Source organism: Micrasema longulum, unplaced genomic scaffold (assembly GCF_059751315.1).
Source record: "Micrasema longulum isolate JH-2025_06_02 unplaced genomic scaffold, ASM5975131v1 h1tg001867l, whole genome shotgun sequence".
In the NCBI taxonomy this organism is placed as follows: Eukaryota; Metazoa; Arthropoda; class Insecta; order Trichoptera; family Brachycentridae; genus Micrasema; species Micrasema longulum.
Window position 1 is genome coordinate 76,352 of NW_028279041.1, and position 72,089 is coordinate 148,440.

General features: G+C 34.2%; 1 protein-coding gene across 1 annotated transcript; it reads right to left on the minus strand.

Moving 5' to 3' along the window:
* Nucleotides 1-537: 537 nt before the first annotated feature.
* GABA-B-R2 (gamma-aminobutyric acid type B receptor subunit 2) lies at nucleotides 538-41,008 on the minus strand. The gene is made up of 28 exons (XM_088238338.1): nucleotides 40,843-41,008; nucleotides 40,116-40,219; nucleotides 39,182-39,319; nucleotides 37,014-37,181; nucleotides 35,566-35,741; nucleotides 35,255-35,394; nucleotides 33,971-34,017; nucleotides 32,804-32,882; nucleotides 31,492-31,646; nucleotides 30,504-30,652; nucleotides 28,680-28,826; nucleotides 28,270-28,401; nucleotides 26,321-26,453; nucleotides 24,128-24,250; nucleotides 22,563-22,673; nucleotides 20,105-20,233; nucleotides 18,417-18,512; nucleotides 16,755-16,976; nucleotides 15,091-15,211; nucleotides 13,818-13,905; nucleotides 11,777-12,113; nucleotides 9,280-9,436; nucleotides 7,778-7,882; nucleotides 7,174-7,264; nucleotides 6,363-6,469; nucleotides 5,045-5,196; nucleotides 3,048-3,192; nucleotides 538-2,271 (listed from the first exon to the last, which is right to left on the minus strand). The coding sequence occupies exons 1-28, from the start codon at nucleotides 41,006-41,008 to the stop codon at nucleotides 2,051-2,053; spliced, it is 3,939 nt and encodes a 1,312-aa protein (XP_088094464.1). The 3' UTR covers nucleotides 538-2,050.
* Between the last annotated feature and the right edge of the window lie 31,081 nt (nucleotides 41,009-72,089).

A 72,089-nucleotide genomic window follows, 5' to 3' on the forward strand; every position in this document is an offset into this window, starting at 1 on the left:
TCAAAACGAAGTGGTTATTTTCATAAGGCGATAGTAGTTAATTTGCTGTTCATTCAATTAGTGATCGATTGTAAAATACTAAAATAAATATGATAATTGTAATTTAAAACAGAATTTTCATTGTTATTTTACTCACAACGTTTGACTGCAGCTAACATTAACACCTTATAACAAAATATATAATATAACTATAAATATAATACCACAGTTTCATATAAAATTAAAAACATTACAAATTTATTCAATTTCGTATCAAGTAATGTATTGTGCGAAAAATTTAACATTTATTTGATGTGACTTATGTTTGAAGCACGATACATTAAAACAATGTTTATAATTTAAAATTTATTTAAGAAATAAATGTGTCAGTTTTTAATACTATACTGGAACATCTTTTTACACGGTGGTTACGTTGCATAATGATGTGTAAAAAAAGACGGCTATAATTCATTAACTCGTTGACTAAACAAATCATCTTACGCACAAGCTTTCATGTTTCTCATGTGCGTATGTAAATGAAACAACAGCATATTTTCCTTTTTATAGATGTGTGCGTAATCCGGAGAATCACGAAGCATTGACATAAAAATAATCAAGTAGATCTACGTTTCCTGCCTTTAAAGTGGAGCCAGCGTGGCGGCAATTTCTACCCTTGCCGCCAGTAAGCACCAGGTAGGACTACCTTTCTCGCACAAAGTGTGTTAACTACTACGCACTGTGAATTTTATTGAAAGTTGGCCTCGTGGTGCAGTGGTCAGCGCGTTTATCTACCATGCAAGAGGTCTCAGGTTCGATTCCCGACATGGTTGACATGAAATATTTATTTAAAAAGTTGTTTTTACACTAGAATATTTCATAGTCCCTGGGGCGTATGACGATCATCCTACCTTCATGTAACAAAAAAAAAATCAAGTTACGCTGCGATTGGTGTATCAATGGAGTGCCCTATGCACCATTAGGTGCGGAAAGGAAAAAATGAACAATTTTTTTTGAATATTTATTTCAAAATTGTGTAAAAAGAGGTTCCGGGTGTAAGGAGTGAAAAAATGACGTATTTTAAATATAATTTTAATACAACCTTCTCAAAAAAGGATTATTACTAAAAAAAGTTGATACTTGATTTGATTAAATAAATTTTAAACTTGATCCATCACATTTTTACAGTTGGTCTGTTATTTCAAAATATTAAAAAATAATTCATTGGAAATAACTACGTCCACCTCCGGGTTTAATGGTCAGCGCGTTTTTCTGCCATGCAAAAGGTATCGGGTTTTGTGAAATATTGATTTAAAAAGATGTTTTAACACTAGAATCGCTGTCTAGAATTTAAACTATACATAATTAATATTAACATTGAGATCTATCTTCATCACTGACGTATAATAAATCGACACGTAATAAAATTTTTAGCTGCATCACATATTTAGCAAATATTGCATTGCCCTCAACAATCCAAAATAAAGAGATAGAAAATACAAAACATATTTTATTAGTTCATCTTTTCGGTTAACTCATTGCCACAGCTATGACACTAGCTGTCAGTGTGGTTATCTGTATTCTTTTAAAAAACAGTTCTGGACACTTTTCTCATAGAATCCACTCATAACCATTGCTCAAGGGTTCCTGGTTTAATATGTAGTCCCCATTTAACGCCTTAAATATTTTATTATTTGTAATGTTATTTTTGTAAAATAAATAAATTTGAATCTGATCACTGCAAAAGTCCGTCGGAGAAAAAAGGCAAGGTTGGCATTTACCCACAAATTTAAAGCTAAAGATTTTGTTCTCGTGACGTGTGTATTTAATTATACGTCATTGAATTACAAATATGTAGTTTAATAACTAATTTATAAAGTTCGTTATAGAATAACAGCCAAAGAATTAAAATAGAACACCAATAATCGATAGGCTAGTAATTATTTACAGTAACTTCGTAATTAAAAAAAACTATATTGCGGTTTTCCCTCTTAAACAATTAACACTTTGTCCCTTCCAGCATTTCAAATTTCCGCTGACGATTGTAATACCGTCCGGTCGCGGCGATGACTCTCTACAGGTACTCCACGATGTCACACTTGATGGAGATGTTGGGGCAGCTGAGCCCGTAGGGCAGGTCGAGTCCGTGCGGCTGCGAGCGATGGCGCTCGGACAGGAGCTTCTGGAAGATGGGCAGGATGGCGCACTCGAACAGCTCCGACTCCGAGCTGGCCGCCTGCATACGCCGCGCTGGAGCCAGGTTGGAGCGGGCCGTGCGCTCGCTGCGACTGGAACCTGCGGATTAACAAATTAACAAATCAAGTAAATCAGTTGGAACATTATGGATACCTTTGAGATGTGGTGCTGAAGGCATATGCTAAGAATGCCCTGGACAGTTAGATGCACCAACACCTCCATTCTTCAAGAACTGAAGCTGACAGACAAGACTATCGACCATATGCCTCGGACAAGTTCTCAGATATTTTGGTCCCCTCGCAAGGAGAGAGGAAGCTTGTAGAGATAGGCAGCGTAGAGGGAAGACGAGGAGGGAGGTCTCCCGTGCGCTGGTCGGACCAGATAAAAACTGCAACGGACACTTGGTTTGTGGCAGCACTCAGAAATGCGGGGTGCCGAGACAAGTGGAAGACTGCGGTCATTAGAGTACGACGTGCTAGTCACGAATCTCAATCACGAAGGACCGACTAGGAAGAAAAAATCAGTTGCCCATTTTTGTATCTCTTCAATTGTTCAGACGTGTACGACTGTCTTTTGCATTGATCTCAACAAGTGGTGGTTAGAAGGAGCAAGGTCTGGGCCATAGGCCGAATGCTTCAGAACTTTCTAACCAAACAGCATCACCGTGTCCTTTACAAATGAATAGATGTGTGGCCTGGCATTACTGCGGAGCAATTTGACTGGCCGTTTCGTTAAATCATACGACAGTCATGCCTGATTACAAGGAAAATCTGTAAGAGAATAAACTCCAGGAAGGCGATATAATTGCCTTCCACTACGTTCTCGTAATGTGTCAACTTAATTACAAGTCATTGATGGAAGTACAGGTTACTCACTCTTTCTGTTGTGAACATCGGGGGTGGAAAGGTGGTGCGCCACGGGCCTCTTGCCGTGAGAGCCCGGTGTGGGGGCGCGCTGCCCGCTCGGAGCCCTCGGGGGCTGCTGGAACAGCTGCAACTGTTGCTTGTGCCTCAACTGCTCCTGTAACAAGAGAAGTGGCATCTCGAGCCGGGTCGTGGTCTGCACCGCACTCTGTGATTGTAGAAGTCACGAGGACTTATCGTGCGAGGGAATGCATACAAATACACCACGGCACTTAAAACAATTGAAAAAAGACCTGATAGATTTTTTCTTGCAACTGGGCACATTTGCCGTTTAACCAACTGCACCACGGTTCTTAAAGTTAACAGAATTTTCTATAATTCAAATAAAAAACTACATTGTTGTGAGCATACAACGACTTATGTGCGAAAAATGTGACTTTGACTTTCTTTTATATTTATTTATTTATTCATATTTTTTGTCTTACAAACTATAATCAATAATAAAAATAATGTGACCTCACTGGGGTTACCCGTGCCGAGGACACGTAACAATACTTTTTAAAGAATAGTTTTAAATTTGAGAATAAACAAAGAAGACTATTTTAATAAACAGAAATAATGAACAAAATGTTCAGACAGTTTTAAATACTACATATTTATGTTTATAATTATATATTACTTATATTACAAAACGCACAATGAAAGAACAAAAACCTAACATAAGCTATACACTTGTGGAGCATTTGATTTAATATTGGTTTGGGCGAATGAGGCAATCCATTTTACTTCTACCTAGCTCCACTATCCATTTTTTTATTGCCTTGTTGAACATTTTTTCGTTACTAATTGTTTGAATAGATAGTGGAAGTAGGTTAAAGATTTAATTTGAATAATACTCAATTTTTGATCAATAGGTTTTATAAAGGCTTTATATTCCAGATTTTCTAAACAAAAAGTATGTTTAACCAACCCAAGAATCAGAGGATACACTTTTGTACCTATCGAGTTGATATAAAGTGTCCAAAAAAAATTGAACCGCTTTCATGTAAAGTTGAATAAAATCACATGTATCATTATTCCATGATTCAAACTGTATAGTTTTGGAGACACGGCTGTGAAGTTATCATTCATTTTTCTTCTTTTTCAACTTTCTGTAAGATCAAGAGTCTGTTATGGGATTATCCTCTTGGGATGCTCAACTCCAGATATATTTCCAACGTTTTGAAGGTCTCTCTGGTGGAGGGAGTCGATCTGGAATTCGATGCAGGGATACATATAGGATTCTAGTGGGATTCATTCTCTGTACATGTTGGTACCATCTGTCGCCCCCATCTGACCACCTCTTGAATCTCACAGACCTCTCGGATTGTGGTGTTCCTTGCACCTACCTTCCCAGCAATTACAGGGCCTAGAGTTCCGACTTTTGTTAATAATAATAATAATGTTTGGATAATTTATATAGCGCCATTTTTGTGAAAATCACCTCAAGGGCTAAGCATGCTTTTGGTCTGGACAGTGTCTGCCTTCGCTTCAATGCCATATGTGAGGATGGCTCGCACACAGGTCTTCCAAATACTTATCTAGCTCTCATATCCTTATTCCTTTATATGACATATCTCAGGCAGCCCACCACAGTTGCAACTATCTACCCAATGGCCTTTTGGGGAGGTCGCAAGAGCTGAGCAGTTCAATGCCAAGTTATCTGAACTGGGTTGCTTGTTCAATTGGCTTGTCACATATTGAGATTCTGCACTCCAGCGGGTCTTCGGAGGGTGTCAATGTTTAATTTTTATTATAAATATTATTTTGCTTACACCCTCAAGCCCTTATTTTAGTTAATAATAATGACAGTATCATAAATTCGGATCCCAGTATCAAAATCAATATTCTAATTAGCAATGGCACATTACTAAACGAAACCAGCTTCATTCCCTGTACTCGCTGTCAAGCTGTTTCCATTCTGTACGAGTGATTTCCATCGATGAAATCATGTTAACAATGTTAGTTACCTGTTGTTGTTTCTTGATGATGGTGTCTACTTCTGGAGCTGGTGGCATCACCACATCGTGGCTCCGTACCTCCATCAGCTCCATGGGTGCAGGCATGATAGGTTCAGTGGGCTCTGGGAGACCACAGTGGTTGGCCAGCTCTTGCCCACTTCCTGTAAAGAGAGATATTCATTTATGTAATTGGAGGCGAAATTAGCCGTTCACAACAGAGTCCTGGTGCAAACCCACGCGTATGGAAGCAAAGTGTGGAGTTGGATAAAAGTAGGCAGAATGCTGTTGAAATGTGATCTCCGTGCGGTAAAACTATGTACAATTATAGGTGCATAAATATCGAGATCCGTGCATTATGTAAGGCTGAGATGAGCATTGTCGACAAAATCAAAAAAGGAGTTTGGTGTTGGTTTGGATATGTAGAGCGAATGAACGGCGAATGGACGGCGAAAGAATAGCAAAATAGATTTACAATGCAAATGTTGATGGGTGCAGAAAACAAGGAAGACAGAAAGACACGCCATAACCAAATATTTCAAAATGGTCAACATGTCAAAAGTCATGATAATCGGCGTGCATTCATGCAATGATGTATGAATGTAGAGGAAGCGACGTCTGTAAGCAAAGATATGGCAATATGACGTTCTACCGAAGGTTTATTGGTTTGTTTTGATTAGGTGGAAATCACATATTGCTGCTTACATATATATTATTGGGACCATAAATAAATTTGTGAGTAATAAAATGTATATCGGTAAGGGTAAAATGTTCAAACCAGAAATTGAGGAAGGACACATCAGGCACTGAATGTTACTTTTTTTCGGCCAGGGATTGAATTCCACCAAGGCCACCAACCAGTGAATAAAAAAGTACCGGAGCGCACCGCTACCATTAGGGTGAAGTGGGAGAGAAGTGGGAGGAGGAGGGGGGACGCATATTTAGAATTTTGCCAGTTATCGGCAATAAATATGTTTGTTGTTATTTCGAATTGTTTGAAGAGGCTTAAGTAGAAATATTTTTAAAACGTAATATTTGTTCCTGACTAGAGCCGGAGCGCCGCTCCACTCAGATAAAAAGTGCCAGAGCACCGTTCCGGTGCGCTCCGGCCCGACTACACCACTGCCACCAACGCCATTAACTCATTCACCGCATTGCTCATATACAACTGTGAGCGTCTATGATAGCACCTACTACGCGGTGATCGCAGCATATGTGTGTAATTTATTATGAAAAAGGTTCAAAGCTTAAGTATTGATCCAGTATAAAGGTAATATATTCATGGTCACCTGTAGGGATTGGACTGTGTCCGTTAATTATTCTGGCTTACCAAAATGATTGGTGTGTTGGCTGGCGTTGGAAGACCTTCGTTCCGGGGTAGTCCTCTGGGAGACGTTTACCGAGGACTGATGCGCCGGGGGCAGGAATTGCTGGTCTCTGTAAAGACAAGACTCAGAGTGTATTCTGTTATTTTATTGATCAAGATATAATAAGTTTCTTCGTTTTATCTCTGACGTACAATAGACACACGATTTAATCCCTCACTACCTGCATATGAGATAAAGCATTACTCTTAGCAATTCTAAAAAAAAACAGAAAATCTTACATTGAAGAAAGGGAAAGGAAAAAATCCACAGCGGAAAAACAATCGACAATCGGCGACAGCGAAACAAAATCAAATCGAAATGGCAGCAGTACGGGAAAAGAGCATCAGAAACCAAATGAAAATGTCAAAAGTTGGAGGAAAAAATTAAGAAACGCAATTTAATTGATGACAATGAAATCATCATTCAAAAATCTAAAATTTAAAGTCTAAATTCCATCAGATGAATTAGCACCAAAAAATTAAAATTTTTCATAAGACTAGAACCTATTTTTTTTTTTTTAAATGGGGTACATTGTACATAATTATTTTTTTAAAACTTACAACATTTAAAAAGATCAGTGGTTCCTCTGGGTGATACCATAAACATTACCGAAAAGTACCTATTTATTATTTAAAAACGGGGTACATTGTTAAACATCGAGAAAGGAAAACTTGCAAAAATAAAAGTATAATGGGCAAAAAAATTATCTATATTTTTCAAGAGACATTGAGAGCTGCTATTAATCTAATGAAGAGCTGTTTGTCTGATATATACCTGGTTTGTGAGTGTGGTGGTGTCGGGGGCTGCCCGTGATGGTGTCTTGGGTTCCTCTCCGAAACACTTCTTTGAATCGGGGAGTGATGAACTGCGAACAATAAAACATAATGTAATATATATATTGACAGTTACCATAATTACATTATTATGTATTTTTTTATATTTACAAATATGTATATACATATATATATATATATATGTATATAAGTACAGAAAAATTACTAATTGACAACCATCTAATATTTTTTTTGTAGAATTTGGTCATGCCATGTTTTTCTATCTTCCCCTTTTTTGAATGCATCAATATTTGGCGGCCTCGGTGGCGTAGTGATTAAGATGCTTGACTCACACACTGAAGGTTGTGGATTTGATTCCCGATGAGAACAGCAAAAAAAAGTGATTTTCTCAAGCCTGGGTGTTCTGCGATGTAATTCACCAATATTAACATTGTAAATTTTCTTAGCTGTTGTTTTGCTGTCCATTCACTCTACACGTCTCTACGTGTCTCAGCCTTGCATACTGCACAGATCTCGACATCTGTGCACCTATCATAGATAGTCATACCACACTTCCATGCATTAGGGTCGGGTAAAAAACGTACCTGGTTGTTTGGCAGCACTCGCGTACGCAAAGGTGTTAGTGTCCCACAAGTCACTCTGCGCTACAATAAAGTTGCTTCGTCGCTTCTCCGAGTCTCTCCTTTGACCTGAAGAATTCACAATCCATAACTTGATCTTATAGAATGCTTGTAAGAAAAAATACGCAACGGTGAGTGCTGACAGAAATTGGGCAGTTTAGTGAAATATAAAAAGGTATCCAAAAAATTTTACTGCTCAGTAGAAAACTAAAACTTTTAATTTTATAAAAATAAAACTGCTAACATGTTTGATGGTGTTCTTACAAGACGAAATATACTTTTGCAAGGTAAAAAGGAGAGTTCTAGACGTCAGTTTTAATTTTTGTATAACTTTTTATATTAAAATTGAATTATTGTATTTCCTCGATTATGCATGCATGCATGTTTTTGTCTCTGCATGTTTTTGTCTCTGAATTCATCATCATCTGCTGCTCTTTCTTTCTAGTTCCTCACTTCTAACGTTGTCGTATCCGCGCTGGTGCAGTCCATCCATCGCATTTTAGGCCTTCCTGGTCTTCGTCGTCCTTGTGGCACGGAGAGGCCGATCTCATTATATGGTCAGCCCAATTTGATGGAGCTGATCGCATAGGGTGCTCCCTATACGTCATACAGCTCACTATTGTAGCGACAATGCCAATGGTTGTTTTCTTTCACAGGGGCATAGACAACTCTGAGCATTCTTCTCTCATTATTATTAATTTTTGTAATATTTATGTATGAATAAATAAAAAAATCTAGGTGCATTTTATAATCGAGGAAATACAGTATGTCATATAACCATAAACACAATGAATAAGTTTAGTGGTATTAGAAATATAGTAGGGAGGTTTAGTGCTAGACAGAAATTGGGTTTTACAAAATAGGGACATGGTCCATAATTGATGACACACACATGCTTAAACATTTCACCTGGAATTGTGCAATGACCGATGAAGCAATGTCATCGTTTTCTGTAGAATCCAATACAACAAATTATGCAATCTTAACAGTATTGCACAGAAAGACGATAGCATCGTTCTGCAGTACATTCACACCGTCCCTCCCATCGAGATACGAACAACAAAGGAACGCGGTCTATAAAGAGTCCACAGGGTGCAGTCAATGCCCAGTTCAGTCAGACCAGCCAGCCTAAAGACTCAGCTCAATGCAGTCACACAGTTCCAGCATGTAGTCCAAGTGCAGTTACTTCAACCCATCATCGCCGCTACGCTCGTGCTACACCACCAAGATCTGTGTATCTCATTACGCCTCGTGTCTTCTCTAAATCCCGAACTGGGGTAGGAGCTCCACCAGCCCTCAACAACCTAATCCTACAATACATGCATAACAAAGCAGGGATATTTATTAGCACTACTCGAAATTGGATGGTGTTTACAGCTGCCGGAGATTGTGTTTTGCCGAGGGAAAGTTTAGCGCTCGGTAAAATTAATAAATTTTCCAGCAATGATTGATAATGTGTTTCTTACTAAGTCTCCGACTATCTATGTGTGGTTCCTCCTGCTCCTCTCCCCTGGTCCTGTCCACAGCGGTGGGAAGGTTCTGATAGTCTGCGTCCTGTTGCTTGTGGTGAATGGGCGTTTGGATCGTAACTTGCTTAGGGGCTGGCTGAAGTTCCAACACGGGCTAGAGGAAAAAAAAACATAGAATCGGGTTGTGGTCCTGTGGCATTTTTGGCTTTATTCATTTTAAAAGGAATCGGCCGGTGCTCAGTGATGACAGTTACTGCTGAATGTCAAATAGTGTGGAATAAAGCTACGTATATAGCGTGGTTAATAATAATGGTTGTTTGAGTTGGTTTTCTCAGAACCACAGAAAAAAATAGACATTTATATTTTTAATATTTTCTGTAATAACTTTGTGCATCATTTTAAATTAAATTTGGAGAAATAAAACTTATACTTTGTTTTTTGATACACTCACTTTATTTTTACAAACTAGTTTTGGTACCCAACTGTTACCTTCTTAAGGGTATTTTTATAACGAAACATACATAAAAGAAACAGTGAACAAATTAGTGGGTGTCGATAAGGATGAGGGAGGGGGTAATTGTGTTTAAGGTGGGGGAAGGGAAAGGAAGGGAAGGGGGTAATTGCGTTCAGGGTAGAGTTTGATTTTATAGGAAAAATATTAAAAATGGGACTATGACTTAAGTTTAATTGATTATTAATTATGTCTAAGTTCTGTTTTACCGCTTTTTTTATTTCTAAAATTTCAAAAATATTTTTAGTTTATTTTTATTATTTAAATGCAATATTTCAATTCCATTTTCAAAATTAAAAGAATGATTATTTGTTATAATATAAATTCAGAAAAATTATTGTTATTGAGACATCTCATATGCTCCTTGATTCGTATATTAAATGAACGCGATGTTTTTCCTATATACAAGGATCTGCAATCATGGCAAGCTCATTTATACACCCCTGATTTATCTAATTTATTTGTTATTTCTTTAGTATTTTTTATATAATTTCCTAAATTATTATTTGTGTAGAATGCCGGTCTTATGTCGCTAGGCAAGTCCTTAAGAATTTGGTTGATTAGGTTATCAATACATAAAAATCTCCTCCACCGTCTATTGTCATTCAAATCTATTTTGCTTGAATAAAGGTATTTATTATTAAGTTTTTGTTTTTTGTTTAAAATATTATCTATTATATTTGGGTTATACCCATTATTAAATGCAATTGTTTTTATTGTGTTAAGTTCAATCAAAAAATTATTTTTTGACATGGGAATATTTACTAATTGGTGAATCACATAATGAAATGCGGAGTGCTTATGTGAGATTGGATGGTTGCAGGAATTATGATTTATTATGTCAGTGTACGTAGGTTTGCGGTATATTTTAAATTCGATTTTGTTATGAATTAATGATAAATTTAAATCCAGAAAATTTAAACAATGATTTTGTTCTGTTTCTACGGTAAATTGGATTTTAGGGTGAAAGGAATTTAGGAGGTTGAGGAATAATTTGAGTTGGCGATCGCTTCCGGTAAACGCGCATAGCACATCATCAACATATCGTTTCCAAAAAATAACATGTTTAAATAATACTGATTTACAATTAAATAATTTTGTTTCGAAATCATTTACAAATATATCAGCTATTAATGGACTTGTTGGCATCCGCATAGGTAGCCATTCTTTTTGTTTACATACTGTATTATTGTAACGGAAATAATTTTTAGTTTAAAAATACCCTGAAGAAGGTAACAGTTGGTTACCGAAACTAGTTGGTAAAAATAAAGTGAGTGTATCAAAAAACTAAATATAAGTTTTATTTCTCCAAATTTAATAGTCATTTAAAATGTATTTTTTTATTTTTTTATTATTATTTTACATATTTATTACAGCAATATACAAGTAATTATTTATGCAACAAATTAATTCAGTAGTAAAAGTAAACATACATATTTTTTATTTTTGCTGTTGGTTCATCTAAACTGCCTAACTAGGGATAGCTTCCCCGTTCTAAGGCATTAAATTATGTATTTTATAATGATATTTAAAAGTATTTACAGTTTTATCATAATGTGTGCTTTTTCAGTCTTAAAGGTAAACAATGAATATCCAGAGAAAACATAAATAATACAAAAATCTCTATATCCTAAGTCCCAAGTCATTACTAGTAAAACAAGCAACCAGTTTACGTCCTTCTACATCATAATTACATTACATACATATTATGTACTTATATGTAGGTACAAATTAAAGGACATTTTTTGTTGATTACCTGTAAAATAAATCACAGCTCGCCACTGGTTTCTTCATATAACTGTTGTAATTAGCTTAGGCCGTACATATATATATATATATTTATAAAAATCTTCAAACCGCAATTTAATTCACTTGATAAGTACCAACATCAAGGATGTTTCTCTGAGCCGAGGGAACATTCTCCATCTCTACTTTAAAGTTTTCAGACCCAAAAAATACTAATTTCATTACTAGTTTACATACCTCTTGTCTCCACCCATAAGGGCTCTTGGCCAGCTGGTCCTTTTCCATAACGGGTCGGGCCCCATTGCTGGACAAGACTTCAGCGTGCCCCCTGAAAGTGTTGCTAGGCGCATGCTCTCGTCCCGCGAACTTGTCCCTCTCCTTGTCCCGGCCCTCTCTCGTGGCCGGCAGGTGCTCCTGGTGATGGGACGGCCGGTAGCCACCGGGCGAGGACTCCGTGTGGTTCTTGAAGGAGACGTTCTTGGTTGTTTCCTTCTTGGGGGCGGGGACTTCGATCGGCACCTGAGATTCGCCCTGTGACGATTGAGACGCGGATACTATCGATACCTCTTTGGTCCTATAACAAAAAACACCTGTTTTAAAACAAAAAGATTTGATGGACACGTCATCATATTAACAAATTACAACAGAGATGAAGAACATTTTAGAGAAGGGAATATGGAAGTCTAGGCATTTACAGGGCTTATGAACTGTCATTGGGTGGTTTAAGTGGCCACTTTACACACTGTAACATTATTCATATTTCTTTACCTCAAGTATTAAACTAGTATTTATTGAAGTTAAAGAGCTGAAACCTTTATTGTTGTAAAGAGATTTATCTGATTGAATTATTAAACTCAAAATATTGAAACATCATCATATCCCTGTTCACACCCGATGGTGCATAGGGCATTGCATTGGTGCACTGAATGCGGCGAATATCAATCATCAGTCCAGAAACATGAAATATTATGGCATTTTTTGTAGTTTTTTCAATACTATTTAATCATTTAAATCTTCTCTGATTTAATAAGACAGGTTTGATTATTTTTGATTTTTAAAAATTGTATTTCAAAATATAAAGTGCACAGAAATTACTCTACACATGATCAATAATTTTTAATACTTCTGGGTCTAATTGGACCCACCTCCGTAAGGTATAAGTTAGTGCATAATATTTTGCGTCGACCATCCCAGGAATCTATATAATACAATATATATATGTATTTGTACGAATAAAAAAATAAATGATTCCCGTAGCACTGAACTTCCAATGGTGGAAAAGAACCTCACAGTTTGTCTTCTTACAATTTTTTTTTTTTTTTGCACGTAGTAGCATAAAAATATGTTTGAATTTATAATTTTAAATACCCGAAAAAACGCTTTATTGCATTGGCCACGCCCCTAATACGTAATGATTATGGTCCTTAAAATATAGCTTGATTAAAATGACAGCTGTCAAACTAATGTCACTAGTGATGGGAAATTACTGATCACCGTTCAAATAGATTTTTATCAGTTTTTTCATGAAAACATGAAACTCGTATTCCGAAAATTGATATAAAAACGCAAAAACACGCCTATTATAGTGTGTTTAAGACAATTATTCACAAAAAAATAAGACATTTATACTTTTTTCATGAACAATATCAAATGAATTATTTTTTATTCAATCAATTTACATTGATCAATTTGTCCCATCTCTAACGTTTTTGCAAAATGAAGTAACCTTGTAAGAACGTCGTTAATAATTAGGTTTATTTTAGTTTTAAAGCTGATTTTATAAATTTATGTTGATTTATGTGTCAAGCATTGTACTAAAAAAATAAATTAACACGCCAGATACGAATGATTTTTCGTGTGTCAATATAAATAACTCCTTAGATATTACTACAAAGTTATGTCATCACTTTTTCTGACAAATGTCATTCTAATCAAGCTATATTTTAAGGACAATATTAAGTAATGATTAGGTCAAATTTTTACCATTGTCTGTGGCCGTTTAAATAGACAGTCATATATTTCACAAATCTTGACGTCACGATTGTCAAAGCCAATCTTGTCACATTTTGGGGATGGATGGGTATTTTTCAACAATTTAATTTTAAAAATTATGAATGAAAACGTTTTTCCAAAATATCCATATTGATTTTGAAAATACAATTAATTTTTCTAAATCCATTTCTCATATTATTATCGGTATTCGTAATATGTGATATTTTCCCATTGAATTTGAGTCATGGTTTTACAATATTCAGGCGATATATTAAATATTTTGTACCTTTCTCCTGACATCTGCTGTAAGAAATAGTAATCGTCAGCTCCCTGCGATGCTGTGAGACTGCACAGGGAAGTTATTTCACTTGTATCTGAAACAAAGAAAGCATGTTTTTAACTCCGTTGTGTGGAACCCACAATACATAACAAACATTGAAAGGATTGAAAATGTTCATCGAATTTTTTTTTACATACCTAAATTATAAAAAGAATCAAACGCTTTGCACTTACACTCAAACTGCTAAACAAAATGGATTTTTACCCTTGAAAATAGACGCACTATATCTGAATTATGCTATTTATATAAATTATTACATAATAAAGTAGACTCTCTTAACCTACTCTCCAAAATTAATCTAATGTCCCCCTTTCGCGTGACAAGAAATAAGTATTTATTCCATCTACCAGTCTGTAGCACTAATTATGCACAACACTCTTTTCTCTATCGTTCTTTCTCAAACTGTAATACTTTTTTTTTTATCTATTGATATATTTTATTTAAAAATAAATTAAGACTCATTTTTTCTGGCTGCGATACGTTCCCGTTTGCCATTTAATGATGCTCACGCTTACACACATCTGAATACTTACTACTACACAAATACACACAAACACACCTCTACACTTACTCTCATACAAATACACACAAACACACCCTTGTGTTGTACTACAATTTGATATGTATGATTTTTATTTAAAAACTTCGCTGGTCTGTCTTTAAACCGAATCTTTTTTGTGTTACTTTATCATTGTCGACTTTTTGTTTCTGTAAAATAAATATACGTGTTCATTAATAATTTGATATCTAGGATGTTAACAATAATATTGTAAATAAATCAATTAAAAAGGACGGGTCCAAGATTAAAACCCTGTGGAACACCATAAGCAGATGGCAGGAAATTATTTAATTTGAGGTAAGTAATTTTACCATTTGTTTTAATCAGAAGATTTAAAGATTGTACAACAAATCATTAAGGTTACATGTGTACTTTTAACAAAAATGAAGAACTTTTAAAAGAGAATATAGAAGTTCTGGTGTTTCCAACTATCATTGGGTAGTTTAAAAGTATTTGGACCTTCAGAATATTGCAGTGTATTGATTAGTGGTTGGCAGGGACCGGACAAATTTTCTACCAGGAAGCTATAGAAATGTTGGAGCGTCGCTGGAAGAAGTGCATACAAGCCCAGGAAGACTATGTAAAAAAATAAGGTAGGAAAACTTTTTCTTATCCACATTGAAATCATGTATATCAACCTACGTAACATAAAAAACCCACCCATTTGACTGGGGTTGTCTTTGGGGGCCAGCAAGTTGGCTACGCCAATTTTCGGCTGTCCAGCAGCTGCCCCCTTGGCGGGGGCCACAGGGGCGTCAGCTCCTAGTTTCCCCATCAGCATCTGTAATCAAGAAAATTAGAAACTATGAAATATTGTAGTGTTTCAAAACAAACTTTTTTAAACATCGGAAGGATATGGACAATGGACAGTTGTAAGATTCAATATGTACATGTATTTATAATTTTCTCAAACTGAACGGTTTGGGTAGGTAGGAAGAAATTGCCTTAAGGCAATATGCCCGCCTTTATATGTATATATATTGTATATGTATATAAAGTGTCAAATAAATAATAAATAAATAAATGGTTGCTGCTTAAAAGAAAAAAATAATTAAAAGGCTTTATTTAGGTAATAAAGGTCCAAAGATTTCTTAAGGTCTAAAGAGTATACGGCAAATTTCCGTGAGGATTGCCTCCTCCAGGTTTCGTACGTTTCTTGGACAATGTTTATAAACTTCGGTTTTGAGATAACCCTGCAAGAAAAAAACACAGGGAACCATATTGTTCAGAATCAATTGTCACAGCCCGATTTCCGTCTTCAAAAAAGTAAGGCCCGAGATCCCGTTTTGTGATAATGCGCACTACGCTTCTACGGCAAAAGCCCGCTGTTCATACGTCCACACCATGATTGCAAGCGACAGCACTGACACAAAAACTTCTCAAATGCCTGCACCCTTCTATGGCTAATCCGCGTCACACAACCCTATTCAAACTAGGGAGACAGCAGTGGCGAGCCGTGATTTATTTTATAGGTAATCTACAAAAAATTATCATTAATTTGTACCTACATATAAGTACATAATATGTAAGTAATATAATTATCATTAGAATTAGAATATCAACTCAAACAACAATTATTATTAACCATGTGATAAATGTAGATTTATTCTACACTATTTTGATACAATACTTGTACAAAAGTTTATTAACAAATACCACAATGACATTCAGCAGTAATTTTCAACACTGAGCACTAGCCGATTCATTTTAAAATGAATAATGCCAAAAATGGCCACTGCAAACGCCACATGTCCTATGTGATATATAATATGTCAACGGCATCCTATCAAAGAAAAATAGTCCTTCGGAAATAATGTTGGAAATACTAGTTTCCAAATAGAGAATCTTCAAATAATATTTGTAATCTGCAAGCTTTTTTTAGTACTAAAGAAGCCGACTAGATTAAAGATGTAAAATATAGTGTACTTTTTTGTATGAAGGAATAAGCTGAGGTAATCGGCTAGTTTCATCGTTCACTGAGAACAGGCTGGGCGCACTTTATAGATATATTTTTTTGATATAAAACGGTGGTGGTGATTATATGGAATAACAATTATTTTCCCATAAACATGGTTAGTATAAAACATTATTATCTAAAGTCAAATATGATGGTAAGCTGTGCATAATCGCTTATTTAGACGATTCGCCCCTGGGAGATGGTAATGCAGCACCCTGTAAATCTCTCGTTTTTGCATGTCTCTCTTGCAAAATCTCGGCACAGGAATGCGGAGATTTTTTTAGCACAATAAAAGCTGTTATTTTATAATCTAAGTATTCGATTAATATCACCGGTTATATACCGTCTCTCTCCACGATCGACCCACCTGCAGCTCCGTCTCCTTGGCCTGCAGCTGCTTGCGGTAGCGCGAGTTGGTCGCCCGCTGCTCGCGCAGGCGGCGCTCCAGCTCCCCGGGCGGCGGCGAGTGGCCGCCGCTGCCGGCGCCCCCGCCGCCCCCGCCGCGCGCGCCGCCGCCGACCGTGCGCAGCGTGGCGCGGATGCGGCTGTCGCCGGCGCCGCCCTTCTTGTTCCGCCGCAGCTCCACCAGCTGGGAATGAGTTGGGGTGTCGAGTATTTATTGAACGGGTGGTTACTTGTAACTAATAAACCACACATTTTAGTCATCAGATATGACAGAATGTTATCTCCCCAAAAATCTATCGTATCAATTAAGCACTGTTGTCAAATGCGTGATTTAGTTCATAACATGCATAATTAATGAGATATTGCATATGCATAATAAGATATTTGATCTAAATCCATTTGCATCTTATTAATTGAACATAGTTATGCAGAAAGCAGCCAGTACACTATTTTGAAAAAATGAGATATTGGTGTTATTGAGTGCAGTAAGGTGAATTCTATGTTCTGCTAAAAACAGCCAAACCGCATACAAAAAACTGTAATAATCACCAAAACAGTGTCAATCACAAAAACGGCATTTCTCAATTGGCAGAAAACACCCACAGCGCTAGAAAAATCTTACAGTACTTTAAAAATCATTAAAACTGGTCAAATACATAATAAGATTCTTGTTTGTAATATTAAAAAAAAAACAATGAATTCATTGTTTATCATTTGTCAAAGCCAAAAACATTCCAACTGTTGCGTAGATTTGATTATTCACTCTTTTCACAAAAGTGCTATTACCTCAGTTTCACTTTTTTATAGCTGGCTGCTTTCTGTATAACTACGTTCAATTGCATCATCAACATTGTCTCCAGCAAAAGGCGTGGCAGAAGAGTAATTTTAACATTTAATAATATCATTTGCATATAAAGGGTGTTCTTTAAACTCTGTCACATCCGAAACCTTGATGATCAGTATGAGCAAGAAGACATATTAGCACATTAAAATATTTTTTAGAACAAATAAAAATTTAAAAAATAAAATATAAAAAAAAGCAAATGGTTGCTTACTTCTGCAGGGGTGAAACGAGGTGGGGGAAGGGGGGAGCCTGACACTGCACCGCGCTCCCCTTACTTCTCCCCTGTAGAAGTGAGCAACCATTTGCTTTTTAAAAAAAAATTTCTTTGTTCTTAATATTTTTTAAAATATGCTAATATGTCTTCTTGCTCATACTGATCATCGTAGTTTCGGATGTGACAGGGTTTAAAGAACACCCTGTATAGATAATAAAAAGTATTGGCCCCCACACTGACCCCTGTGGTACTCCTAGATTAGTCATTTTTCCAAATTTTGTTTTTTTTAAATTCTATAAGAGAAGTTGTTTGATTGTGTCAAATGCTCTTTTGAAATCTAAGACAACTGCTACCATACACTTTTTGTGATCAATACAATGTTTTCAATATAATTTACTTTAGTTTCACACGAATATCTGTTTCCAAATCCAGATTGTTCACTCACTAATATATTTTTTTTCAAGATATTGAATAAGCTGTTCTTTAACTACATAGCCAAGGAATTTTTCATACTTGGGCAATCCGCTTGTATAAAATCTTCAAATTGTTTTGCGTCGTTGACTTACCTTAGGAACAAAGACGAGACAGAGAGTTGCCGTGGTGCAGAAAATAATAAACACAGATATCAAGATGAAAACTGCATCCTTATGGTCGGCCAAAACCTACAAAAAAAAACACAATGAAATAAGGAAGAGATGTAAATAAATGTATAACCATAGAATTAAAAATAGTCCAGAAACCGCATACGCACATCAAACAGAAGGCGACTCAACTACTCATAAATGAGTAGGTTTGCATTTTGACCCATTAATTTCTTTGTAGACGTCGCTCAGTACACAACTCCTGATTTGAATTCAACTATGCTGTGTTGTGTCCTTTTAAAGTTTAGAAATACTGCTAAGATCTTAAAGAAAAAGGATGCAATCACATTTCATCTGTAATTTGTAAATGAATGTGTATATAACAAATGCATTACTTAAAAATTGAATTATTTTTCCATCTGTCAGATTGTCGAAGAAACAAAATGGAAATTTCGTTAGTGTTGCCAGGGTAGTAATTTTTTTTACCCTCCTTTGCTCATCTAATGAATGAATTAATGAAAATTAGACCTTAGATTAAACAACGCCGTGGGGGACATTTGAATGACATTATCTTTGAAATAACAAATATTATTTAACATGATATGACCCTTTTCTTATCTACTCTGTTGTGTCAATCAATGTTTCTGCGTGCACAATAAAATTTTAGTGAAATTAGCAGATTACTTTTTTTTTACCTTACATTTGTGTTATGTTTTTTTTTCCCATCAAGCAACATTACCCGGCGACTTCACGAATGCAGGCGGCGAAAGTAAGGCGGAGTGGGAGAATTATTGGACACAGTCCGATGTATTCAATTATGATTCTACGCTCCTTCTGGACTATTCTTAAATCTATGTTTATAACCTACTTCCACTATCTATTAAAACAATTAGTAACGATAAAATGTTTAAAAAGGCTATAAAAAATGGATAGTGGAGCTAGGTAGAAGTAAAATGGATTGTCTCATTTGCCCAAACCAATATTGAATCAACTGCTGTTAGGTTTGTATGTTAGGTTTTTGTTATTTTCATTGTGCGTTTTGTAATATAAATAATGTAGATGTACATATATACCTAGTTTTTAAAACAGTCTGAATATTTTGTTAATTATCTCTGTTTATTAAGTTAGTCTTCTTTGTTTATTCTCAAATGTAAAAATATTTAAAAAAAAGTATATTGTTAAGTGTCCTCGGCACGGGTAACCCCAGTGAGGTCACATTTTCTTATTATGGTTTTTAGTTTGTAAGAGTAAATTATGAATGAATAAATAAATAAATAATTCATAAAATTGAGTTATTCTGGGGCTTCCATTCGAGACTCTCGAGATTCTAAACGCTCTCTGGGGGTTGAGCGCTTTGCTGGCATGTAATTTACGTACTAGTTGAAAAATAAAAAGATGACAATATCATATTATATAGTACGAGGCATATCCGGAAAGTAAGAGTACTGTTTGGCTCTCGTGCTTAGAGAATTTCTTTTCCAAACGTTGGCAACACTGATTAGTAGTGGGGGTCTCCTGAACACAACGAGCACATTGCTTGTTAATTTACAAACATTTATATTTCCGGCCCTCTTCAGCAAGTGACTAGGTGCTAGATCCTGTTAAATACAGCGCTGGCAGTTCAAATACCTTTTGTTTTGATTTACTTATTGACATATCTGTTTCTGTCTTACCAGAGCAATAGGCGCCCCCATGACACACATGATGACGACATTGTACACAGATAGACCGACATGTTTGGAATCGTTCAAAGCTGGAATCGACACGTTGCGGGTTTCCCAGGCCAAGAATGCGCCGAATATCTGGAAAATAAACATGTCATTTATTTGGATATTTTATTTCATAACACCGTAGTATGTACATATGTACATTTAACAGAGACATGGTTCGTAGTGATACAACCAGGAATGACCAATGCCCGTGAACTTGCCGGACTCGATAGAAAATTTGTCATTATTTATTTATTTATTATACGGCACAAGTGCCTTTTACAGCATAGATTGTTTCATATTCCGATATTCAGGACCAACCTGCCTATGGTTATGCCTGTTGGAAGGGCTACCGCTATGCTGAACAACATCGCTCTGGATATTGATCTGTTCCATGTATCCAAAGGGGTTTTCCGGAGCAGGATTCTTCGACTACTTTGACATGAGTCTCTTTCGTGTATTTTTTTTCTTTTTTATATATTTTTGTAATGTATATGTTATATTTAAACTAAATAAATTGAATTGAAAAAAAAATTGAATACAATATAAAATATAACAATATAATGAGTAAGTTAGATATACAAAAATTAAAAACTAAAAAACAATATTAAAACATGAGTATAAAAAGAAAAATAAAACTAACAAGAAATATATATATACATGTATGTATGTCAGCATACAAAAAATATAAAATCAATAAACACCAGATCATTAGCATAAGTGGCTTTTGTAAATAATATGTTAATCATGATAAAATATTTATAAAGAGATTATTGGAATTCACAGTTTACATGTTATAAGTTTTAATAATATTTCTATAGCCACATTTTTAAACTTTCTGCATTGTAAATTTATTGATATTTTTAATTTTTCTAAATTAAAAAATAAATAAAGGCATTCTTTTAATTTACCCGAATATTTCAAATTTGGTCGCCATTTTTAACGAGTTGTAAATAACTCACTATTAGAAAATGGAAATCAAGTTAAGGTAGAGTGAACACTAGCTACGGGACCACAACCCAAGCAAACAAACAAACCATCACGCTGTTTCCCAGTAAGGGTAGGCAGAGAGGATAGAATACCACATCACTCTATTTTTGCATACAGATCTCACTTCCTCTACATTCATACATCTTCTCATGCACGCGCGCCGATTATTTCAAATGTAACATGTCCATCTTCAAGTATTTGTTAGATTTGGTCATGCCATGTCTTTTTCGGTCTTCCTCTATTTCTGCATCCATCAACATTCGCATTGTTAATATTATTAGCCGTTCTTTCGCTGTCCATTCGCTCTACATGTCCAAACTAACGCAGAGCTCCTTTCTTGATTTTGTCCATAATGCTTACAGATCTCGATATTTGTGCATCTATATGAGAGATTGCATTTTGACGGCATTCAGCCTACTTTCATCCCTGTTTTTCCAAGTCCATACTTTACTCCCATACATCAGGGTCGGGACCAGGACTCCATTGTGAACTGGTAATTTTGCTTCTTGTGACAAACAATTATTTGCCAAGGTTGATTTAAGTGCACCGTTCATCTGTTCCCGGCACTCGCCCCCCTTTCAATATCTTTCTCAGACATTCCATCCCTAGTAAACATACTTCCTAGATATTTGGAGCCCCCCCCCCCCCGGAAAGCAACCCAATTCATTAAAAACATGTTACAATTTAGTAAAATGTCAATATGGTGTTTTCGCTTTAAAAAAAAAATTAACAAACCCTTAAGAACATCGACTACAAAAGTCATTAAGAGTGTTCTAAAATTGAATCAAAATTCAATACAAAATATCCCTTAAGTTAAAAATAAAAACAAAATGGTCATTACATTACGCCCACTTTGAATTTAATTGGAGACAATAGTTTATTTTATATTCGTTGTTTTGACTGATTTCACTCTTCATTTTGGGTATTGTTTTTACGTTGACCTAATTTCTGTACCTCAGAGGCAGACGGATGCAAATCCAGAATTTGATGAAATGACATTTCAATTTTCGTATCCAGTTTATGATCATGTCCATTGATTTTGAAGAAATGTAAGTCTTATAATGAAACAAATAATGTATTAAGATACTGAAAATACAAATAAATGCTATAAATTATTAGAAATCGCTTAGAGAATGTAGATTCTTTAGGCTTAAGTTGAACATTTGACATTTGGATTTGCATCCGTCTGCCTCTGAGGTACAGATTTTGTTTTTACGTTGACCTGATTTTGTTTTTACGTTGACCTTATTTTGTATTTTTTTGACACATTGAATGAATTTTTAAACCTAAAAACGGGATGATAAAAAACATTAATTGGGGGAATATTAGGATGAGAAAGGATGGAGAAATCTGAACATTTTGGCGTAAAAAGCAGGAATACGAGGTTTTACAGTTATTCTAAAACATGATATAATAATGGTTTTATAATTACCATAAGTAATCCTTTATAGGCATAGATGACCCCGAGAAATATGGGCATTCGCTCAGATTGGCAGTATTCGTTCTCTCGAATTATTATGATATCCTCGCTTGAAGGGTGCGGCTAAAGTCAAAATAAATAAGCAATTATCAGAAGTGCTAGAAGCCGAGCAATTTCTTTTATTGAACATTGTATGAAGGAACATCATTATCACACAGTCATTTCTCACTGCTGAACATTAGACTCCCCCATACATCTCTGTCTTGCGCCATCTGTATCCAGTCACCGGCAATTCTCTTTGTATCATCTAACCATCATGAGTATAAATGTAAAGATGTTGTGCCTTATACATAAATACTTCAGTTACACTTAGGCTATAGCCGTCTTTTCAATACCGATGTCTTTCGGTTCAATATTTAAAGCTATCATTTCCCGCATGATAGACATGATTTTTGAGAGAAAAAGGCGGGCGATAGCCGTGAACATACATAGTAAAATAGAACATGTTTATATTGTTATGTTATAAAATCTGTCCCGGTTTCCATTATTACAAAACTTAGACAACCTGCCCCGTTTACGGTAATTAATCGTCAGGTCCTTTCGGACAGCACAACTGGCCGGCACATCCCAAGGGAATGCGAACAAACTTGACAGAAGGGAGGTTTTGAGGGGGTTCGAAAAACGGCAGTTGGGAATTCGAGGGAGTGAAAACCAGGGCAAAAATGAGAAAATGGAGTGGAAGGAGACTGTTACCCGGCTCCCGGCTGAGTGATTAAGAGTAGTTTACGCCAGTGCCCGCAGTCTGCAGCAGGGAAAACAGCCTGCAATTCGAAGGAGTCGAGCAAAACTCTGGCGGCAGAGGCTGCAGCTGCGAGGGCAGCTCGCACGGATAAGTAGCTTCCTGTCTCTTCCTTCCTCTTCCCACATTTTGTGTTGGTAAAATGAGTGAATGATACTATATATAGATAGACAACTTAAACAAATACAAACTTATACCACTTTCGGACAAAGGGATTTTGAGTATTATTCAATTAAAATCTATAACCTACTTCCACTACCTATTAAAGCAATTAGTAATGAGAAAATGTTTAAAAAGGCTATAAAAAAATGGATCGTGGAGCTGGGTAGAAGTAAAATGGATTGTCTCATTCGCTCATACCAATACTGAATCAACTGCTCCACAACTGTATAGCTTATGTTAGGTTTTTGTTATTTTCATTGTGTGTTTTGTAATAAAAATAATATAGATGTACATAAATACCTCGTTTTTAAAACTGTCTGAATATTAGTTAATTATGTTTGTTTTTTAAGTTAGTCTTCTTTGTTTATTCTCAAATGTAATTTCAAAAAACTAAATTGTTAAGTGTCCTCGGAACGGGAAACCCCAGTGAGGTCACATTATTTTTATTATTAATTATAGTTTGTAAGCGAAAAATATGAATTAATAAAATAAAATAAAATAAATACTAAAGCGTATTTATTACTAGTTCCTGGTACATATGTATGTGTCACTCGGACCTCAGCGGCGTCCGCTACCCGAGGTCCTAGAGGCGGACTTATAACCATATTGCACTTACATACGGATCCATCTGTTTGGTTTCCCTGTAGAAGGGATCGGAAACTTGCCAAGTTGTCATGATGGCGATGTCTATAGCCAGTAGCACCCCCACAACCATGAAAAGCTGATAATCCTTGATCACCTGAGGAAAAAAAAAACAAACATGATTTAACTATGGCAATATTCTGTATTCGGGCTGAATCATTTCACCCACTAGCCAATGCTTGAAAACAATTTTTCAATTTCTATACTTTTTCTTAGACCAGTACTGGTGGTTTAACTTAAGCTGGCGTGTTCAGAAAACTCACACTAACGCATTTAAAATCTATGGGATGTTGATTTAAAAAAAAGGTTGTTTTAAATTTTAACCAAATGTGCTATCTTTTTTAAATTCGGCGTTGGATTAGAGGGAGGTGTACATGAAAAAAAAGTACAATGGGTTAAGAAATTGTAATATTAATTTATTAAAATACTTTGTTTCATTATTTTATATTTTTCAAATATTTTTTTTAAATGTTGCATTTTACTAATTATAGTCCTTCCAAGAACAAGGGGCAATTTAAATATGAAAAAATGTTTTTTTTTTATAGTCAATTACTCTAGAACTAGAATGCAAAGTTGTGTAGATTGTTCTAAGTATATAAATAAGAAGATTTATTGTTTATTAATAAGTGTGTATACATATTTTTTCCTATATAATTTGTACTGTGCATTTTAATTTCACTCTATTAATTATTATTATGATGAACACAAAATATTAAATAAAAAACATGCTTGTTTAAAAATAAATACTCGTAAATATAGGACATTTTCTTAAATAATTGTTTTTTTTCGCTCTAATCGAAAAGAGATTTTTTATAACATTAAGATTTTTAAAATCAGTATTCTGTACATTAAACATGTTTTTGTGTAAGTTTTATTCATTTATTTATATATACGCCCAATGGGCATTTTTATGGACACATTTATATATAGAAAATTATTATAACAAAATTGGAAAGACTCAATGGTTTATAGTAGACTTTGTGGGAGTGGAAGCGGGAGAGAGGTGTTTATAATTGAATTTGATTCAGTGATCGTTTGAAAGAAGACAACTTGTTATCAAAGAAATCAAGACTGGTATGTTTGTTGGCAGACCTAAGAATTCTGGGCATAGGGGAATGAAAACCATAGTTAGTTCTATGTTTATCGGTATGAAAGAGTAAGTTTTGTCGGAGGTTTCTAGTTGGGATATTTAATTTTATTGAGCTCAGTAGTTCAGGCGCATTAAAGAGTGAGTTGAGAATTTTAAATAGGACTAGAAGGTCGGATTTATTTCGACGGCCTTGAAGAGAAGATATATTCAAGGTAGTTTCTAACTCATTATACGTATATAGGTCTCTGGATAAGCCTAACCTCCAGCCAAAGCGAAGCTTTTTGGGAAAGCGCCATCACTACATAATTGACCTATTCGTGATTTGATTTAATGAAATAACTACATATTTATAAACCAGTGATTTTATTATTTATTATATTTATTTTATTATATTTTTACTATTAAGAATCGCAGCGAAATTCAGACAAACGCAGAAGCATCCTGTGTATATTGTATTACCATACCATTAGCAAATAATAAAGCAATAGTTGTCTATATCACCCTCATAAGCGCGTCTGAGCGCGAGAGGACAGAGATTATTTTCATAATGCGTATGTCGTGCGATGTCATACCATGGGCTTATTCACGGATACCACACAATGCGTATGTGTAAGTATAGTGCACGCGCCAGCTTATAAAAATCCACCAGTACTGGTACTTAAAAATAAATGGGGTTGTGGTCCCATGGCTAATGTCGCGGATTCATGGATCAGAGGTTCGAACCCCACTCTATCCCAAATTAATTTCCATTTTCAAATAGTGAGTTATTTACAGCTCGTTGAAAATGCCCCTAAAATTGAAATATTTGGGTAAGTTGTAAGAACAGACATATCTATTTTTTATAAAAACAAAAGGTTTGTAGCAACACGACGGAAATCAATTGAAGCAATAAAACAACATTCTTCTGCCAATGACGGCTGTAATACCAACACAAGAGACAAAAAGGTTACCATAGAAAGGGGCGGTACTAAAAGACGGGTAGGAAATAGGCAACATGAGCCAAGGAGGAGATGCTATCTCACAAAAAAACCATTCTGGATAAGGACTGGCACTACATAATGATTGTGTTAGTTTTACCTTTTTATTGAGCTTGACGTCTGTAAAGATGGAGTGGACTCGCCATGTCTTGGAAAACATAGCTCCAAAGGCCAAGCTGAAGCCGGCCATTAGAAGCCAAGCTCGCGCAGTGCAGATATAAGGAAACGCTCCTGTATTTAAAAAACAAACATTCTTAAAGACATTTTCTCACAACAAGAGTCTCAATGAAGAAGTGTATTGGTACCCGGATTGAGGAAGTTCAGTGGTTTTTTATTTGTTAATAGACTATTAAACCAAGTTGAAATTAGTTTTTTTTCAAATTTAATATCTTCCGTGCGCGGGAAAAGGGGCTTAAGTAAAAAAAAGACGATTTTTCAGGAGAACAAATCAAAGTTTTGAGTGTCTAAAAATCGAGAAAACAGCTGCAAATCATGAGGATTCAACTGTTTTGAGTATTTTTTTTACATTTTTAGAAAATTATTCTTGACATTTTGTGTTTTTTAAATGTAGCATTTAGTTTTATTTTTTACATGACTTAAGTCTTTTGGATCACAAAATCGAAAAAAATTCTGATAAAAGCATGACTAAAGACCCTTTGACCTGTAATGCAACGATTGATTAGTATCAATAACTTATGACAAATACACCAAAAAATGCGCAAAAAAGTTTGCTTTTCAACCGTATATGTAAGTTATTTTGACCATTTTATGACTTAAGCCCTTTTTCCCGCGAACTAAAGAAATATCGTATTACCGTACCGTAGCGCTACGATTTTTTAAAGTTTTGTATTTTTGAAATAACTTTGCGTGTGACGTCAGAGGTTCTCTTTCGCTTATTCTTGATCAGTTCTGCCCATTGGTCAATTCACGGCAAGCAAACAGGTAATCTTCCATTACTCTTCTCATCATTGGTTGATTCATATGAACCAGTGAGGTTTTTCAAAGTAGTTTGTTTTCAGGAAACATTTATTGTATCCAATTTACTGTAGAACTGAAGTTCATCATTATATTTTAAAATGGTTTTTTTGTCAATTTATACTCAATAAAAATAATATTTTTATGTAAAAAAAAAACAGCGTGTCATATCACAAACCACTGAGCTAATTATTTATTTATTTATACTTTTACATTGTTTGTATTCTCTTTTTTATACAGAATAATGATCCCTCGCTGGGGTGTCCTGTGCCTAGGGAAACATTTTACAAAATGTGAAACATGCCTTAAATTATCTATTTAACCAAGTTAACATAATAATAACAATAAAAAAAACGTAATTAATCCAATTAACCTAATTATCATTAACATAATAAACGATAAAAAACTAAAATAATCATTAAAAAGATAACCAATTTATATAGACCAATAGAACAAATTTCACAAACAGTACACACATTTTACCTATTTGGCTTGATCCACTCATCGATCTGTGCGCAACCCACCTCCACTATCCATTTCTTAATAGCAATTTGATATTGTGAGAACTTATTAATTGTCCTTATTGATAATGGAAGTAGATCGTACACTTCAACCGAGTAGTAAATCCACTTTGACCGAAGGTTTAATTTATTGTTTTATTTTTTCTAGCATCAGGGTGGAGTATTTGGTAACTCTTGTATTTGTAACGGAAGGTAGAGAATAATGTTTATTCGGGGATATAAATGATTAAAAGAGCAAATTATTCTTTCCTCACTTGTAAGCAAGTGTCCAGCTCCGTGAACACACACCGCATGTCCAGTTTAAAGACCCACTGAGAACAGAATGATTTAAGACGTAGCTGTTTGTTATAAAACTAAGAGCTGATACACCTACATTATGTCAGCACATTTCACAGATCGATTTACCAAAAACAAATGCCTGTTTAACCAAAGTACGAAAATCAACAGATTTTGTAAAAAAAAACTTGCAGGGAATCGTGACGTCACAAGTAAAAATGAAATCTAGAGTTTTAAAAATCTAAACATATGAAAAAATATGATGGGAATTCAAAATAAATATTGTTGCTTTGACTCACCGATGCTACTGAGCCCGCTATCAAGTCCCAGGAAAATGACACTCATGTACGTCAGCATACAACCGATGATGATGAGATTATTCAAGTAAGGAGATGACATCTTTATGTACCTGGAATTTTAGGGAAACACATTATTTGTTAAGTTGAATTAGTCTAATAAAACCCAAAAAAAATCTACTATGAACTGCCAATCCTAGCCGGTCTTCCAGCTCTTTTAACCAACAGATGGAAGTAAAGTATATTTTATGTCAAAAAATAAGAAAAACACAGCATTTTTTACATGACAATTTAGGCAGGTAACTTCTGCCAAATAGGTTCTAAAGGTAAAAAGCAGCCATTTTTAAATACACTATAAAAATCAATAAAACTGGATGTTTAAGTATTTTACCTCTGATTTCTGTACGTGATATTTATGATGAGGAAGAGTAGGGCTAGTATAATGCCAACCACAGAACAGCAGGCGAGCACAGCGTAGATGGTAATGTTCACCTGACTGTGTTCTATGATGTGAAGGGTTCTGTCCTTGGGCGGGTGCCTAGATAAGATGTAAACATGATTTAGGCGTAGTGTTAAAATGATTAAGATGTGGTGTTAACATGATTTAGATGTGATGTAAATATAAATTAAATGTGTTGTGAACATGACTTAAATTAAGTGGAAACATGATTTAGGCACAATAAATGTGATTTAGACACTGTGTAAATATGACAAGGAGTAAACGTGATTTAGACACAGTAAACATGATGAAGACACTGTGTAAACAGAATTAGGACAGGGTGTAAACATGATTTAGATTTGCTGTAAAACTGACGCACACTCTGCAAACATGATATGGATGTGATTCAAACGTGATTTAGATATAGCACAAACAAGATATATGTAGGTATGGAGTACAAATTATATACACTGTGCTAACATGATTTAGATATGGTGTAAAAATGATAAACAGTTTAAAGATGATTTCAACATAGAATAAACATAATTAAAGCATTGAAATATTTCAAATTAATTTGAAAAAATATGTTCTAAAGAAATTTTGATAAAAAATTGTAATGTTATAAAAAGTTATATTAGTTCTTGTGAACTAACTTAATAAAGCATAAATAAATACATAAGGCAGGCTGTAAGCATAATTTTCATATTGTGTAAAAATTATATACACTGCGTAAACATGATGCAGACACTGTGTTAACATGAATAATACAGTGGGGGAAATTGATTTAGACACAAGGTAAACATAATTAAGGCAGGGTGTAAACATGAATTAGATTTGGTGTAAAAATTATAAACTTCGAAACATGATCGACATATTATGAAAAAATGATTGACACTGTCTAAACATGATTTAGACGCGGCATATTTTAGTTACGCTGGTAATATCTGTTAAATGAACTCCTTTTTATAATGTATTGATATTACACAATTCTATTTCAACAAAATATGCGTAAATATTTTATCTATAAAAAAATATGTAAAAAAAATGGCGTCATCAAAAGGTACATTGTTTTATTAACCTTCTAAACATTATTTTTAATGTTACCTAGCAGATATTGCCGGTGCAATGGCGATACACGAATAAGACACACTCTCAACACGATTAAGACAAGACAAACAAAGATTTTTTTTATTTGTTACCCCATTGGATTTTTAGAAGGTTGCAAAATTTGGATTAGGTATTTAATAAAATTACACTAGAGACCAATTTAAAATCAACCTGAAAAAGCACACGATGACAACACTTACCAGACGAGACATAACACCTCATAATATTTTTTATATTGTGGCGGGCAACACCAACAGCGAGGTTGGCAGGTCCGAACTGTGCTTTGGCCCGCAACGCGTAGTCTGCTGCAACGTCAGCCCAGACGAGGCTCTTAAACACCATACATCGAAAGAATTTGACTTTTTTTTTTGCCTGGCCACCAGCTCTCCGCCAGTGCTCACTATTGTAAGTATGTTCCGTACGAAATAAAAGGATGTAACCCGTGTGTAACTACTTAATACATTACTTCAATTGTAATCCATCTTTATCATTTAACCTCAAATCAACTCGCGCGTACCCATTTAACCAAAATGAGTGTTTTTAATTTTTAAAATCTCACTGTAGTTTGAAAACTAGAGAAATCCTTAATTTATCCAAAAAAGATCTAACAATAAAACATTTTTTAAGTATCATTAAAAAATTATATGAGGGTCATGTGACTGAGTGTACCTGCCGCTCCATCGCATGGGTTCACCCATGGAGAAATCCAGTCGGTTCAGCTCCGAGCAGTACTCTCCGACCTTTACTTCTCCATCGTTTTGAAACTGTTTCAGGAGGATTGACGCCTTTCGCTCGTTGTCGTAAAAACGCACAGGACCCTAAAATTAAATGTATTCAACAAATATTTCTTGGACATACAACAATTCAGACAAATTTCTTAAAAAGGAATAAAAAAATAATGAAAATGCAAAAAAAAAAAAACAATTAAAAGATTAAAAAATAAATATTTTTTCAACAAAAATTCATAAAAATACTAAAAAATAAATACAAATACTAACAAATAAATAAAAAAAACTAAAAATAATAATTACACAAAACTATTTACTACTCTATTGAAAAATTAACAAATATATATATTAAAAAACACTTTCTTAGACATTAAACAATTTATGCAAATTTCTTGAAAAGGTACAAAAAAAATAAATTATTATTGAAAAACTAATATATTTCAACTAAAAATTCATAAAAACACTAATGAATAAATGAAAATACAAAAAAATATACAACACAAAACTTCTTAAAAAATCAGTCGAAAATATAACAAATATACAAAAAAATTCTAAAAAAATAGTAAAACATTAATAACGTAAGAGTTAAAAATTAAAGGAAGAATTTCGAAAACCCATATTCAATTTCTAAATTTGGTTTATTTCGTTTTTTTAGCATAACATAACATTTTTTTATACTTAAAAAAAATTAAAACAAACAACACCACATGGAGATGGGCTCTTTTTTGTTGTAAAGTTAACATACTGAAAAAACACATAATTATGCACGTGGATAAATTATAGTACGAAATTAAAATTAAATCTTTGAATAAATATAATGGTGCCAAAGAAGGCACTAAACATTCTTATTAAAACTAATTTTGAGACTGATTTAAAAATCCGTACTTTACAATGTTCATACATGTAAAAGCAAGCTTTTTTATGCTTACCGTGACTCCTTCAAAACTAATGTTCCTTAGAGCCTCGAGGAATAGTTTTTCCCACTCAGGGTCCCGGTACTTGAAATCCACTACCGTCTTGTTCCTGCGAATATGCCTCACCCGCTGGGCTACGTTTTGTATGGCCAGTGCAACGGCCCATATACCTGGAAAAACATTGTTTATTCAATACATAAAATACTCAAGAGTAATAATGCGTAACCTACAGAGAAGCCCTATCACTATGTTTCATAGAACGCAAGCGATGTTGGTTAGCAACAAATTGGTGGCCATTTTTTTTTGTTTGACAACAAACACATAACGGTTCTGTCGGATGCTTTTGTCGCTGTGCTTAGCTTTGTTTGTAAATAACTTAGATATTTACGTTATATTAAATAAAAATCGACTATGGTAATTTGCAGTATGTTTGGTTCCAGCAGTAGGTAATTTATTCCGAATATTTTCCCATGATTAACATTGATTTTTGGCATTTATTGTCCCGACACGTGTATTATGTTGCTTAAAAACATTCCTTTTATCAACATATTACTGAAGATATTTTGTTATCTCAATTCAGGGGATAAATTTGTGAATTAAAGTATGTTTACTGTTGATAATGACAGTTGATTAAGGGCAATATGTCGGGGCCGCACTAGGCATCCATATAAAGTTTGAGTCTTTATCAAGTAGAGGTCGATTTAAATTTTACTCGAAAATAGCAACGTTGACCTTGAAATCGCATCTTAAATGACGTGTCCAAATTTCAGGCCACTATGACTCGCCGTTTCGGAGATTCAACGGACAAACAAACAAACTCAACACCGGACTTTGGTTCCACGGAGCTGGGACTTATGTCTCAATAAATGTAACATAAGTATATTGTGAATAAAATAAATTAATAAACAAAAAAATAAACACACACATGTATTTTCAGTTTTATAAAATAAATATAGGCGAATTATAGAAAAATAAATTGGAATAACCCTGCAATAATAAATGCACAGGTACATATTTAAAATTATTTACAATGCAAATTAATATCCATTTGGAAATTCTCCACCTGAGTACGGCCCATTGTTTTGCTGCGAACTGTAGCTAACTTAATACCCAATTGTCATAGAATGGTTTTCCTACGTTTGGGCTCCTCTATAGCTTGGCGCATTATTACTCTGAGGGATAAATGGAGTTCTACTGCATTTGAATTCTGAAGTTGACCGATAGACGGCTTGCAAATTCAGGCAATACCGCGATTATGCCATACGTCACTGCCAGTTTAAATGCCACAATTAACTTTGAATAGATGCAAATATATCAAAATTCTTACCATCGTATGTATAGCCATGAAATCTGGAATATTCACTTCCTCTTCGACTATCATATTCCACTTTGTACTCAGAAGCAGTCTGTAAGGAATAAAAACAGTATATTAATTACATCCAGCCTTATGTGATTTGGAGCCAAGGCAATAAACAATTGACAGAATCCACAGACAAAATCGATTGCCTTTCTGTTATGTTGACCACAGAGTACAGGAAAGATTTCCAGCTTTCTGTTATGTTGACCACAAAGTAAAGGAAAAATTTCCAGTTCAACAGAGTATAAGCAAAACCATGTAGATTTTAATAATAATATTAAAATTTATTTCAACAGAGAGGGAAAATATTTTTGATAAGGGAATATGGAAGTCTAGGCATTTACAAGGCTTATAACCTGTCATTGGCTGGTTTAAGTTTTAAGGTTATACAGTGTGTAAAGTGGCCACTTAAACCAGCCAAGGACAGGTCATAAGCCCTGTAAATGTCTAGACTTCCATATTCCCTTCTCAAAAATGTTTTCCCTCTCTGTTGAAATAAATTTAAACATGAGTAACTGCCTAGGAAGGAAATCCAGCCAGTCTGCAAGCATTTGGACATACTCAAACATTGTTTAATAATAATAATCATGGTTTATTAACAAAAACAACAATTACTTTATCTACTACATACAATTGGGTAATAGATTTCTCTGGATCATGTCTAGTCTGCCTAACTAGGTACAACCTGTTTTAAGGCAGACATTTTTATGCAAAATAAACAATAATATTTCTACCTACTAATTAATTAACTAAACAGTTATACAATATTAATTTATACCATTTATTATGTTAGAATGTTTTTTGATAAATTTTACGATTTTTCTCGATCTAAACCCAGGAACCCAGTAAGATCTCGGCATCGGAAACAAAATGCCTGTCTCAGGGTCTCGTTAACTTAAGAAAATACTTGAAAGAAATATTTGCGTCCTCATGATTTACCTACCCACATATCACATTTTTTTAGGTCATTTAAAGAGTTATAAATAATTACAAAATGGGTTTCAAACTTTAGACAGCCTGGTTGAAAGTAGACATTTTAAAAGTGGGGATAGTCAGTGAACATGCATAAAAAAAGCATAAATCTGAAGGTTGGGAAGTTTTGACTGTATGTGGTGCTGGTTGATGCGTCATACTTACTATTCCAGAAATAGTGATGTCACCAGTAGTAGAAAGTGGTAGCAGATCTGAAAATTAAAATGGTAAAATTAATTCTTAACTATCAATGTTTTAAGTTTGTCCAATTGTTCGTAAACAGGGTTGGATTCCCCCGAGTTAGGGAGAACATTTTTGAGATGAAAGTCTCGGCAATTATAATCTGTCATTGGCTGATTTAAGTGATCACTTTACAAACTGTGTAACATTCCCTCAACTCATCCATTTAAAAATAAATATATTTATAAAGAAACATTTGTGTTCTTATGATTTACACAAATATTTAAATGAGTTGTAAATGATTCATGTAGACAGAGCTGGCAGTCTCCTAAGGACAAGACAGATGCAAGACCTTGAACTGGTAGATGACTTTGTGTACCTCGGCTCGCTTATCTCCAACAACGGCAGTTGCAGACCTGAGATTGGTCGCAGGATTCAAATGGCCAAAGAAGTAATGAACCGTTTGGAGAAGATTTGGCGAGATCGAGGTATATCAATAAACACAAAAAAGCGGTTGATGGAAGCACTGGATTATCTGTTTTCCTATATGGGGCTGAAACGTGGACAATGCGTGCCTACGAGAGGAAGAGGATCGATGCATTAGAGATGTGGTGTTGGAGAAGGCTGATGCGAGTGCCTTGGACAGCCACAAGGACGAATGCATCGATTCTGGAAGAGCTCCATCTTACAACTCGTCTATCAGTGGTGTGTTTGAGAAGGATACTGTCTTTCTTTGGACATATTGCTAGACGTGAGCCGGACAATCTAGAAAAGGCAATAATGTCTGGCCGAGTTGAAGGTAGGAGAAGCCGGGGTAGAATCCCATATAGATGGACTGACCAAATAAAGGTGGCTACGGGGCTAAAATTTTATGAGTCAGTACATCGGGCTGAGGACAGACTGGAGTGGAACAGACTAATTAGAAGTGTTCATGGTGATCACGATCCTCAGCATTGAGGGACCGACTTGGAAGAAGAAGAAGAGATTCAGTATTAGGAAATGGGATCAAGTTGCGATAGAGCAGGGTGCGAACTTCGACCCTTTGACCTGTGGGTCCGCGACACTAGCCGCGGGACCACAGCCCGATTTATTGACTTTTGTGAAGTAAAAGAGCTGAAACCTTTATTGATGTGGGTGAGATCCATCTGGGTAAATTATTCAACCTGTCAAAAGGTTCCGATCTGAGAAAGAGACGGATGTTTTGAAACCATTAGACGTTTAAAAGTCGTTATGCCGTATTTACTAACGTTAGTCAGAGACTATTCTTACCCGTCAGAATAGTGGATTCCAGGGACGTAGTCACCTCGGACTCGTTGCAACTGGCTCTCATGTCTTCGTGCTTGCTCCACCACTGGTCGCTGTATGTCCCCATTATCAGCCACTGGTAGGCTCGTCCATAGATTCCTAACCTATAAATAAATAAAATTATTATTTAAGACTTTCGCTCAAGTGTTTTATAATAAATTCGGAATGTAATGAGGACACAACAGAAATAAGGAAACAAATATCGCCAGGTAACAGAACATAGATGAGTAGAGAAACACATTGAAAAGAGGAGAATATTGAACCCAATACATTACCTATAAGCCTCGCAGAAGACTTGCACAGCCCAGGACTCGTTGAAATTTCCCAAAATAATGCGAACATCCTTCTCTCGGAGTTTCTCCAGAGCCGAACGAACTTCAGTGGCGAAGCTCTGAGTCTCCACAACCTGGAATCCGTGATGGTCCAAATCTGCCACGAGCCGGTTGTGAGCCTATGAAAAAGCAATATTTGAATATGAAGCTTGTACAATTATCATCACCGAAGCTTTATTCCCACCTGATGATGCATTAGCAAAGTTAAGTATGCTAGAATGGACCTTTCTGAAACTTCTAGATGTGGGTTTTACAGTGCAGACGATGAAACACTTTACATTTATTTTTTTAATTTGTTGTAACAGAGAGGAAAAAGATTTTTGAGAAGGCATAGAAAAGTCGGTAAGTGGTTATGTACAAATATTTAATAATATTTAGTAAAATGTTTGACCGTTAAGTTAATGCTTTAAATATTAAAAGTGTTTTTTAAATTTCTTATAAACAGAGTGACTATGTAAAAGTTTTACATTATAGTCCTTAAAATATAGCTTGATTAGAATGACAGCTGTCAAACTAATTTCATTAGTGATGGGAAATTACTGATCACTGATCAAATCGATTTAATCAGTTGTTTCATGCAATCATGAAACTCTGTTTCCGAAAATTGATATAAACAAACGAAAAAACAAGCCTACTATAGTGTGTTTAACACAATTGTTCACCAAAAAATGAGACATTTATATTTTTTTCACGAACAACATCAAACAAATATTTTTTTTATTCGATCAATTTACATTGATCAATTTGTCCCATCTCTAACGTTTTTGCAAAATGATGTAACCTTGTAAGAACGTCGTTAATAATAAGGTTTATTTTAGTTTTAAATCTGATTTTATTTATTAATGTTGATTTATGTTTCAAGCATTGTAATAAAAAAATATAATTAACACGCCAGATACAAATGATTTTTCGTGTGTCAATATAAATAACTCCTTTGACGTTACTACAAAGTTATGTCGTCTCTTTTTCTGACAACTGTCATTTTAATCATGTTACATTTTAAGGACTATAGTAACTGATTAACTAACTACATACACTAACTGACCGTGTATCTATGGGTGTTTTACTTATATATTGTCCAGTGTTCACTTTACTTCCTAGCGGGAACATGAGTTTGTGTGATATTTTCGTGGCAGTCAGCAATTTTGATATCCACTCGTTTCAGAACTTTTGTCATCGCTTATTTGACTGTTTTGATAATAAATTGTTAACACACGGAAAATGTATGATTTAATTTCTGCATTGTCCTCGAGACGACAGTAGGTCATATGACAGTGGGCATTGATTTCCAGGTGAATCCTACCGTGCTATTTCTCAATTTCTCATTTCTGATAAGTATGTTCGATATGTTTCTTGTAAAATTTACAATGAAGTGAAGGGGTGCAACTTACCAAGGAGTATCTAGGCTCGTTCTGATAGATGGTGCCGACTCTGGTCCAATTATAGTGACGAAGCAGGGCCAACCGAGGAAGGTTGAAGGCGTTCTCGGAAGGAACGATCCGGAAAAAGTTCGGGAATGAGTCTTTTGTGAACATTGGGTGGGTGTCAGCATACGACAGCTGAAAAATAATATTTAGGATCAAAATAGCATTTTTACAGTTTACCTAAATACGAGGTATTTCCAGAAAGTAAGTTTCGTTTGTATTTGTTGCCATCGCAAAGCTGCGATTGCAGTTTCGCAAATGCGAGGTACTTACCCTGACCTATTGAAAGAGTTTATTTTTTAAAATTTATTTTTTAAAAATGTTTACAAAATAGTCTTAAATTAAAGTCCTGCTGAGTTGCATACATACAACTCGTCAGCAGGTTCTTATAACTTGCTTCGATTATTCATACTTAACCTACATTAATAATAATTTTACTTGAAAAACATTACATATTACATTATCAAAAATTAAAAACTATCACTAATACAAAAAACTTTTTTCTATTGACCATAATTTGAGCAAACGTCTCACTCCTGTATTTAACTCAGTATTTTTAATATTGTTTGGTAACATGTTAAATATTTTAGGTATACTGTATTGCAGTGTCCTTTTGCCATATTTATTGCAATATCTAGGAACAGCTAGCCCTTCCATACTAGTAAACCTGGTGTGGTAATCATGTACCAACTTGTGTTTATACTCGGAGTGCGACGCATGCTGACAAATTGATTTGTACCAAAGTAGAGCCTTAACTGATAATTTATTTACAATTGACACTATTAAAAGTTAGCTTACTGTTGTGTACGCTTCATGGTGCTTATTTGAAATGCCAAATAAAATTGAAAATCCCACTGATTGCGAGATAAGGTCTGTAATTTGTTTCCTCAATGCGAAGAAAATTAAACAGGTTCATCATCAACAGATCTGTGAGGTGTACGGAGAACATGTGCATAGTGATTCAACGGTGAAATGGATAAGAAGTTCAATCACATCAATGTGCACACCGAAGAACAGAGGTCCCTCTTTAGTTAGTGATGAACTGGTTCACGGAGTAAGAGAAAAATTGAAGAAAACTTAAAGTTTACAATTTCTGCTCCTTTTTTTTTTAATTTCCCCAAATATTTATTATATATACAGCCTAAGCCAATTACAACAGTTACATGAAGAAACATAAATACAAGAAACTGAACAAAAATAACATAAAACTATGTAGCAAAGACAAACAACGGCAAAACAATAATGGCATACAATTTATTCATAAAAACAAAAGACATAAGACTTCGAGCTAAACCATGCCAATCCAACTTCATCCCACACTGTTTAGTCGCAAAGAGATCTACAAAAAGCCGGATGATCTATTCCAAAGAATTCCAAGTCGTGTGAATAATTGACTAATCTACACATTCTGGACATTGGGGCATAAAAACAAAAGTTGCCCTTAGAAGATTTAACAAATAGCAGATTTTGACTTCTGGTGACACGGTCGGGAACATGAAAAGAAATTGAGTGCAACAGAGATGGGACATCACTTAAAGCATTAAGTATTTTGAAAATGCATATAAGGTCTATCTCAGTTCTACGTCTCTCCAATGAAGACAGATTAAGAGATTGCTCTCTTTCAAAATAGGAATAATTACCCCTTTGTAATCCGAGTGACCATGCCACTTTTCTTAGAAAACGGTGTTGGACGGACTCGATATGGTCAATATTAGTCCTGTAGAATGGAGACCAAATAGGAGAAGCGTATTCTAAATGGGGTCGAACTAGTGAGCAATAAAGAGTTTATCCCACAAATTGGATTTTTTAAATCTTTGTGATCATTTTGTACCGAAAACTCTTACTGTGGCACCCTTTTATGAAGAGGGAATACAAAAGCTTGTGAGAGTAGTGAGAGTTATGTAGAAAAATAGTTTTAGGTCTAAAGATTTTTTTACAATAATATTTTTTCTGAATTTTCTTTAAGCTATCAAACAGAACATACTTTCTGGATATACCTACCTCGTTTAATTTTTATTTGGACCATTTTTAACAAGTTGTAAACAAGTCAGAATTTTTTAAAAATAGCAACAACACCCAAATGTCAGAGAACTGTTCTTGAAAATATCATGCTATTATAGTTTCCAAATTTTTACCTGCGTCAGATGCCAGTGTTTCGATGCCTTGGCAATAGGATCCGTGACATGAGTACAGGCAGCTCCAAACAGCATCAGCTTATGCGGCCCAGAGTGCATCATGTCAAAGAATGACTTTACTCCCACGGCCGCATTGCACTAAATTATTTTACAATACAAAAAACAGACACAAAATGATCAACAATCAGATTCAACATTGTCCATTAAGAACAAAATAACATACCCAGATACAAGTTTTTTTTTTTAGGAAATACAGATTACAAAAGCCTTCTCTGCAAAAACACCCTGAATTTATAAATCAAAGGGCCGTGAAAATAATACCTCAATATTGAAAAGGCTGTAAAAATCATACCTTGGTATTTAAAAGGTTCTGAAAATCATACCCTTGTTTTCAAAAGGGTGTAAAAATTAAACCCCAGTGTTTAAAAGGCTGTGAAAATCATATAACAGTATTGACAATTTTCAAAAGGTGTAAAAAATATTATTATCAACAGAGTAAAAAAAAAGAGATGTATTATTTTTGTAAAATAAATGTAATAATCCTTAAGGGTTAATAAATAAATTTAAAATAATAATTAAAAATAATAATAACACGGTAATTGGAAAGCCGTGAAAAATCATACCTTAGTACTGAAAAGGCTGTGAAAATCATACCTCAGTATTAAAAAGGCTGTGAAAATCATATCTCAGTATTAAAAAGGCTGTGAAAATTAAACCTTAGTGTTTAAAAGACCGTGAAAATCAAATAATAATATTGACGAGGTTGTGAAAATCTTAACTCAGTACTGAAAAGGCTGTGAAGAATCATATCTCAGTACTTGAAAGTCTGTAAAAATTGTACCTCAGTATTGAAAAGGCAGTGAATATCATACCTCAGTACTGAAAAGGCTATGAAAATCATACCTCAATACTGAAAAGACTGTGAAAAGCATACCTCAGTATCGTTCCACCACATGTGCAGCCTGTAATTCCTCAACACCCCACTATGCTCGTTAACATGGTCCAAGGCAAGCTTAACACTGGGCATAACACCTCGTCCTGAAAAATTCAATAAAATTAAATATGCAAAAAATATAAAATGTTATAATAATTAATATTGGGCAAATCATCATGGAAAGTTAAAGTGTAGTTTTCGGCCCGGCGGGGACATTGGCCTGTACTTTTTCCAAAATGAAGCTGGCATCGCCATACCTTCGACTTCTTGCGGGGGGCTACGTTAAATTGCTGATCTGTGCGAATAAACCGCAGACGATTGATGGTTTAAAAGTCAACATAAACAATGCCATCAATGTATCGATCCCGATTTATGCGATCGAGATATGGAAAATTAGGCCTCTCGGATATGTTCTGTCCACAGCCGGCATTTGGCCAATATCATATTCTTTTCATAATGTAATAAAATACTCTTTCAAATAAAACGAAAAAAAAAATTATGATATCTCATACATGACTCGTTATTTTTAAATTAAAGGTTCGATTGCCCTCAATGGTAAAACCTGTCCATGGAACTGTTTTTTTTTTCTGGAGGCTCCTAGGGGGTGGAAAAAAAAGAATTTTGTTACTTCAATGAAATTTTAAACTAATTTGATTGGATTAATGACAGGCCTTTTGGCCGGTTATGGTGCAAAAATAAAAAAAATATGTATGATAAAAGAACTTACCTAAACTGGATTGGTCCACTCCTCGTCCAAACGGAAAGAATCCTGCTATGTAGACATCCTGTCTCTTATTTAAAATCCCTTCTAGGTTTGGTTTTTGAGCCGAGACATTGGCCAGGACAAAACACCAAGCCACGATGGCCGCCAGGACTTTTGGCGGGAACTGCATTTTGAATTTTCAAATCCAACTCGCAGCAACTTCAGATCACACCGATAACACCCATCAAGAGATTAGTGTTGCCACTTGCTGAAAAGGGGAAAAGGTTAATAATATAATAACTATTTAAGCTCCTGACGTCACTGCGATCCGTGAAGATCTATTGTGACGGGTCTCCGTGAATAGTTCTCGCCCTCCCAGCCCAGGTCTTTAAAGAGCCTTGCTATGTGGAAGGCGAGAGTTTACATTTTGCTAAATCTACCTCTCCAAGTCTAGATCCGTAAAGTATTGGGCTATTAGGTGGGGGGCGAGCTCTTCAACATCCTCAGGTTTAACCAGTGGTCCCCCTAGGATAAGGCTCCTTTTATGATGTAAAGCATCACATTTACATAGAATGTGTATAGGTGTTTCCTCATCCGCACTGTAGAACCTACATCTAGAATTTTCGGACAGGTTCATTCTAGCGCGGTGATTGTTCAATCTGCAGTGCCCTGGGCGAGATCTAGCGATAACCCTTACTTGATTTCGGCTGAGCTTGATTAGGTAGAAGGCAAACCTTTACGAGTACCCTTTTATCAAAACAAACTGGTATAAGAAGAATAAAAATTAAAAAGTATTTTCAGGCGTTGCCTAGTAGGTGAAATAATTCAGCCAGATGAATCTTATCCACATCAAAAAAGGTTTCAGATCTTTTATTTTGCAAAGATCAAAAGATGGAAGAGTTGAGGAAAATGGATGTTATAATATAGGCAGAAACATGAATGTTACACAGTGTGTAAGTAAAGTGGCCACTAAAACCAACCACCGATAGGTGGGCATAAGGCCCGTAAATGCCTGGACATTCATATTTCCTCTAAAAAAACGTTTTCTCTCCCTGTTGCAATAAATATGAAGAGTAATTTTAAATTTGTTTTTTATTAGTAGGTAAGTTTAAAAACGATAAACAGTAAAAATAAAAACAGAAATATTTAAATTAAAAAAGGCATGAGATATTCTTCATTGATCACATGAAAACACTAATAAAATTGTACAAAATTATTTTCTTTATTATTCAAAAACGATAATCAATGTTTTGAGTTATTTTATTAATTGATGATTATAATCGTCATCATCATTCCCTTTCCGCACCTAATGATGCATAGGGCACTGCATTGGTACACCAATCGCAGTGTACCTTGATCATTTTTATTACATGAAGGTAAAATTATCAGTCTTACGCTTCAGGTACCAGTCCAGGGGCTATTAAATATTCTAGTGAAAAAACACTTTTTTAAATAAATATTTCACATCAACAATGTCGGGAATCAAACCCGAGACCTCCTGCATGGTAGATAAACGTGCTGACCACTAAACCACGAGGCAAACAATTGTTGAATTAACTACCTGGTAAAAGAAGAAGTATAAAAAATGGAAAATTGTTTTCAGGCGTTGCCTAGTAGGTGATTTGGTTCAGCCGGATGAATCTCGCCCACATAATAAAGGTTTCAGCTCCTTTACTTCACAAAAGTGAACAGATGGAAGAGTTGAGGAAATGTGGATGTTTAAACATGGGCAGAATGGTGAATGTTACACAGTGTGTAAAGTGGCCACTTAAACCATCCAATGACAGGTCATAAGCCCTGTAAATGCCTAGACGTCCATATTCCCTTCTCAACAATGTTTTACCTCTGTTGAAATAAATTTAAATATGAATGACTCCCTAGGGAGGAGATCCAGCCAGTCTGCAAGCATTTGGGCATACTCAAACATTGTTGAATTAACTACCTGGAAAAAGGAGAAGTATGAAAATTGGAAAATTGTTTTCTGGCGTTGCCTAGTAGATGATTTGGTTCAGCCGGATGAATCTCGCCCACATAATAAAGGTTTCAGCTCCTTTACTTCACAAAAGTGAACAGATGGAAGAGTTGAGGAAATGTGGATGTTTAAACATGGGCAGAATGGTGAATGTTACACAGTGTGTAAAGTGGCCACTTAAACCAGCCAATGACAGGTCATAAGCCCTGTAAATGCCTAGACGTCCATATTTCGTTCTTAACAATGTTTTCCCTCTGTTGAAATAAATTTAAATATGAATGACTCCCTAGGGAGGAGATTCAGCCAGTCTGCAAGCATTTGGACACACTCAAACATTGTTAAGTTAAAAGTCACTTCAAAACATTTAAAATTAAGCATTTTTATTGTTGAACCTTACGCTTTCATTAACATAAGTGTTAAGTAAAGCACAAAATGAAATAAAATGCAAAAATTTAATAAGTAAATTAATTTATTTTTAACGGTTCTTGGTTCGTTACTATGTTATACATAAAACTTATATGTAACAGTTCGTTATGGGAATTTTGACTTAACCATTGAATTCGCAAGCCATAAGATGCACCCGACACACCCCGACCGCAGGTTTTGGATGAGCCAAAGTTTCGGTCAATTTTTGGTCGAAACCGAAACCGCGACCAAAACTGTCCGAAACCGAAACCAAAATTTCGGTCGGTCGCTATTTTATTATTTGACCAAGTCTGAAGATGCCCGTTAGAGGGTGAAAGCGTTAATGAGGAACTTCAGCCCTACGGGAAATTAGATACAAAAAATGTTTTCTTGCGCGCGGTAAAAATTAGAGCAATAAATTGTACAGCAAAGTTTCTTGAAAATGTACGAAAAAAGTAATAAAAATGCACTACTTTGTTTTGACGTCACTGGTTCATATGAACCAACCAATGGTGTGACAGCTGTGAAGGATATCCGGTTGGCTAACCCTAAACGAACCAATGGGAAGAACTAACACAGAACAGCCTCTGACGTCACACGCGGAGTTATTTCAGAAATAAAAAAACTTTAAAAAATCATAGCGCTGAAAATACGATATGTAAATTATTTTTTTTGGCTTAGTTTAATAGACTATTAACAAATAAAAAAAAGACACTGAACTTCCTCATTGGTCAAACAAATAAATGGAAGTGTGCCAAGTATATTTTTTTAAACTTATATCCATATACAAGTCACTGTACAATAATTAATGCGTTGAATAAATAAATAAAATGTTTGTTTTGAAAATACAACATACTTAAAAATTTAATTCGCCGGGAATTGAACCCGTAATTTTAGGTATGGTATTCAAACACGCTAACCTTTCCACATTTAAATGACCGCAAAACATAAATAATGTTATAGGTACTGTTTAAATATACAACTTCAGAGAAATTAGATGCAAAAACGTTTTTTCACGCGCGGTAAATAGAGTATTTATTTGTACGGCCAGTTACTTGAAAATGTACGAAAAAATAAATAAATAGCAACTACTTTGAACGACGTCAATAGTTCATAAGAATCAACCAGTGATAAGAGAGCTGTGAAAGATTTCCGGTTTACTTGACGCCAACGGACCAATCGGCAGAACTGACCGAGAAGAGGAAGAGAACTTGAGACGTCACACGCGGAATAATTTCAGAAACACTAAACTTAAAAAAACCATAGCGCTGATAATACGATATTTTTTTTATTTTTTAAAAAGGCCTAGTTTTAATTTTTTTTATTGAAAAATGCGATTTTTACGTTTATTTTAAATGAAAATTTTACAAAACTTGGTTTGCGGAAACTTTACACCAGGGGTGCTCAAACTTGAACTGCTGGCGATCTACCTCAATATTTTTAGACTACTTACGATCGACTTGAGAGGCTGCAAGTATGTGTGATGCAGGGTTGTCGTACATACACGATACACCCTACCTACCTAGGTAGGTACCGTAGCATATATAGATATTAGCTTTCGACTCGGTCGATCGCGATCGACTGGTCGATCGCGATCGACCGTTTGAGCACCCCTGCTTTACACTATATTGATTGTAACAAATGCCATAACACTATAATTTTGGTTCTTTTCACAAAATGGTGGACAAAACAAAAAATAACTTATCTTATGGTTCGTTTTATACAGCATTTTGAGAAAAAGACCTAAATTATATTGTTAAAGTATTTATTTATGCTTTATTAAGTTAGTCCGTAACATCTTAAGAACTAATGTAAACTTTTAATAATGTTACAATTTTTTAATAAAAATTTCTTAATAACATATTTTTTCAAAGTAAGTTTAATTATTTAGATTTTTTTTTATCTCCTTTATTTCTTCAGGTAACTCATCGTACAGCTTCAATCCCTTGTACAATGAGTTTTAAGATTCTGTTTTTCTCCTCATTGGTAATCTATTTTTTTTTACCCCTTGTTTCATATGTATGACATTGTTGGTTAAATTTTATTATTGTTTTTTTTTTATTCATCCCCTTAATTATTTTATGCATAAAAATTGCTTCATTAAATTTGATTTGCTGCTTTACTGTGAGCATATTTGTTACAATCAATACAGTGAAAAGTTTCCGCAAACAAGTTTTGTAAAATTTCCATTGAAAATAAACGTAAAAATTGCATTTTTCAATAAAAAATTATAAAAACGCCATCTATGAATAATTAGTTTCACATTTTCGTTTAGAATCACCTTAACAAATTATCCAAAAAAAAAACACAAAAAAAAGTTTCTCATTGCGTAATTTATTTATTTATAAAAAATCACATTGCAAATTATAAATACTTATTACTTATATGAATTTAAATTGTAAGTGTGCAAATAATAAACAAGATAGATAAAAATCAATCAATCTATTCGGTTATTTATTATCTGGCGAGATTCTTGTTAGAAAATAATAGCACGTTGGTAATAAAGTCCAGATTATAATACTGTTTTCGTGAAATTAGATTCTATTCATGTGTAGGTACGCAACTTTATTAGATTTATGCAAAATATGTCGTGATAAGTTGCAAATCTGCAATATAATAGAAAACTGTTCAATTTGAATACAAAAATACGAGCAATTACAAAAACAAATAATATGATTCGGTACAAAACAAAAGGGCTGTATGACATTCTGAAAGTAGATATGAAATTTTGCCTTTCAAATATTTTGACATGTGTATTGTATCTTAAAAAGCTCACTTATTTCGCTATGACTGCTTGTAAAATATAATTACCTGCGGCAAAATACTTATTTCCACGAACATCCTTCCAAAATTTCACACACACATCGTCCATTACAACCGAAATACTTCACCGTCAGTATAATTACGCCGCCTAGCTGTCAAAATAACATTTTTCGCGATGTCTAACACAATTATTAGAATTAAAATATAAAATTATCGATGCTCGTAGAGACTAAGCAAAAATGCAAATAGTTTTATAACACAGCTGGACATTTCGTTGCAAACTTGACACAAACACGGAAAAATTGACCTAAAAATAAGGCCCGGAAAATACTGGAGATTTGGGGAACTATTTTTGTAAATCATAAATCCGCCGCTAGGGGTACAGGATAAATTTAGTTATAACAATCACGCGACTATAGGCCTTAAAAACAGCTGTCGTAAGGTTAAATTACTGCGAAATCTCAATTAATTTAGAAGCCCAAAATTTAAATCAAAAAGCTGTAAACATTTTGTTAGTCATAACATTTTGAACTCAATTTAGTACGGATTTTCAAAGCGTAAGAATTAGATTCGTTTGAGAGTTTGGTGGAGTTAAACCATTTTCAATTTTGAAATAATCCTTGATTTTCATAGGGCGTTGTAGAATCGATGTGCGCGCGCATTTTTAATACGGGGGAGGTTTACTTTTAGTATTGCCATATTTTGTAGTATAGAAAATTAAATCATATTTGATAATGTAAACAGATACTTATTTGTAAACCAAAGAGACGCGGGGACAATAATATTCAACTAGAATTAAAATATTGTCATTTTTTGCGTTAGAAAAACAAGGTTCTATCATCTAACAAAATATATTTTTTTGCATTGAACTTTTATAACAGTTCTATCTGTATCAAAATTTTAAATAAAAACGAAATCAATCCTTAATTATTATTAAGTTTCTTAAGACATTATTGATAAAAAATATTAAATAAAATAATGTCTTTATTTCAAACTTTTATGTCTCAAAAATATCTATAAATCTAAATAGAATTTTGATTCCCCAACGCGACGATTTGTTATTTTAATTTGTAAACAAGAAGAACAATTCATTTATTTTTTTCACAGTTTTAAAATGTACACAAGTTCTTTTTTTTAGGTCCCGACTAGCTAGGAAATTCCTGTTCAGGCAGCACCTTCTTTTTAACAGGTGTTTTTTTTCACTAAACGATGCTTATAAAATTCAAATAATAATAATAATGTCAATAAATGAAAAGTTAATATAAATTAGAAAATGTACCGATAATAATAAAAATTGAAGCGTTAATATAAATGAAGAGTTGAGGAAATGTGTATATTCAATCATAGGCCATATGGTGAATGTTACACAGTGCGTAACGTGGCCAGTTAAACCAGCCAATGACATGTCATACGCCCTGTAAATGCCTAGACTTCCGTATTCCCTTCTCAAAAATGATTTGAGTTTGTTGTAACTCCTGGGAGTGAGTTTGTTGTAACTCCTGGGAGTACAAAAAAAAATTTTTGTATGATTTAATAAAAAATAAAAAAAAATTTCCCTCTGTGTTGAAACAAATATAAGTAGAAAAGAATTTAATTAATAATAAGAAGATGAAACACAAAAAAATGTAAATTAGAAAACATACCGATTTTTGCGGGAGCAAAAATACAATTATGTATGTTACTGATTTGTTAAAATAAATAAAACTTTTAAAAAATAAATTGAAGCATAAATATAAATTAGAAATCATACCACTTATAATTAAAAACAAAAAAGATATTTATTTTTTGTTTTGTAATAGATGTGTCTTGTAAAGAAATAATGTATCTATTTAGCATAATATTATTTTCAATGCCTTGATTTTAAAAAAGTAGGCAGTGGCTCAGAATTTTAATGAATAAGTATAAAAAAATTGTTTTCTGTCATTCTCTCGCAAACGCCTACCTGACGCTGTGTGAAAAAGACAACGCACGTCGGACTGATTGTGCCTAACTAAAAATAGGCAAAATCGATGTCTATCCCGTTTTCCGCACCCCAAAACTGAACCGATGTGCTGTTTTTTTTAACAAAGAGTATTAGAATAATATTATCTGTATTGGTACCTTTTCAGTTTTTCTAATTTATTTATCATATCTGTACACAGTTCGCCCGAAGTTAGCCGATAAAAGTAAGCGCTTTTAAAGGTTTTCGAATGGTTCTAGCTCCCACAAAAAACTATTTATAAAAAAAAAACAAAACGATAGAGACACGCAAATGGTAAATATCTATAGAGTGTAAAAAAATCACTGCTCTTAATTCAGGGAGAAAATACGGGATTACTTTTGCATGAAGAAAAATCAAACCGCCTTTTCTCTTAAGTAAATATCAAATTTGAAATGTATGAAACTTACCTATATTCCGATAACCTATTTACATTTTACATATATTTACTCAAAAAAACTTTATATCTACACAAACAATGAAGGTATACTCATTATTTATACTTATATTTTTTTCAGGAAATCGTTGACACACTACAGGAAAACTCAACTTGTCTGGGTCTTAATATTAATACAAAAAAGACTCAGATTATGTGCAACAAATCCTGTCCTGACCCTGATCAGCCTCTCTATAATAATGGACAGAGGATTGAGAGAGTTAAGAGCTTTAAATATTTGGGAGTACACATAACTGAGGATGGAAGCATGCATAAAGAGCTCGCAACCCGCCTAGGAATTGCTGGAGCAACTTTTAACATGATGCGTGTTGTCTGGAACTCTAGTCTATACTCGGTCGAAACGAAATGCCGATTATTCAACTTTTGTATAATGCCAGTTCTCCCATATGGGTGCGAATCTTGGCACCTTACCAAAGCTCAAAACACTAAACTTCTGAGTTTTGAGAGTAAGTGCTTGATAAGAATATTAGGTATAAGGTGGTTCGATTTTATAACTAACATTGTCCGAGAACGGACGCAGCAGCCTCCTATAACGAACGTCTTGAGGATGCGGCGGTGGGCCTGGCTTGAACACGTGCTGCGCATGCCTCAGGAGAACCTAAACCCTTGTTGCCTCTTCTTTAAACCTGCGGGATCACGCCGTCCTGGAAGGCCGTCAATGACGATCTTTAGACTTTATTCGGCGGAATTAAGGGGCGCTAGATTGACATGGGAAGAAGCGAGAGTGCTGGCTGGCAATAGGGTCTCCTGGAGGCAGCTGGTGATGTCTACATGCTCCACTTAGGAGCGGATGTAGAAAATAAGAAGAAGAAGATTGCTCATATAATTAAGAATAGCCTAGAACGAGCGTAGAATAATATTTGAATACATCGGACTGTGTCTAAAAATCCCCCCACTATACCCCACTTTCACCGCCCGCATTCGTGATGTCGCCGCGTAATGTTGCACGATGGGAAAAAAATTAATCATAACACAACACGGCATAGTTGAATTCGAATCAGGAGTTGCGTACTGAGCAACGTCTACAAAGAAACTAATCGGCCAAAACGTAAAACTACTCATTTATGAGTAGTTTAGTCGCCTTCGGTTTGATGCTCGTATGCGGTTTCTGGACTATTCTTAATTCTATGGTATTACTATAACACTCCACGTTATTTTTATATGTAAATAGCTACTTATAATTTAAGTTTTAAAATTTATTTGGTAACAATTCTAAAATACTAATAGGTACCTACTACTTGTATCATTTCGCTATCTTCAGCTTACATGTAAAAATTTCTTCAGTACAGAATATCCCTGGAAATACGTTTTTCAGCTTTTTAAAAATTATAACACATTGTATCCCGGAGCCGTGTAAACACGTGATTGTGTATCCGAGCGTTGGGTCCCGAGCCCGTGTTTTCACGTGCTGTACCAGCCATCTAATAATGCGCATTTTATTCACATCTAGTGACTTTTATTAGTACTTTTTCGTAGTTTTATGAATAGTAAATACTCGAACCATTCCAAAGCTGTCATCTGATTTGCAATATCGGTAAATGAAAGGATCTCTTTTATCGATTGAAATCACATGTTTTTTTCACGGCTGCTTGTGGCCGCCATTGACCATTACGATTTCGCCCAGTTTCGTTTGCAGTTGACGTTTGATTTTGAAGATTGTTTACGAGGGGTATTTTACACACCTGAAAGTGTGTTGGAATCTAATAAGTATATGAGCGGTGTGGACATCTCGGACCAGATCTTGTCCTACTACAATATCCACAAAACATAAATTTTATCAAAAATAGGCCGGGCATGGGGTAAATTTTATGTGTATTTGACCGGTGCTTATAGTCACTTTTTATAAACAAAAGACAGCATCACTTTTTATAAACAAAAGACATCTGTCAAAGTTTTAAACATTCTAGAAAGAATTTGAAATATTCGAGAAAACCGTCAACTGTGTTTAGCAAAATATCCAACAGATGTCTCTGTACATTTTTAGGGGTAAGAAAAATGTTTCCAACCTTTTTCAAACGTAAACATTTCAGCGTAACGTTTGTTTACATCTCTGCTATTTTAAGGTCAAAGGACGTTGTTTTTTAGGAATGTACGAAGGACGATCACAAAAAATACGATCTTACTATTCCTTTGAAGTATTTATACATAAATAATAATGTTTTCTTTTGTGTTTTTCTCGTCAGGTATTTCTGAATGATTGCTAAAAATATCCCGGTTTCTCATTTCGCGATTTATTGCTTATTATATGGCTGTTTTTTATTCAGTGTTGTGAGAATGAAGTACGCTGTAAATATGATTTTTTTCGTCAAAATATTGCATCACGGAAAAGCATATAATGAAATTACAACTTACAACCAACAACATGTTTTTTGAACGTAAAGAATTTTATCGGCCTCGTGGTGTAATGGTCAGCGCATTTGCCTACCATGCAAGAGGTCTCTGGTTCGATTCCCGACATGGTTGATATGCAATATTTATATAAAAGGGTGTTTTTACATGGTACCTGAAGCGTGCGACTGATCATCTTACCTTCATATAACAAAAAATGATCGAGATTCGCTGCGATTGGTGTGCCAATGCAGTGCCCTCTGCACCATTAGGTGCGGAAAGGGGATGATGAAAGAAAAAATAGGGCCTCGGGGTTTTTATACTAGTAATTTATTTATTTATTCACACTCTTTATCAAAATACAATTCCATGTTCACTTTGCCCAGCTAACAAGGGTACATACCCCGTTCCAAGCTAGGCAATTACATTTTAATATATTATAAAAGTTAACAAATTTATATAGAGCACAGACAAACAAAATATAAACTTATTCGGATACACATTTTGAATCATATACATACAGACATACACATATATACACATGTACATACACACACGTACATACACCCATGCGCATACACATACATACATTCATAAAAACATAGACAATTTATTTATGCAAAACTTCATGGTTTTCATCTATAAATATTTTTTTTTTAAAATTATTCCTTATATTTTAGATTTTATTTTTGACATCCAGTAAGATTCTCCAATCCGTGGCATGCATCAACTTTTCTGACTCCCTACGACCAATGTCATGAAAGAGCGAGGTCAACACGTTCCGTAACTTGACAACACTCCCGTCTTTCCACGATTCTGGCAAAAGGTTATGGACCTTTTTGCCTACGTGATAGTGTTGTCTCGATGCCAGAACAGTGTTGACCCCTAATTATTATTAATTTATTGAAGATTTTTTATTTGAAGTGGCCAAGTGGATGGATTTTTATTTTTGAAATTTTAATGCCATTTCTTTTCAGAATCAGTTCAATGGATAGTGGAGCTGGGTAGAAATAAATGGATTATCTCATTCTCCCAAAACAATATTAAATCACCTGCTCTACAAACGTTTATTAATAATAAATCTTTATTAACCATAATTTACAATTTATTTATTTATTTTACACTTTGTATACATATACAATAAATATACATATAAGGGCGGCCATATTGCCTTAAGGCAATTTCTTCCTACCTACCCAAACCGTTTAGTTTGAGAAAATTATAAATACACGGACATATTGAATCTTACAATTTTATACAAAAATTAAAAGCAAAGATTAACAAAAATAAATATAGATAAAAAAAAATATTAACACTTTACTATATAGAAAGACGAGGGGATGGGAAGGAAAGAAGAAGGATAAATGAACAATTTAAATATTTAGATAGTGACATTTCAATCTTGACTTAAATCTTACATTAGTGGGTAGATTATTTTACAATCGAGCGGCTACTACTGTGAAAGAGGAGGCAAAAAAATTAGAGCGATGACAGGGTATCAAAAGGGTTCTCTCGTTACTAGAACGAAGAGATAGTCCGTGTTGTGAAAGACGTTGGATGAGCTCTCTCAGATAAACAGGCGAAGTGAGATTATTTAAAATATTGTGAAGAAGTGATAAAATGTGAATGTTTCTTCTATGTCTGATACTGAGCCAGTGTAGTTGCGTGCGATACTCAATGTCATATATACAAAAATAATAACAAAGGTATACATGGTGGACTTATTTGCACTTGCAATTTCTTACAGTCTTACCAAAAATAAATAAAAAATACAATAAAAATTAATTTAAGAAATAAAAAACTTAATAGTAAAATGAAAATCCAAAAAACGAAAAATTTTAGAAAACATTTTTTAGTTCATGTACTGTTTTTGTTATTTTAATGTGCATTTTATAATAATAATAATATAGGTATACATAAATTAAATATAAACATAAATACCATAGAATTAAGAATAGTCCAGAAACCGCATACGGACATCAAACAGAAGGCGACTCAACTACTCATAAATGAGTAGGTTTACGTTTTGCCCCATTAGTTTCTTTGTAGACGTCGCTCAGTACGCAACTCCTGATTTGAATTCAACTATGCCGTGTTGTGTCCTTTTAAAGTGTAGAAATACCGCAAGGATCTTAAAGAAACAGGATGCAATCACATTTCATGTGTAATTAGCAAATGAAAGTGTATGTAACAAATACATTACTTAAAAATTGAATTATTTTTTCATCTGTCAGATTGTCGAAGAAACAAAATGGGAATTTCGTTAGTGTTGCCAGGGTAGATTTTTTTTCCCGACTTTGCTCACTTAATAAAAGAACTAATGTAAATTAGACCTCGGATTTAACAACGCCGTGGGGCACATTTGAACGACATTATCTTTAAAACATCAAATATTATTTGACCCTTTATTTATCTTATCTGTTGTGTCAATCAATGATTGCTGTAATCAACTCGTTTTGTCAGCTCAAGAATGGAGTTGAAAAATAAAAAAAATTGACGTTTTTTTTCGTTTTTGGTGATCGCATATAAAAATATATTTTAAATTAATTAAACGTAGTTATGCGAAAAGCAGCTAGCCATAAAAATGAAACTGAGATAATTGCTTTTTAGTGAAAAGAGTGAGTACCTAATCAAATCTGCTCAATAGTTGGAATGTTTTTTACTTTGGCAAATGGTAAATAATGCATGCATTCGTTTTTTTATAATACAAAATCTTTGATCTTCGCAAATTCTATCCCATAACCGAATATCGCACGCAACTACACTGGCTCAGTATCAGGCATATAAGAAACATTCGCATTCTATAACTTCTTTACAATATTTTAAACAATCCCGCTTCGCTTGTTTATCTGAAAGAGCTCTTCCAACGTCTTTCACAGCATGGGCTAACTCTTCGTTCTAGTAACGAGATAACCCTTTTAATATCCTTTCATCGCTTTAATTTTCTTGCGTCCTCTTTTACAGTAGTAGCTGCTCGATTGTGGAATAATGTACCTACAAATGTTAGAGACCTTCTTAATTTACTTTTAAATCAAAATTGAAATGTCATTATTTAAATATTTAAGTTGTTCCTTTATCCTTCTTCTTTCCTTCTCATCCCCTCTTCTCTCTTCATAGTATAGTGTTAATTGTTTTACATATATATTTTTAAGTTAATCTTTGTTTTTAATTTTGTATAAAATCATAAGATTCAATATGTCCATGTACTTATAATTTTCTCAAACTTATTTTTTTTTAATGCCAGCAGGCATCACAACAGGCCAGGAGGCCAATAATAGTGGCGGATTACAGCCCAAAATCCCCAGGATTGAGGGAAATCACTTTTAATTTTTGTATCCTCTATAAGAATCAGTCAACCGCTTTGGACACCATATCACGAGGCCGCAAAATAAGGTGTTTATTCTTCTTTTAGCTCTGTAAAATTCGTTATTTTGAATAACCTGAAAACGAGACGTTTCGCGCCCCATGGGACAAACGGCACTTTGCGCAATGTTTGTTAAGAGTGCACTCGGCGAGCATGACGTGTGACGTCAGGTGACTTGACGCCAACTGCGAGCCATTTTGTATGTGTTCGTTTTTAAATCCGAAAATTATGTATGTAATTTTGTAATAAATAAATAAATATGACGTGTTGTTAGTCTCCATCTAACGTGGCTAATATAACGATATTGATATAATTAAATTACTTTTATCGGAATGTTTTATCTTGTGAAATGCTATAAAAATATAAATATTATATTCGATATAAATACGCCATTTGAAATATAATAAAAGTTAAGGATGCGGCGCAATTTTTTTTTTCTGTATGACATACAAAAGCAAAGCTTAACCGGCCTCGTGTACTTTGTGACTTCGTGAATTTCGTGACTTTGTCGGGCTCGTGGTGTAGTGGTCAGCGCGTTTGCCTACATGCAAGAAGTCTTGGATTCGATTCCCGACACAGTTGATATGAAATGTTTATTTAAAGGGGTAATTTTAAACTACAACTTACCCTAAGCGAAAGACTGGTAATTTTACCTTCATGTGACAAAAATGATCAAGATACGCTGCGATTGATGTAACAATGCAGTGTTCTATGCACCATTAGGTACAAAAAGAAAATGATAATGAAACATGCCATTTGAAATAGACTAAACTTTTGGGATGCGTTCATTTTATTAATTTTTCCTTAGAGTAATAACCAAATAGAGTCGCCTATATGAAGGAAAACCGTTATATGATTATTGACCACGTAGTTAGCTACAGATTACTGCAATACAACGGGCCGTAGGTACTTGGGTTGAGAACTGCGAGCGCAAACTAAAACCATCTATTACCCGTTTGTTGTTAAACTAAAAAGCCTAGTCCTAATTAAAATTCTCAACTCACTCTTTGATGCGCCTGAACTACTGAGCTCAATAAAATTAAATATCCCAACTAGAAACCGCAGACAAAACTTACTCATTCATACTGTTAACCATAGAACTAACTATAGTTTTCATTTATTTATTTGACACTTTATATACATATACAATATATATACATATAAGGGCGGGCATATTGCCTTAAGGCAATTTCTTCCTACCTACCCAAACCGTTTGGACATATTGAATCATTCCCCTATGCCCAGATTTCTTAGGTCCGCCAACAAACATACCAGTCTTGATTTTTTTTATAACTGTGGAATCGTCTCCCATCCACCATCAAAGATTTTACTACATTATCACTGTTTAAATCACGTCTGAAAAAACATCTCCTTTCTCTTCTTTAATCTCTCCTCCTTTCCTTTTTTCTCTTTTTTCCTTTTTCCCATTGAGTAATAGTTTTGAGTTAAGGTAATTTATAAACAAATACGTTTATTTCTATTTTTATATATCTATAGCTTTTTAATATTTTTTTCTATTGAATATGTTCTGTAACTTGAATTATTTTTTTTTAATTTTATTTAATTGGTTGGTTGGAAGAAATTGCCATGTGGCAACAAGCCCGCCAATATACAAATAACATTAAGTACAAAAATTTAAATAAATAAGTTGTCTTTTTTCAAACGATCACTGAATCAAATTATATCATAAACACCTCTCTCCCGCTTCCACTCCCGCCAAGTCTACTATATACCATCGTGTCTTTCTACTTTCCTTTATAATAATTTTCTATGCATAAATATGTCCTTAAAAATGCCAAACTAAAAATTTGGAACGCTTTTATTCTATGAATCTATAGAATGAGGAAGTTCAGTGTCTTTTTTTAATTTTTTAAATTTTGTTAATAGACTATTAATCAAAGTCAAATCTTTTTTTTTAAAAAATCGAAAAAAAATCATTTTTTAAAGTTTAGTATTTCTGAAATGACTCCGCGTACGACGTCAGAGGTTCTTCTCTGTCAGTTCTTCCGATCGGTTCGTTTACGCTATGCCAACCGGATATCCTTTACAGCTCTCATATCATTAATTGGTTCATATGAATTAGTGACGTAGATCAAAGTAGTGCGTTTTTATTAAAATAATTTTATTATGTTTTTCGTATATTTTCAAGAAACTGTGGATTACAATTTAGAGCTTAAATTTTTAACGCGCGCAAGAAACATTTTTGTATCCAATTTCACGTAGGGCTGAAGTTTCTCATTTATACTCTGTGATTTTTCTGTGACATACAAAAGCACAGCTTTACTGTTATTTATTTTGCCTGCCTTCAGGCGCAAATTAATGCCTTATTATTCCGCCGAGCATGCGATCAGCAGACGTCTCCAGGAGACCCCACTCGCCTCCTCCCACGTCAATCCTGCGACTCTTAGTTCCACCGAATAAAGCCGAAGATCCTCATAGGTCTTCTAGGATGGCGAAAGCCTGCAGGTGTGAAGAAGAGGCAACTTGGATTAAGACTCTCCCGAGGCATCCGCAGCACGTATCCAAGCCATTGGCCTTATGCTGGAAATGTGTGACATTTTACCACTCGAATACCGATTAAAATATATGAAATGGATTTAAAATAATTAATTGTATTTTCAAAATCAATATGGATTTGTGAAGAAATGTTTTCATACATAAATGTAAAAAAAATCTACAAAAGTACGTTCGTAGTAAAACGCGACGCGTTTGGCCTTGGTTGTTGTGACATCTACACACGTGCGTTTCCAGAAATTCTCCAGCAGCCTAGTGGACCACATGTTGACGATATCTACCTACTGTCTACAAAAGATTCTCTTCGGACATCTATCTCCCTTTGTTAACCATGGAGTTGATACAGTGCTTTATTTATTTAGTTTTTTATTGCTTAGTCCTTGGCATGAACACTTGACAAACTTACTACTATGCTCTATTTTTTATAAATTTATTGATATCATTCTAACTTTGCTAGAATTCCACTCGTCCATGCGCTTTGTAGCTGCACGATGATTGGTTATCTAGCTTTCATATACCAACTTAAAAATACCTAAATTTTACAAATGGGGTCTAGAATTCCAATCGTCTATGCGCTTAGTAGCTGCAAGACGTGTTGTAATCTTACTTCTTTTTATTATTCATATTATTCTTTTTTTTTTTTTTAGTATCATTAATACACTAAATTTATTTGTCAATTTTTAAAATGTGTAAATGGGGGCTAAATTTATAACTGTCTATGCGCTCTGTAGCTGCAAGACGTCCTGTAATCTAGCTCCTATCTGTTATATTTTTTTATTGATCTTAATTGAAAACGAGGAACTAGAATCCCAACCGTCCATGCGCTCCGTAGCTGCAAGACGTACTGGGATATTTATTAATTGTACAGCGCCCTTGAGGTGATTTTCACAAAAATGGCGCTATATAAATTATCCAACTATATATATATATATATATATATATATATATATATATATATATCAAGATTTGTGATAATATTCGAAATAAAATTCAATGGCGAGGAACAAATAAACATGAATCGTGACGTATTACGGGAAAATAAAATATGAAAATAAAGTATAATTTAAAAACTATATATACAGATGGCAATCATGAAGTTTCGCATTATAAATAAATTGTCTATGAATGTATGTATGTATGTAAATGTATGGGCATGGGTGTATGTACGTGTGTGTGTATGTACATGTGTATATATGTGTGTATATATATGTATATATACAAATATATATTTATATGTATTTATGTGTATGTGTGTATGTATATGTATCAAAATGTGTATACGAGTAAGTTTATATTTTATTAGTCTGTGCTCTCTATTAATTTGTTAAATATTACTCGTATCATATTTATATTAGAATGTAATTGCCTAGCTTGCAAGGGGTATGTACCCTTGTTAGCTGGGCAAAGTGAACGTAAAATTGTATTTTTGACAAAAGGAGTAAAAAAAAAAAAAATGTAAAAAAAAAAAAAACTAAATGCAGCGTATATCGATCATGGTCGGTCTCGTGGCGTAATGGTCAGCTCGTTTGCTAACCACGCAAGAGGTCTCGGGTTCGATTCCGGACATGTTTGTTAAAATATTTATATTAAAAGGGTGAATTTACACGATAATTTTTCACAGTCTCTGGAATGGTACCTTAAGCGTCAGTCTGATCACCTGAACACCATGTAATTAAAATATGATCAAGATACGCTGCAATCGGTATACCAATTCAGTGTCCTATGCACCATTAGGTGCGGAAAGGGAATGATGAAGATCGATAATTTGTAAATGAAGGTGAGTTCATCAGCCTTACGCTTCAGGTGCTAGTTAAGGAATATGAAATATTGCTGCGTAGAACAAATTAAATCAATATTTCATGTCCTTCTCTAAAATCGAACCCGGGAACTCATGCATGATAGGCAAACGCGCCAAACACTACACAATAAGGCGGACTTATAACAAGGGCATTCAGGAAATGTATAATATGTGCTGGCGAGCTCATACTAATGAATTAAGCCGCAAAATATTTTCAGTCTACACTCACTTGGAAGGTTGCAAAAATTCTTACTCATTAATACTAAATGCACCCTTGTACAAGCATAACTACTTCCCATTCTAGATTACTCTAATGTTTCCATGGCTGATTTAACTTGTGAGCAACTCGATAAACTTGAACGACTTCAGATTACATGCATAAGGTATATTTTTGGTCTTAAGAAATATGACCACATTTCTGATAAATGTAGGCAACTGAAATGGTTCCAAATTAGACAGCGAAAATACTATCACTCCCCCTCACTTCTTAATGTACTTCATAGTCCTAACGCTCCTATATACCTGCGTGAAAACTTTCAACGCTAATCAGTTCATGGTTTACCTCTTCGTTCTAATTCAAAAGGCACTCTCTTAATACCCATCCACAATTCCTTTTTCTTTTCTAACTCATATAGTGTCCATGCGGCTCAACTGTGAAATCATCTCCCATCCACCATCAAAGATGTTACTACAGTATCTCTGTTTAAATTACGTCTGAAGAAACATCTCCCTTCTCTTCCTTAATCTCTCATCCTTTCCTCTTTCCTCTTATTTTCTTTTTCCCATTGAGTACCAGTTTTGATTTAAAGTTATTTAAAAACAATTAAGTTTATTTCTATTTTTATATATCTTTAGCTTTTTAATCTTTATTTTCTACGAAATATATTCTGTAACTTGAATTGTAAAAATAAAACTATTATTTTAATGGTTGGTTGGAATAAATTGCCATTTAGCAATAAGCCCACCAATGTACAAATAACATTATGAACAAAAAGCTGAATGAATAAAAAATAATACTTAAAAAAAAATAAAAAAATACGTTTCAAGAAAAAAAGTCACAAGTTCTAGTAAATAGCAGTTAAGAATAGCCGATCTATTGTGTTTCGATCTATTTCCGGTTTCCAGGAAGCTTTGTTAAGTGTGTTTCCATACGTAGGGGTTTCACTTTTTAATGTCAGGACAACCTCACCGACACCAACTTATGACGTCACGGGAGGAGGATTTTCAAAATTACAAAACTTAAAAAATAAATTTGGCTTTGTCTATTAACAAATGATAAAAAAACACTCCCATTAAATTATTAATCCGCAACAAAAAAGGTCGAGTGGAGACAAGTTCACCTATCATGCTTGAGGTCCCGGATTCGGTTCCTGGGACGGCCGACATGACATATTAATTGACAAGTTGGCTCTACATTGCAATGTTTAATGATGCTGGACTAGCACCTGAAGCGTAAGGCCGATCGCCTTTTTGCGTCTTTTTTCATGTTTACTAACAGACATGTAATTAATTAAATACACCCTTATGGATTGGTATAAAAACAGTTCATTAATATAATAGATATACTTATAAAAATATGCTAAAAACAACATAATTTACATGTTAAAAAAACATGTATACCTATTTATTAAACTTTTTGTACATAATGCATATTGTACATTGGCAGGATTATTGCCAAATGGCAATTTCTTCAAGCCAACCAATAAAATGTAAGTTTAATTTATATAATTCAAGTCACAAAATACATTCAACAGAAAATAAATTTATAAAAACAGTTAAAGATACACAAAAATATAAATGTATTTATTTTATTGGAGAAACAAACAGTATGTACAGAAAAATTGACAATTTCTTTGTATATTAGTGTAGAACACTCATGTATGAATAAATAAATGAAAAATAAAAATTTAAAAAATGTAAAAGATAAGAATTGAAAAAATATGTACAAAATGATAAAAATACTTAAATATCTGCTTCTTTTAATATTTCTATGATTTTTGTAATTTACATACATTGTCATAAAAAATATCAGACTCTAAGTGAATCTATTGTTATATTGGTCGCATATTCTAGGTATTGTAGATTATTTCAAATAGTCTGTTGACGCGTTGTCTGTGTAAAACAGAACATTTTGTCTTGTCGGTCTAGATGGCACACGGAGTGGAAGTCTTTCAAGTAGATTAGGCAGATCAATTTAATTATTTATTAATTAGTAGAAATAACTGTAGTTGTATATAAATTACCTTAAATCAATGTTACTACTCAATAGGAAAAAAAGAGGAAAGAGGAAAGGAGGAGAAATTAAGGAAGAGAAAAGAGATGTTTTTTCAGGCGTGATTTAAACATAGATACTGTAGTAGCATCTTTGCTAGTGGATGGGAAAAAAATCCACAGTCGAGCCGCATGGACACTATAATATGAGTTAGAGGAGAAAGAGGAATCGTGGATATGGAATGTTTACTAATGCAGTGCCCTATGAACCATAGGATGTGGATAGGGACATGATGATAAAAAAATACCAAATATTATTGGGATGATTCTATACTGCAAAAACTTATGTTTCTAAGCTTCGATTATGACGGGAAGACAAGGACGTCATACCTTCACTATGACGGTGTAGTTGAAGATACATTCTCTCGAGCGATTACGAAGATACACTACCGACCCCTCACCTTCAAGTTTTGGTAAGGTACATCGATATGAAACAAGGGAAAGCGTACGTCACGGTACACATATCTACGCACGTAAATGACATAGCTTCAGTATGACGTCATAGTTGAAGATAAAATTCTCCCGACCGATTATGAAGATACACTACCGATCCCCCCCCCCCCCCGAAGTTTTGATGTAAGTACATCGGTTTGTACCGACGGGTCTAGAACCCCTCGATACGTTTATCTGCGCATTAAAAGTGACAAGAATTTTGTTCCACCGAGCAATTTTTTATTTAATTACAATTTATTTGAATTTTTAATCGTTCTGAAGTTGGGATTTTTTTCTTAAAAGCCCATAAAAAATATAAGAGAGACAAAGAAATCCTGTACAAGCGAGCAATTTTTGCTTGATTTGGGATTTATTGGAGTTTATAATCGCTTTTAAGCAGGTAATTTATATCACAGAAGCCTATTTAAAATATAAATGAGAACTATTTTAAATGTTAATGAAGTAAGGAAAGGCCATTCATTGATTTTATTCGATCATGTGATGTCGATATGGCAAGTAGATAGAACATACCGAGGTAAGATACAGATAGTACAGAAGTTAAGTATACCGTCTCGATATGTTCAGATTAAAAAAGCGTTCATAATTGAGGCCCTGGACTGGCACTTGAAGCGTATGGCTGATCGCCTTACCTTCATGTAACAGATTATAGAAATACGCTGCATTTAGCGCACTACAGTGTCCAGTGATGGTGCCATCAGGTGCAGACAAGGATATGATGATAAAAAAATATTTTTTTGTACGAATGTTTTGATCTTTATTGCTCACCAAATTAGGATTAAAACTGGCAGTTTCTAGTGTTGTGATTCGGTATGCGAGCGGGCGGCGTAAGGAGTCAGAAGTCACCCTAAGGTGGGCCAACTGTAGGCACGGCGGTACGTGTGACAACTAGAGTACAGTGTACACGCTCGAGGCTCGTGTTGGCGACCATGTATCACGGTCGTACTGGACCTGTTAAATGTATTGATTTACAATTGGGCAGGGCTGCGCCAAACATCACAATTATTGACAGATTTATTATACTCTTTAGGTGAAATAGTCGCAACCCGGAAACGATAGCGGCACAACTCAATTTCAACGTTTTCCGACTCATCATCATTCCATGTCCCCTCTCTAGTTGGAGCATATGGTATCTACGAAGATCCTCCGAGCCAGTGGCGTCTTTGATACCAAATTTCTAGTGAAGCTCCGATTTTAAGGATAAATATAATATGCGTAAATGTTAAGGAGGTACCTACAGTAAATAACAGAGTACGGACCATGTTTGTAGGCATCTTTTAGCCTTTTTATATTGGTTGCTAGTTTTTTATCTTCGTAATGTGTTGATATAATGCGAATTAAAATTCATATTAGGTACTGGTGAAAAACAATGTTTTCTTAGTGAGGCTCAGCCTCACTTGCTTCATATGCTCCTTCGTCCCTGCTCCGAGCATCGATGATTTGGGGGCCACTTAAACTGTAATACTCTCTTATGATAGAGAAAATCCAAAAGAAGTTTCTGAGATATCTCTACATGAGAGAGTGAGGGTATTATCCTCGGCTCTACCCGACCGAGTTTCTCCGGGGTATGCTCGGCTACAACAGTTTAGAGACTAGAAGGAATGTGTATTTGACTACACATTTTTATCGATTGTTGCGCGGTATGATCGGTAATTCTGATATTATGATGAGCTTTGGTTTGTATGTTCCTGATAATTACCTAAGACAGCGTCAGCATAGATTGTTTCATATTCCGATATGCAGGACCACTCTGCCGTTGGAAGGGCTACCGATATGCTGAACAACATCTCTGTGGATGTTGATCTGTTCCATGTATCCGAAGGGGTTTTCCGGAGCAGGATTCTCCCACTACTTTGACATGAGTCTCTTTCGTGTATTTTTTTCTTTTTTATAATATGTACGTATTGAATATATGTTTGTTATGTACCTATATGTTATATTTAAATAAATTAATTGCATTTTATATAATTTATTTATTATCATTGTAATTATATTTTGATAATTTATACGACGTAATTTTTTTGTTTTTTTGTCGGCCTCGTGGTGTAATGGTCAGTATATTTGTCGACCATGCAAGAGGTCTCGGGTTCGATTCCCGACATGGTTCATATGAAATATTATTTGGAATAGTGTTTTTACACTAGAATATTTCATAGTCCCTGGACTGGTACCTGAAGCGTAAGACTGATCATCTTACCTTCAAGAAAGAAAAAAAATATATACGCTGCTATTGGTGTACCAATGCAGTGCCCTATGCACCATTAGGTGTGGAAAGGGAATGATGATGATGAATTTTTGTGAAAATCACCTCAAGGGCGATGTACAGTAAATAAATATCCCAGTACGTCTTGCAGCTACAGAGCGCATGAACGATTGGGATTCTAATTCTTTGTTTCCAATTTTGATCTTTTTACTTCATAACAGATAGGAGCTAGATTACAGCACGTCTTGCAGTTACAGAGCGCATGGAGGGTAAAAAAGTTAGCTCCCATTTACATTATTGTTATTTATTTCGATATACAGGAGCACCCTGCCCGTTGGGAGGGCTACCGCTATGCTGAACAACATCGCTATGTATGTTGATTTGTTACATGTATCAATAATGTTGTAATATATCAATATAAACAGCTCCCCAGGGAGTTGAATCTATTCTTGTCTACAAGAATTTGGAGAAACTCAAAATATTGTCGATAAATCCACCTGGTCCATGAAGAAGTATAGAAACTGAAAAGATAACATTTTCAGGCGTTGCCTAGTATGTAGGTGAAATAATTCAATTAGATGAATCTCACCCGCATAAATAAAGGTTTCAGCTCTTTAACCTCACAAACATCAACAGATGAAAGAATTGAAGGAATATAGATGTTCAAATATGGGCAGAATGGTGAATGTTCCACAGTGTGTAAAGTGGCCACTTATACCAGCCAATGACAGGTCATAAGCCCTGTAGATGCCTAGATCAATATAAACAGCTCCCCAGAGAGTTGAATCCATTCCTTGTCTACAAAAATTTGGACAAACTCAAAATATTGTTAATATTATTGTTGGTGGTGCCAGTTAGAAATGTAAATTGTTTACTCACTGTGACTTATGTTCTTGGATATCAAGGTATTTGTTAAGGCGATTATAAGTTTACTGAAGTTCAGTATAGGCACACATAATAACGCTAGGTATAATTTATTTATTTATTTTTCTTTATAAATTTATTGCATAAAAATAGTATACATATTTAATAACAGGGAATCTATATGAAACTAATTAATATAAAATGAAAACGGAGTGTTCTCTGTTTATGACAGTCTCCATCCAATATGGCTCAGCCTGTTCTCGGATAGAATTTTTTTATCTTTTAGAGCATAAGTAGTCCTATACTAATAAAACAATAACATTAAAAAACTAAAACCACTTAATTAAAAATGCATAGCTAATCAAATGTAAGAAATTAAAAATAGATATTATACAAATACAAATTATACAGGGTGTTCTTTAAACCCTGTCACATCCGAAACCACGATGATCAGTATGAGCAAGAAGACATATTGGCACATTAAAATATTTTTTTAGAATGAATAAAATTTAAAACAAATAAAATATTTAAAAAAAAAATGGTTGCTAACTTCTGCAGGAGTGAAACGAGGTGGAGGGAGGGGGGAGTCTGACACATCGTTAACCACGCAGCCGCGCCCCCCTCGCTTCTCCCCTACAGAAGTAAGGAACCATTTGTTCTTTTTAATATTTGATTTTTACAAATTTTCTTTGTTCTGAATATTTTTTTTAACATGCCAATATGTCTTCTTGCCCATACTGATCATCGTGGTTTCGGGTGTGACAGGGTTTAAAGAACACCTGTATATATGTGCCAAGAATACATGTTATTTAAACATAAATAAAATAGTATAATATATAATAAAAAACAAATATAAAGCAACGAAATACATAAAAATACAAATAACATTTGTACCAAATATATAAAGTAATACATTTTTTGATTGACATAATATTTTTTTTTAAATCTCTTGCTACTCTATTTATATATGCAGTTATTTTTATTGGTAAATTTTCACATGAACCTGTCAAAGTGGATTTAAAAAATAAATATATAAATATATTATTTTTTTACACATTTTTGAGGAATTTCGCCGTACTTTATGTGTGCACTATTTTTTACCGTGAGTAAGAAAACATTTTTTGTATCAAATTTCCGGTAGCACTGAACTTATTCAATGCAGCGTATCCGCAAAGGTACTCAAGATTTTAACCTGAGATTAAAATTCGAGATCTCTTGCATGGTAGACAAACACGCTAACCACATGACCACGAGGTGTACTTTAAAAATAGTATCAATAGAGACATTTGTTGGCAGGCCTAAGAACTTTAGGAAAGGCCTTTGTTTCAAACTCTTTAAATGTTTGTTCGCTTCTGGATAAGCTCGTGTTATGAAATGTATAAATTATCAATTATTAATTGTGAAAACAAGTATTTGTGGTAGCCCTGAACGCCTACAACAGTAGCAAGACCAATTCGGAACTAAATTCGTCATCTACTCCGGCTGCCCAAAAGATATTTCATTTTTCGGCTAAAATTATTCTATGCACCCTTCAAAAACCTTACCGGAATCAAGCCAAAACATCCCTTATCCCAAACGATTTCTACAAAATACTGAGCAATTTCCCACACACGGAAAATGCGTCATATTACATTCCAATCGAAAATGAAAAAATCATAAAAATATAAGATGAAAAACTAACCAATACACCCAGGACCGGAACGTCGCAAACTCCAAATCAATCCCACGCGAAAAAAAGCTTTAATTCGAGACGCACTTAAGACACACTTTTGTTTTACTTTATCAAATTAGTGCCGCAGAAGAAGAACGCGACAAGAAACAACTGCATTGCAGGGAAATTCGGACGCTATTTTCCATGTTATTATGTCGCATTATCGGGCGGCAGATTTTTTTATTGTATATTTACGAAGTTACCCCAAATTCTCCAAAAATTAGGACTGTAAAAATGAAGGAAGGAGAGAGAAGGCGATAGTTTTAATGTCCGGCTTTAAAGGCAGTGTGGCAGGGGGAGTTCTCGCGAGGAAGAGAAATGACTATATGGGTCACAAATTCGGCTGTCATTATCGTGCAAACATGAGAGAGCGGGGCCTTGATTAGTGTGTATCATTATTAAATATGTATTCTTTTTAATTAATTAATTACAGTATTGATTTTTCTATTCTTACGCGTTCTTTTTTCATATTCAAATTTAAGATTTTGAACACCGGAAAAAAATATCGGCGTGAACGTGAAGAATTCTTATGTGAAATAGAACCAGACGGCAGTGCGATTCTGAACGCTCTCTAGGGGGTAGAATAAGCGTTGCTAAAACGTAGTTTAGCATGTACTGTACATGCTGGGGCATTCCATGTAAAGTGAGAAAATGACGTAAATTTTGCATTTCTATTTTTATCACCTCTAATTTAATAATCACATAATGACTTTTTAATAATAAATATTTAAAAAAAATATTTTTAAACACTCATTTTTCTATCGACCGGTTTCAAAGCTACATAAGCTTCTTTATCAAGGTATACTTAACTAATGAATCTTATCCTATTTTTTAACAGTGATTACTAAATATTATCGAATAAACATACTCGTACATCCAAACATATGGATCTAATAAGTCAAGTCATATTGTCATATTGCTCTTGTAGAGATGAGAATTGTGAAGTGAAATGGATACGATCTTTTAAACAAGACAGGAGTGGACTATAGAAAATATTGCTTATTTGGCTATTTTTTCTTTTCTTATTTTTTTATTTTTATTTATACATTTTAGCATATATACATTTTTTTACTCTTTGCACAGCTAACAAGGGTAAATTACCCCGTTCTAAGCTAAGCTAACATTTTAATACTTAAAAATAAATTAATAGAAAGAACAGACAAACAAAAAAAACTTACTAGAATGCACATATTGATACATATATATTTACATATACATATATTCACACATACATACACATACGCACATTCATATATCGATGTAGCGAGATAAGAGACTTGGGAGTTATTCTTGATAATAGATTGCTGTTTGGGTCTCACATAAATTCTATTGCTGGAAAAGCTTACCTTGGAAGGCCTCATTTTAGGAATTTCGAAACCTATAAAAAAAACAAATACATTAAAAACTTTATACAACACTTTTGTACGCAGTAATTTGGAGTTTGCGTCCGTTGTGTGGAGCCCACAATACACATAAACATAGTAAGGATTGAAAATGTTCAACGAATTTTTTTTAAATACCTAGATTATAAAAACAACAAAACGCTTTGTACTCACAGCTAATCTGCCAAACAAAATGGATTTTTTACCTTTGAAAATAGACGCACTGTATCTGAAATATGCTATTTACATAAATTATTAAATAATAAAGATGACTCTTTTAACCTTCTCTTCAAAATTAATCTTAATGTCCCCTTTTGCGTAACAAGAAGTAAGTATTTATTCCATCTGTCTGTCTGTAGCACTAACTATGCACAACACTCTTTCCTCTATCGTTCTTGCTCCAACTATAAAGCTTATTTTCATCTATTCATATATTTTACATGTCCCTTAATTTATTCAAAAATAAATTAAGACTCATTATTTCTGGCTGCGATACAATCCCACTAACTATTTAATGATGCTCACATTTACACACACCTGAACACTTACTCCTACACTAATACACATAAACACACAGCTACACTTACTCTCATACAAATACACATAAACACACCCTATTGTTGTAACATAATTTAATAAAATGTGGGATTCTTATATAGAAACTTTGCTGGTTTGTCTTTAAACTGTATTTTTTTAATGTTCATAAATACTATAAAAAAAAATTACCATATAATCTTTTACAGAATACTTTATTTTCTCTTTTTTATGTTGCACAAAAATATTATAACTGTCCATTTTTTACTATAGGAGCAAAAATTCATTATACTTTCTTGTATACCCACGAACAGGCCATGCTTTTGTAAGATTTTTTGTTTACTATTTTTACTATTAATATGTATTTCATTGCTGTGTAATTATGCTTTATTTTTTGAACACTCTGTTTTACCTCTTATGTACATTGTAAAAAAACAATAAAATTTAAATAAAAAAAACTCTACTTTCCTCCCCTCTCTCTCTGTTTCCATGAACACCCATATTATTACTAAAAATTCGCAGCCAAGAATAATTAATTAGATACATGTAGTAGATGTATCTAAAAGTTAAAAGTTAATCAGGATATAAATTTTAAATGTCTAACAGATCTGATAAAACTATAGAAGAGTGCTATTCTTCATATAATTAGTTTGTGAGCTCGGAATGTCGAAGAATAATGAATGACGAGTTTTACGGATAGGGACTCGATATTAAATGCTTCTAACAATTTCTGGGCAGTTATCAAAAATTTTATAAAGAAAGCTCATATCCAACATGATACGCGATATGAGTTGCGATATTTTGAATTTTATGAAAATTAATTGACTCAGTCCTACTTGAAAACGCAACATTATTTTAAAAATCTAATCATCTAAATCCTACACAGCTATAAAACGCACGGATGGACGTTCCAAATAGCACTAGCAAAATATATCAGAATGATTTCCATAGAATTTATAGACAAATTTTATTATGACTTTAAAAGTCGTACATTTATCAAATGTATTCTTTAATTATATCGACTATAAAGACACATAAAATAATAAAAAATATACACGGAAATAGGGAGAAGACTCATAGTATAGCTCCAACTCTAGTTTCCTCCCTGTCTCACTGCTTCCATAAACTTTTATATTTCTTTGTAAAAATTCGCAACCAACAATAATTTATTAGATGTACATATGAATAAGTATAAACTAAGAGTTGAAATCAAAAGTAAAAGTTAAAATAAAAAGTTTAAATTAAAATTAAAGTTAAAAGTTAAAATTAAAAGTTAAAATTAAAATTAACAAATTATAACAGGGATGGAGGAGTACCTTAAATAAGGGAATATGAAAGTCAAGGCATTTACAGGGCTTATGACCTGTCATTGGCTGGTTTAAGTGGCCACTCTTCCATATTCCCTTATTTAAGGTATTCTCCATCCCTGTTGTAATTTGTTAATCTTAATGACTCCCGAGGGGGTAAAATCCAGTCTTTTGTCTAAGAACATTTGAACAAACTCAAATATTGTATTAAAATTAAGATTGAAAATTGAAAAGTTAAAATTGAAAGATAAAATTAAAAGTCAAATTAAAAGTTAAAAGTCAAGCAGGAGATAAATTTAAAATGTCTTTAACAGATCTGATAAAAATGCGGTATTTACAATGTAATATGTCGATGTCACTAAAACTGTCGTTATAGGTAATCTGTATTCTTCGAAGAGTGCCATTTTTCAAATAATTAGTCATTGAGTTAGGAAATTCGAAGAGTACAGATTGACGAGTTCTACGGACAGGGACTCGATATGAAATGCCTCTAAAAATTTTTGGGCTATCAATTACGTTATTAACAATTTTGTAGAGAAAGCTCATATCCAACGTAGTACGCAGAGTTGCGAGATTTTGAACCTTGTGAAAATTAGATTTGTCATTTTTTGTCTTACCCTGTTCGTGGGTGAGAGAAAAAATGTTTATAAATTTAACCATTTCCCGAACTATACTATGTCTTCTCCCTTTTTAATTGAAATGTTCACTGAAATAGAACGAAATAGTACACCGATTTTTTTTACACGGTTTTTAAAATAACGCGGTAAAAAAATCAATAAAAAAAAAAGAAATATTGGCGTCCTTATAATTTACACAAATATTTCATTTCGAGGGCCATTTTTAACGAGTTGTAAATTACTCATTATTAGTAAATGGTAATCAAGTTGGGGTAGATTTATTTCAATATAGAGTAAAACATTTTTGAGAAGGAAATATGGAAGTCTAGGCATTTACAGGGCTTATGACCTGTCATTGGCTGATTTAAGTGGCCACTTTACACACTGTCCACATTTCCTCAACTCTTCCATCTGTTGACTTTTGTGAGGTAAAAGAGCTGAAACTTTTATCACGTGGGTGAGATTCATTCGGCTGAACCAAATCACTTACTAGGCAACGCTTGAAAACAATTTTCCAATTTTGGCCAATTTCGACATAGGGCTAATGACAGGTCATAAGCCCTGTAAATGCCTAGACGTCCATATTCCCTTCTTAAAAACGTTTTCACTCTCTAGGAAATAAATCACTAGGGAGAAAATCCAGCCAGTCTGCAAGCATTTGGACATACTCGGAGTGTACATTCGGTATTTTTATTTATTTTCATTTATCATCTCCATGGAAAACGCAAACGTTAACAATTATTCTTTTCTCACTTTAAATTCTTATTTATTTATTTATTTTGTCACATTTAATGTTTGTATCTTTTGCATAATTTATGAAGACTTAGTTGGTTTCTTTATGTTAAAAAATTGTTGTTTTCAATACTTATTATGTATGACTGCATGTTTTCTGAATAAAATAAAATAAATAAAATACTCAAACATTGTTGAAGTTGGGGTAGAGTGGGATTCAAACCACGGACCTTTGAGCCGTGAGTCCGAGACACTAGCCACGGGACCACAACCCGATATATTATGGGGCACCCCTGATAATCTTTTATTTATCAACCCAAGAGCTAAAAAACTGAGTAAATAATCTGAAATTCCTATTGATTTTAACCAAGCCAGGATACCAGACAAGTCTGGTAACATCGATCAGACCGTCAAGACGGCTAAAAAAATAGATGAGTTCATTTATTTCAACTTACACCTGTCTGTTTTTGTTTAGTTGGAGGATTTGCTTTAAGCATTAAGCCCGCCAATGTACATACAATGTGCAAAAGTTAAAATAATAAATTGATTGATCATTTCGCGACCGCAAATGTACCTACGATAAACAATTTCATACGCCCATATGTCATTAGTTGCGTAAGGCAATATTTGGGAAACCCGGAAATACGAAGGGCGCGCACGCTTGTAAAGGCTCACAGCTGACCCCCTAGCGATGTCGTGTGTGTGTGTGCGCTCATATAATATTATAAACTTGATACAACACACGAGGGAGACTGCAATACGTCATCCGTCCCGCTCTCACGTGCGGGACATGACCCCATGCAAGGGTGACCAACCGCGGACTGATGTTTTTATTAAGTTAATTTCATTTTTGTAATATGTATATACTAGCTTTTACCCGCGGCTTAGTTCGCGTGGTATTAGGAATAAATAAGTTTTATTTTATTTTATTTATTAATAAAACATATAAGACATGAATATCATGATATTATATTCCCAGGAGTTGTACGAGAAAACTCATTTGGGACGGTACATAAAAAAAATAGTACATTTCTTGTAACAATACATAGTATACATTAATTAAGTTAGGTAATTTATTAGTTTTGTCGTTTAGCATTATGAGTTTTCTCGATATTGTTTGGGGATAGAAAGTAGCTTGTATCGATTAGCAGCTCTCCAACTATCGCTATGAAAAAAATACGACAAACCGTTATTCTAGGGCGACGTAGCATCGTTATTCTGTTCAATCGAAAACCCTACTTTAAATCAAAACGAAAAACAAACCAAACTAACCAAGTCAACTATAAAAAATCAAAGAATTAATTTCATAAAGATTATTTTTGACATCCCACCTACTCATTTTCAAATAATGTTGCTCATTGTGGCTTTATTTTATTAGTTTTTAAAAGTAAGTTTCAATTTCAGGATGAAAAGTAGGTAGCCTATTTCACTTCTCATCTCTCCGGCTATCCCTATGCTAGAAATCACGTTTATCTGTCACTCCGTTGCGACGTGTAGGAAATACAAACAAACATAAAAACACACATTTGCATTTATAATATGAGTATGGATGTATTACAACTTACAATATTTTTTTGAGAAGGGGTCTGACGTCTAGGCACATACAGGTCTCATGATCTAC

Excerpts from the sequence above, each read along its gene's own strand:
- GABA-B-R2 (XM_088238338.1), bottom strand. The coding sequence starts at position 41,008 with ATGCAGTTCCCGCCAAAAGTCCTGGCGGCCATCGTGGCTTGGTGTTTT. Across the intron at positions 37,182-39,181 it reads AACACTGGCATCTGACGCAG|CTGTCGTATGCTGACACCCA; the intron begins GTAAAAATTTGG and ends ATTATTTTTCAG. Across the intron at positions 6,470-7,173 it reads CCACCACACTCACAAACCAG|AGACCAGCAATTCCTGCCCC; the intron begins GTATATATCAGA and ends TTGTCTTTACAG.